Below are 72,089 nucleotides of genomic sequence, written 5' to 3'. Positions count from 1 at the left end.
ATCGAGCACTGCCTTTGTGTTTTTGATATCCTGCTATCCATTTTCCCAGTGGTTGGTAGCTGCACTGGGAATCAGCCTGCAAGGAGATCAGCTAAAAGTAGTTGGATCTGTATGTTCATTATAATTAATCGAAATTAGTCGATTAATCGATTACAAAAAATCAATTGATCGAACACAAACATTTTAATCAGTAACAGCCCTAATTTTTTTACATGTTTTTTTAACAGGCCCATTGAAGGGGGCTTGATTACATAGTTACATAGTTAGTCTGGTTGAAAAAAAAGACACAATTCCATCCAGTTCAATATTACAAGGAAAAGAAAAATGCAATCCTATATACACAATCCTATACCCACAGTTGATCCAGGAAGGCAAAAAAAAAAAACACACAAAAAAACTGCAAAACATGATCCAATTTGCTCCAGCAGGGGAAAATATCATTCCTGATACCCCAAGAGGCAATCGGTTATTCCCTTGATCAACTTTACCTAAAAAGTTAGTATCCAGTTATTTTATGTGTATTTAGGAAAGAATCCAGGCCTTTTTTAAGGTAACATACTGAGCTAGCCACGACCAGCTTTTAAGCGGGACTTTTCCACATTCTTACTTTTTCACTTACTTACTCACTTATACACAGCTCTTACTGTGAAGAAGCCTTTCCATATTTGGAGAATAAATCTATTTTACTCCAGATGTAAACAGTGATCCCTTGTCCTTGACTCCTCTGTGATGAACTTAAAGTGAATAACTCAACACTACGTTTGCTATATGGACCACTTATATATTTATACATGTTGATCATATCCTCTCTTAACCTCCTCTTCTCAAGAGAGAGTAAACTCAGTTCCTCTAAATGTTTCCACTTCCAAGCCTCTTATCAGTTTGGTTGCCCTTCTCTGCACTTTCTCCAGTTCCCCAATATCCTTTTTTTGTGAACTGGTGCCCAGAACTTAACTGAATATTCCAGATGAGGTCTTACTAATGATTTGTACAGGGGGAAAATGATGTCTCTGTCTCTCTGGAGTCTATACCTCTATTAATACTTTGGAACCCACAGCTTTGCATTGCATGCCATTATTAATCTTATAATACAATATAAACCTTGAGCTAGATGGCAATTAAGGGAAAAAAAAGTCTGCTGCACCTAAATCAACCCTGGATATGGAAAAAAAAAACGAAATAAAATAAAAAAAGATGTGCCGCCTTATAATAAACCCAGGAAGACATGTGACAATGTTACTCTGATAGATATACCTTACTCGTATAGTGCATATACATTAATTATGGGAAAACTAAATATATGTCACACCTAGTATGTGAAAAAAAAATCAATTAAATATATGCAAAATAATTCATCAAATGTGTGTGAAAAAGAACCTTCGAAAAATTTAGCATAACATCATCTTCACGGAAAAATCGAACCACAATTGATTGTGCTCCCAAGTGTTCAAAACCCCACATAAAGTTCATAAAATATAGTTCATATGAATTAAATAGCAAACAAGTCCATAAAGACATTTCTATAACTAATCTATAGTGCTCTTTGCCGGGTGCCAAGTGCTCAAATCACACAAAGTGCTTCAGTGCTCCTTAAATGACATAGCCTCTTGCCAGATCAAAATGATCTCCAAACCATAAGAGATCCAGATCGCCTTTGGTTTAGCAAATCCTTTAGTCAATGCTTTCACCACCAAATACTGTAGTTTTGATTTCAGTTGCACCTTCAACAGGAATCAACAGCTGTGTCCCCGCACCATACAATCTAATTCCTCTCAGTGCCGCTTGTTATTCACCAAGTTCTCTCAGATAATAGTGGGGTATTATATACAAAACATTTGTGCAATATCATAAAAAGAAATATATATATATATATATATATATTATAAAATATTGCACTTACAGACTTAAACAGCAGTAAAATCAAATATCAGCTCAGCCCTGGGACACACTGGCTGATTCTGGACATAATGACGTCACAACTCCAAGTGCACTCAATGCGGTCTCTGTAAACAGGCGTCCTCTGGGATTGGAGATCAGCTTTCTGGATTTCAGATTTTGACATCTGTGCCCAATTGGTTTGTGCCCGGTGGACCAATGTTAGCTCTATGCATAGGTGTGTGCAGCCTATTGCATTAGAGTGTGCACCCCAAAACTCAAACACACATGACTTTCTCTGCAGCCTCAGCTGCATGGGGCAGGAAATTAATGGGATATGCTCTGATCTGGACGGCTTCCTGTTCATTCACAAACTGAGGCACAATAAACACAGTTTTCTATGCTTCAGTCATGATTGAACACAGTAAGTGAGTGTGTTCACTGTGTTCATTTAGAAAACTAATGGGGTCTGTAAATGACTTATTGATCAGCCACTTCCCTCATTCTCCATCCTGAAACATCCCCCTCAGCAGCCGAGGGGAGAAGAGGGAAGCCTGCAGAACTGCAGTGGGTGGGGGGGGGGGGCACAACATGGCTGGAAGCCCGGGAAGTGGGGGGAATCGGAACCACATAGAGTGATTTGGGTGTGCCCAGGCACACACCCTGCGCTAGCCTATGGCTCTATGGGCAGCTAGATGTAAACATACTTGTGTCCCTTTACATCAGGTTACTTCTGATCCATGATATTTAAGTACAGAAAAACAGAAAAGGACACAATCCTTATCTGTTTTCATGTCTGAACCTGGTTGGACTCAGAGGTAGGTGGGTGTAAATGGACATCAGCTTGCCCATAGAGTCACATGGTCCGCCTGTCCATTTTTAAGCCCATGTAAAAGGTCACTAATGAAAACTGTCCTATTGTTTCCAGTTGCTAATCTGTCACTTGTTTTTTTTAGAATGCAAGATATGGACAGATTTATTTTCTGTAAGCAATTTTCATAGTATTTTAGCCACTATGAAAATTAACATATCCACATGTTTAAAAAGTTCTCCTTAGCCCTTCTAAGATCTGCACCTGTTCTGAGGATAAATGTAACTGATAACTAAGTTCCGACAGTTGTGGCACAATTGGGAAAATACTCTTATGCTGCGTACACTCGATCGGAATTTGGTCGGAGCTTTTGATTGGAAATTCCGACCGTGTGTAGGCCCCATCGGACATTTTCTGTCGGAATTTGAGAGCCGGTTCTCAAATTTTCCTACGGCAAAAGTTCTTGTCGGAAATTCATATCCTCTATATGCAATTCCGACGCACAAAAAAAACATGCATGCTCGGAATCAAGCAGAAAAGCTGCACTGCCTATTGAACTTAATTTTTCTCGGCTCGTCGTACGTGTTGTATTTGGCCGAGTTCTTGACATTGGAGTTTCCGACAACATTTGTGTGAGTATGCAACACAAGTTTGAGCCAACATTCCGTTGGAAAAAAAGTCCACGGTTTTGTTGTCGGAATTTCCGATCGTGTGTACGCGGCATTACCGTTTCTATTGGGCCACTCATAGTCTGTGACTTTTTATGCAAAACAGAGCAAAAAATTATTGAAAAGATTTTTCTACACAAATTACACATTAATTCATTAAATAAATGTCCTTTATTTATTTTCTTGCTTAAGATAATATAGTGGGCAGAATATTTTTTTAAGGATTATATCACTTTAGTTTACTTAGCTTAAAAGTAGTATTGTGGTTAAACAAACAGCCAAGAGAACAGAGGTAGGAGCTTTTGATAAGTAATCACACATACAATATTTGAAATTTACAGTGGTGACTGTTTATTTTTAATGGAAGAATTAAGACATCAGAACAAAAATTATATAAAAAAAAATCATAGTTAAAATAAAGTTTTTTGCAGAGATGTAAATAAAAGGAGCGTAAATTTCGAAAAATTATATATAATTGGTAAATTGGAGAGCCACTGTACGGCAATTTAATGTCTAATGGTATGGGCTGGCTATGTTTAACAGCTTTCCGCCTGGTCAAGACAGATAAACGCCCGGGTGGGTGCTCTTTTGTTCTGGGAGGATGTACCCATACGTCATCCAGCTTTTGCGCCTGTCAGTGCCCTGATCAACCCCACCAGTGCTGCCGTCATTGGTGTCTAAATCTAGCCACACCAGTGCAGCTGTCATCAGCGTACTAAATCAGTCATACCAGTACACCCATCTTTCAGTGCCTTGATTCAGCCACACCAGTGCAACCATCTGCAGTGCTCTGATTAGGCCATACCAGTTCAACCGTATAAGGTGCCCAGATTGCTGTCACATCAGTGCAGCCATCCGCTGTGTCCCCAATTGCAGCCATCCCAGTGGAGCCATCCACTGTGTCCCTGATTGCAGCCACACAAGTGCAGCCATCCATTGTATCCCCGATTATAGCCATCCTCTGTGTCCCTAAATGCAGCCACATCTGTCCTATTATCATCGTCACAGCAGTATATTGTCATCAGAGCCAAAGTTCCGTTGTAGACTGGTGAAATCCTTATGCCCCACAATATATCACAACCCAAATGCATATTATGCATATTATCCATTTGAATGGAGGCTTTTCACAGTGTAACAATGCAAAATCTTTTTGGGCCTTACACTAAATGTGGAACTTACAATAGAAGTACACTCTTACTGGTCCACACAAACCATTCATTATATGCCAATGTATTCATCCCTTTTGCCAAGGACACGTTATGAAATGATCATGCGCTTCCTCCATTTTAGAGATAAAACATATGTTATCGGAAGGGTGTTCTGTTGGCACCATATTACATTTTTCACACAAAATATGGGTGTCACATTGAATATTCCCCTCACACACATTCCTGCAAGCATGGGAAGAGGTAACAAGGTAGCTAGAGAGCAATATGTATTGGGAGGAGTGGAGTGGATGATTTGAGTGATATCTTGAGATGAGGTTGGTGATATACTGTAGCTGAGGGCAGTGTCATGGATGGCTTTGTATGTTATGGTTAGGTCTTTCGGACCTTCTATATGGCATTCTAGTAGTGCACGTATGCCATATTTATATATTATACTGTTTTAAATCTTTCTAGCCATTCAATAATGCTGATGAACATTATATATTCCACAAATTTCCCCAATACACTACATACTTCCATGTTTTTTTTTCAGGGGGGGGCATCATTTTAAGGTCATGCATGCTCGGTCCCTTTTTGATAATGTCATGAAGGGGAGGGGCTTAGTCATTATCACATAAAGCGCCGGCATGCAAAGGTTTGAGAAACCTGATGCAACTATCAAGAAACTAGGAACTTTGAATAACAATATCATAAAAAATGGAGTCCCCCCCTCCCAAGAAAATAACAACCCCCATGATCAGTGTCAGTTTCTGCAATAACAATCTCCAGCTTTTCTGTCAGTTTCCGCAATAAAAATCGCCAGCATTGGTATCAGTAGCAACAATAACCCCCACATCGGTGCAGATTTCTAGAATAAAAACTTCAGCATCTGTACCAATGTACATAATAATGACACTCAGCACTAGTGTCAGTTTTCTCTCTCAAAACTCCAAGCATTTAGTGTAATAATTGCCCCCAGCATAGATGGGAGGATATGAGGTTAGACACTTCCTAATCAGGCCCGTCGGAACAAGAGAGGCAATACAAGCAACTGCTTGGGGCCCCGAGCTGACCAGGGGCCCCCAAGCAGGAGCTAGGGTGACCACGTGTCTCGGGTACATTCCCTTATAGTGAAGCTCTGTCCCGTGTCCTGTGGTGTAGCGAGGGGGGGCACCGTCACACCGGGCGCAATATTGGGGGGGCGAATTCCCACACCGTTTGTGTGTCACCGTGTTTACTTTGATTTACTGTGTCACTGGCCCCGTCGCCATGTTGCGCCCTTCGATTGGTCGAATGTGGTCATGTGCTGGCGGGGCTGGCCAATCCTTGAACGCGGGCGGCGCATGGGCGAAGAACCACCCCCCCCCCGGGCGCCCACGCTTCTGTAACCCACCACCATCTTCTCTCCACCCTTCCTCCCTGACCGGATCTGGAACTACGCAGAGTCTTCATCTGTGACCGGCGAGAAGTGGAACTCGATCAATGGACAACAGGTCAGCAGCAGTTAGGGAGAGGAGAGTCACGGCACCACCATGCCATCCCATGCCACAGCACAGAGACAGTTACATGTCAAAATCCCCATCCAAGCCCCCCCCCCCCCAGGAATCAGATTAATGATTTATTGAGCTTAATGTACCCCTCAGGGCTAATTATATAGCATAGCAGGATTAATCATTTAACCCCTTACATGCTGAAAGCCCTGAGGAATGCATTATATTTCAGCATGTAAGGGGTTAAATGATTAATCCTGCTATGCTATATAATTCATCCCTCAGGGCATTCGACATGCCAAATACCTAGCAGGATTCCCCATTTAACCCCTTACATGATGCTTAAAGCCCTGAGGGGTACATGAAGCTCAGTAAATCATTAATTCGATTCCTGAGGGGGGGGGGCTTTTGGCATGTAATTGAAGTGTTACTCGCGGACATGGAAGGTAAAAAATATTCTCATGGTGCAGTATGTTAACTCAAATACATTTAATATAAGAATTATTGCCCTTACAAGAGTTATGTTGGTATATCAGTGAAACAGCAATCGCATATGTGGTCATGTAAGGAGCTGTGGCGTCTCCGTTAACTTCTCTCTACTCCCTATCGTCAATCCACCGTCTGGAAAGGAAAAACGTGATGGCGGTTGGAGCCCTGGTGACATCATCACGCTTTTCCTTTCCAGACGGTTGGGGTTTGGGGGGCCTCCATGTCCATTTTGCTTGGGGCCCCCAAATTCCTTCAAACGGCCCTGTTCCTAATGGCTCAGTCCCTAGGAACAGTAATGGATAATGGCCAACAGGCCCTCTTACCAGACCTGGTGAAACCGCAACAGTGATTCCTCTGGCTGGACGTTCACTCACTCTGGGTTGCCTGGGGTGACTCTATTCAGTAGTGTAGCATGCCTGTACCCTGGCAGCAGATCAGTCTTTCTCCCTCTTTGGTGGTGCGGGTACAGCATGGCTCTCTGGTTGTTGTGGGTACAGCGTGACTCTCTGGTGGTGCGGGTACAGCGTGGCTCTCTGGTTGTGTGGGTACAGCATGGCTCTCTCTGGCTTCCCTCAGCATGAGCACAGTATTCTCTTTTTTCCTTTTGTAACCCCCCCCCCCCAGTAGAGTGCTTGCATGCAGGGGGCTTTAGCATGGTGTCTGTGGACACGCTGGGGCCGCCACTCTTAAGGGACTACATTTCCCATGATGCCCCCAGTCCCCAGAGTCTTCTAATTGGCCCTCTGCTGTGGCCAATCATGGTGAGGAAAGCAGGAAGCAAGGCAGCGGCACAGAGAATCCAATTAGAGCCGCTCTCTTTCTTCAAGCTCCAGCTGACAGAGAGGGGGAGGGGGGCGATCAAGGGAGATATACAGTACAGACAGCCCGCGGCTCTCCTCTCCCTTTCACAGCGCCGATGTCGAGTCCTCTGGTAAATGGAACAGCGGAGAGCCACGGGCTGTCTGTACTGTATATCTCCCCCGATCGCCCCCTCTCTGTCAGCTGAAGCTAGAAGAGAGAGAGAGCGGCTCTAATTAAATTTGTCGTGCCGCCGCCTTTCTTCCTGCCTGCTGTTTTCCTCCCCGAGAATCATGGCACTGATTTCTAGGGGGGGGGGGCAAACGCCCTCCCTTGCCCTATGGAGCGGATGCCCATGCATACTTCAAACATCTGTGATACCTTGTATACTCCACACATCTCTATTGTGTCCTATGTTTTCTATATTCTATACTCCACTTTGCTCCACTGTGTGTTATATAATCTACAATTCTAATGCAAATTATACTGTATTTCCTGGCACAGTCTGCTGCCCCCTTTGAGACTAACAAAGTAGAAACCTTTTATTGTACCAAAAAGTATGTAAAACTTCACCTGGATACCATAAGAAAAATGAACGTTTTAAACTGCTGCATTGTTTAAAATATTAAATGTATAAATGTTAAGATTTCTATTTATTAATTACCCCATCACAGCACATAAAAAAAAAATATGCAATTAGATAAAGAGCAAGTGGTACATTGCAAAAAGCAGTAAAGATTTTTATTGGGTAAGGTAAATTAACAAGCAATGAAAAAAAAATGCAGGTTTAAACTGAATAAAATTGAAAGGGTGTTGATTTTGCAGAGAAGTGATTTAGTAACTTGGGCTTGAGGCACACGTAATCTCTTCTTCATTAATCACAACAAAAACTTCCTTGGCCCTGGCAAGGATCACAGGGATCAGGACAGCAGGAGACAGGAACAACACAGGGATTGCAGGGGTTGCATGGATCTGCCAATAAAATAATATATTAGTAATGTATTCAACTTAAAGCATAGAATATATTTTTATAATTCAGGTTCAGCCAAAATGTTCTTTTTAAATCCAACAGCCTTATTTATGTTTGAATGGAAAATGAAATTTCCCAGAACCCTTATTAACCACTTATTGCCCCAGCTATAGCTGACATACAGCTACAGCGCGGCTCTCCAGTCCTTGGAGGACGTCCCTGGACGTCTTCCCACATACGTTCATACTGCACACCTTGTGATCACTGTGTTCCTTCCACACAGCTGATCATGGATTGGGGTAAAGGGCCAATCACAGCTGCCCTTTACCATGTAATTAGCTTTTTCTAATGTTCCAGTGTTTCCAATCACAGCTGCCACAATGTAAACAGACTTGCCAAATATCAGATCTCCTTTCCTCACACAGAGACAGCGTGTGAGGAAAGGTGAACTGATCTTGGAGGGGCACAGTGAGTACATTATTTACACTGATAATCAGTGCCCATCAATTCCAGCCTTATCAGTGCCTCCTCATCAGTGCCCATTAGAGCCCCTCAGTGCAGCCTTATCAGTGCCACCTCATCAGTGCCCATTAGTGCAGGCTCATCAGCTCACATCAGGGAAGAAGAAAAATTACCTATTTGCTAAATTTTATAGCAGAAACTAAAAAAATTACTTTTTTTTTTCAAAATTGTTGGTCTTTTTTCATTTATTTATCAAAATATGAAAACCTCAGTGGTGATTAAATACTACAAAAGAAAGCTCTATCTGTCTCAAAAAATACTGGTACAGTGTTGCATGACTGAGTAATTTTCATTCAAAATGTGACATTGCTGAAAGCTGAAAATTGGCATGAGCAGGAAGGGGTGAAAGTGCCTGGTATAGAAGTGGTTAAACCATAATTTATTTATGTAAAGATGTATCAATTCATTGGCTAACTGAAGAGCCTTTACATAAAAAAAAACAGGATTATTGGAATGAAACAAGCTACATTGTGGTCAAAGGACCAATCAGCAGCAGTTGGAATTCACTATTCTAATGATAGTAGGATTGGCATATTTTAAATTGTATTTAATTGATTTAAAATTCTGGAGACAGTTATGAATCTTTCTGAATTACCTTGTTGGCGAACATGGAGATTTCCACGTTGATGATGGTGCTGACCCTGAGGTTTACATGCTGAAATAAAAGCACAAACACATATTTAATACATTCACTACAGAAGAGCAACAGGTACCAAGTGAAATAAATAGATTGACTTCTGTACAACGATAGTGCCTGTACATGGATTACAAGTTGTCTGGTCCCTGCTGAACTGGTCGAAATTTGATCCATCTATGAGCAGCTTTAGAGACATCAAGGAGGTTGTAGGAATGAAGTAAAAAAAACTGGCCTAACTGTATATGATATAGACCAAAAACACACGTCCCATGAGGCATTGTATAACTCTGACATTCACAGACATGACTAGGCATGATGGTAATTCCTGAGCAACTGGAGGGCCTTCGTTTGGAAACCCCTAAGATAGACTTAAGATACACTCCTTAGAGCAGGGGTGTTAAACTGGCAGCCCTCCAGCTATTGTGGAACTACAAGTACAATCATGCCTCTGCTTGTGGAAGCCGTGTTTGTAACTGTCAGCCTTGCAATGCCTCATGGGACTTCTAGTTTCACAACAGCTGGAGAGCCACCAATTTGACACCTGTGCCTTAGAGGGTTAAACTTAGAGGGTTGCAACAAGCCAGTTAACACTAACAGGGGTGCTTACAATGGCTTTTATTCATTTATATACATTTTTTTTTCCAAAAGTAGAAAAACATTGCTGCAATTCCTTAAAAGATGTTTACTTCAGCTTTATTTGTTAGTCCATCTAATTGTGGACATGCCTCAATACATGTTCATTATCTTTTCAGATCAACCTCTTCCAATCAGCATGCCACACACAAGATTTTGCTAGTTACGGTAAGTAAGATACGATCGTAAAGGTACGATCGTAAATTATGATCATAAATAATTGATCACATCTCTATTTCCACTATGTAAATAACCTGATATATGATCCTATTCCTAAACAAAGTATATTTGTGCAGCACTGATACAAAATAATTGATAATATTCTGCCCTGGACTATTGACTCAGTTTGCTGCTATCTGATGGTGTCTGTCTACTGTTCTCCAGTGCAGTGGAGATACCCTAAGAGTCGGTTCACACTGCAGCGGCACGACTTCGGGGGCGACTCTGCAAGTCGTCCTGAGGACGACTTCAGAGGCGATGTGCAAAACGACTTCTGTATAGAAGTCAATGCAGGTCGCCCTGAGCCGCCCCCGAAGTCGTACAGGAACCTTTTTCTAAGTCGGAGCGACTTGAGTCGCTCCTATTAGAACGGTTCCATTGCATTGAATGGGACGCGACACGTCAGGCGGCTGAGCCGCCTGTCGTGTCGCCCCAGTGTGAACCGGGTCTAAGACAAGAAGTGTATTACTGGCCAGGTCTTTACATAAAGGTAAAAAAAGCCTGACAATAGGAGATAAATGCAATATAGTGTTGTTTTTTAAATCAATACCACTTTAAGTATTTGCTCTAAAGCCTTGTTAGAACTGATATTGTACACAATAACTAACATTCCTGCAATTAACAGAAAGCTGTGACAGAATGAAATTCACAATAGAATGCTTTACATAAATCTTAAGCAGTACATGGGATTGACTATAAAAAATGTAAACACAACACTTACGGTTTTGGCATGGATCTTTGCAGACTGTAATTTTTTGGCGAGGGTTCTTGCATGGATCTTGGCACTGGATCTTTTGCCCACCACAACCACCTTTGATTCCAGACATATCTGCTTTTGTCTGCCTTCTTTGAAAATTCAGAACCTGCAAGAGTTTATTTTGGTTGTTTGAATAGCTTGCCATGGGACCTTTTTATATATACTGTAACAGGAACTGAAATTAGGACACATTTTTCCACTGACTGGTCACAACAAAATTATGAGGTGCTTCAAAATATACGAGCCATTCACATTTCCCTATCTACATGCCTATCATTTTATAATTAAATAGGGTTCCTTACTCAGCACTGTGCTATTTACACTCAATGTTTTAGGGTTGATTATTATTTTATTATATACTGATGCATTGTTTTAATTGGGATTTTATGCCTCAGTGCAAACTCCAAAAATTATGTCTGAAGTAATATTTATATGCAGCACGTGTATCATTGTTCCCACATATCCCTCATTCGAAATGTAATCCCTCTGACCCTCTCTATTTTAAATGGGAATAAGAAAAACAGACCCCTCCACCCACATACACACACACTTAATTTTCCTGCTAACAATCACATCAATATATCTTGAGTAAAGAGTAAAGAGTAAAGAGTGATTCTGAGGTTGCAGCTTTGGCTTCACTAACCAATGGGTTAGAGACATCGGGCCGGATTCACAGACAGCGGCGCACATTTATGCCGCCGTAGCGTATCTCCTGTACGCTACGCCGACACAGCGCAGAGAGGCAAGCATGGAATTCACAAAGCCAATGCTGCCTAAACTGCGCTGGGTTTCGAAGGCGTAAGTCGGCGTAGGTGGAAGTGGGCGTGAGCCATGCAAACCCATGCAAATGAGGCGTGACCCTATGCAAATGATGGTTTGAGAGCCAGACAAGTATGTTGAACGAACTGCGCATGCGTCGTGTCGTGGACGCATCCCCGTGTGCATGCTCATAACCACGTCGGAACAACTACCTAAGATACGCCGGATCACTGCCTACGCCATGAACGTAATCTACGCCCATCCAGACACACGTCCAACGTAAACTACGTAAAAAACGCCGGCTTCTGTTCCCTAATGCAGACCTTTACATGTCTGCTGCTGAGTTACACCTCCTTTATGGTGCTTAACTTTACGCCGGACGTACAACTTACGCGCACCTCTCGTAGCCTGCGTCGGGCGGCGCAGGTTTGTGAATCGCCGTATTTTCCTCATTTGCATATTTGAATGGCTAATCAATGGCAGCGCCACCATTCGGCCAGCGTAAATGTGCGCCCACCCTACGCCGGCGTAGGCAAGTTACGTTGGCGGGATTAAGCCTGTTTTTAGGCGTATCTTCGTTTGTGGGTACGGTGCACAGATACGACGGCGCATATTTGCACTCACGCGGCGTATCTGGAGATACGTCGGCGCAAGTGCTTTGTGAAACCGGGCCATCAAGTCCCAGCATCAGAAGCTGCTAAGGAGTACTCCTAGATACCCCCTGGTCTCTGCTTGTCTCTGGAGGATAAGTGAGTTCAACCCAACATGAAAGGTTTGCTATGGCCCGGGGACATGTGTGAGGGCAAGGTGGCTGTTAGAAATCGTAGGGCCCCCTACAGCCTAATTTTACAGCCCCCCCACCCAATTCCTCTCCCAGAAAACATCATAACAATATGTTTTCTAAAAATACACTAAAATAAATACTAGGGGACATAAACACAAGATGACTTACACAATTCCTGCTAAATCTAAGGCCCCATACTCACGAGCAAACATGTCTGCTGAAACTGGCCCGCAGGCCAGTTTCAGCAGACATGTTTGGTCATGTGTGGGCGCGAGCGGGCCGAATTCCAGCAAACATTTGCCCGCCGGGCCTTTTCCCAGCGGACAAATATTCCTGGACTTGTTTTAAAACAGTCCGCTGGAATCCTGCCCGCTCGGACATGTACGGTCGTCAGTACAGACCTACCGTACATGTCCAGGCGCCCGCCGTCCCTCGCATGCGTCGAATGACTTCGACGCATGCGTGGAAGCATTTTAAAGGCGGGCCGCCCACGTCGCCGCGTCATTGTCGCGGCGACACCGCGTCATCGACGCGGCGACACCGCGGACACGCCCCGCGTATTGTTTACGCGCGGACTTCTGTACGATGGTGTGTACAACCATCGTACAGAAGCCCTCTGGCAGACATGTATGGTGAAAACGGTCCGACGGACCGCTTTCACCATACATGTTTGGTCGTGAGTACCCGGCCTAAGGCCTCGTACACACCAGCGGACAGTCCGATGAAAATGGTCTGCCGGACCGTTTTCATCGGACATGTCCGCTCGGAGATTTCGGTCTGATGGTTGTACACACCATCAAACCGAAATCCGCGTGGACAGACAGCGCGGTGACGTGGCCGCGCCGTCGCCGCGGCGACGTGCGCGACCCTGGCAGGTCAATGCTTTCACGCATGCGTCAAATCAGTTCGACGCATGCGAGGGATGGCGGCCGATCGGACATGTCCGGTGAGTCTGTACAGACGACCGAACATGTCCGACGGACATAGTTCCAGCGGACATGTTTCTTAGCATGCTAAGAAACATTTGTCCGCTGGAAACCTGTCCGATCCGCCGGACATTTGTCTGGTCGGCCGTACAGACGACCGAACATGTCTGCTGAAACTGGTCAGCGGACCAGTTTCAGCAGACATGTTCGGTCGTGTGTACGAGGCCTAAAAGATAAAACTATATTGAGTTAAAGTGGTTCTAAACCCTTTGAAAAAAAAACCTGCAAGACAAAGGCATAATGTGCTAGTATGCATAGCATACTAGCTCATTATAAATTACTTACCTTACATCAAAGCCCCGCAGCCATCCTCGTCCTCCCTCCGGCGGTGACATCTCTCCCGGGGGTAACTTCCGGGTATCGTGGCTTCCTCCCTGTGATTGGGCGGAGACGCAATAATACCGCTAATGGCACGGGCACTGAAACAACGGCACATATGTGCCATTGCTTCAGTTTGCCCCAGTGTGCATGTGCCAATTACATTGGCACATGCAGGGGACTGGGGATATCTCCTAAACCATACAAGTCTAGGAGATATCCTGGGTAGCTACAAGTAAGCCATATTATAGGCTTACCTGTAGCATAAATTTGGGCCTCTGTTCCAGCCATGGCTGTACTGTGAGTGACCACTATTGTTGTCTGGGGTGCCGTTACCACCCCAGGCCGAGGGTGGCAGCAGTCAGGTCAAGGTGTTTTGGGTTTTCTCCTCCGGCAGCCAATCAGTGGGAGTTGATCATCATGCTGGGGAGGAGTACTTAAGGGACAGACGCCATTGGTCTGGGGTCAACGATCCTGGGTCTGTCGTTCCACCACCCCCCATGTGTGGCCCTCCTGGCCGGGGGTGCGTGTTCAAGTGTTCCTGGCTCCGGGACCACCTTGGTCCGGAGTTGTGATCTACTAAGCAGGCCCGGTAGTCATATTGGGTCTACGTTTGCGGAGTGGTCCTGTACTGTCTGTCCTGGAGGGAGGAAGCCACTCGATGAAGAACTTATCTTGGAGAGCACCGAGCAAGAGGCTGGTATCTTAGGAGAGGCCTTGAACTTCATCAAAGGATGCACCATTACTTAAGGGCTGAATGATGGTCGCCTGTCAGTTCTAAATTCACAAGAAGTTAATCGGGAGAGATCCGGGTGCATAATCCTGTGTTGAGAGGATTTTGGACCTAATATACCTCCATCTGTGGGAAGGTCTGTGGCAGAGACTTTACCATATTCCATGCGCCATCTCGGCTGCTAGGCTAGTGAGAGAGGCCTATCTAGGTGCGCAATACCATCTCTGGCTAGAGTGGTGACGAAAGCTGTGTTGCTGGAAGGAGTGTTTCCGGGCAGAAGTTATACACCTGAACCTATTACCTATTACCCTTCCACCTCTTCAACTACTTATTTTATTCTTCTACCAAGTTCAGCAAATAAAGCAAAGAAAAAAAAGTCTAAAGTGTGGACATTGACTTTTTCTCAACTCTCATCTGATACTCTAGACGGCGAAGGAAATAGAGGTAACATGCCGCCCAAAACAATTCAGCAGCTCCTCCAGGGGTAGTGCTACACACAGTTGAAAAAAAACAGCAAAGCATGATCCAATTTGCTCAGGGATACAATTCATTCCTGATAGCCCAAGAGGAAATTAGATATCCCCTTGATCAACTTTACCTATGAATGTTAGTATCCAGTTATTTTATGTACATTTATGAAATAATTCAGGCCTTTTTAAAGCACTCTATCAAAACTCTGGTTAAAACAAGCTCTTTATGCCGCGTACACACGATCTGATGGACCGTTTTCATTGGTTAAAAAAATGATCGCGTCAGAACGCGGTGACGTAAAACACAACGACGTGCTGAAAAAAACGAAGTTCAATGCTTCCAAGCATGCGTCGACTTGATTCTGAGCATGCCTGAATTTTTAACCGATGGACGTGCCTACAAACGATCGGTTTTGTTCTATCGGTTAGGTATCCATCGGTTAAATTTAAAACAAGATTGCTTTTTTTTTAACCTATGGATAAATTACCGATGGGGCCCACACACAATCAGTTTGGTCCGATGAAAACGGTCCATCAGACCAATGTGAATAAGAGGGACTTTTTCACATTTTTACCTTTTTATTTACCTATTCTTATTAGCTCTTACTGTGAAGAAGCCTTTCCGCCTTTGGAGGATAAATCTCTTTTCCTCCAGATGTAAAGAGTGCTCCCTTATCCTCTGTGATGACCTTAAAGTGAATAGCTGAACACTAATGCTACGTTTCCACTGAGCGGATCGGTTCGGTACGGTTCGGTACGGTACGCTATTTTGGGTGTTTCCATTATGAAAGCGTGCCATAAAACCGAACCGTACCGCACCATTCAGGGTCCTGCTTCTCATGTGGGTCCATAGAAAATGGAACGGTACGGTTAGGGCGGAGCTACTGGCGTCACACAGTACTTTCCACTGATTGGTGGTCAGAAAACATCAATGCTGACGTCAAAGCAAAGCGCCAAACAATCACCACGTCGCCTTATTAGTCCATATAAAGGAGAAGGATGCCAGCAAACAACAGCAGGGTCTGGTTATCTGAGGAACTATCTACGTTCTTAGCAATCATCGGCGATGGCGTTATTCAGAGTGAGCTTGATGGATCAGTGAGAAATGAAAAGGTCTATAAAGATATTTCTCAGCGGATGGCAGCCGAGGGATTTGAACGGACGTCGGGCCAGTGTAGGGCAAAGCTTAAAAAGCTTAAAGCACAATATAAAAAAATTAAGGACGCCAACAGCCGTAGTGGAAACTGTCCAACTGCTTGGAGGTGGTACGACGCCATGGACGCCATTTACGGTCATCGGCCAGCAAACCAAGGCAGGGAGGGAGGTCTGGACTCTGCAACTGTAATTCTCGAATCTATGGTAGACCCCTTTGGTAAGTTTTTTTTTTTTTTTAAAACTTGGCATAGGATATCGCTCTGCTTACCATTTAAAATATAATATCTAACCATATGTTTATTTTCAGAAACAGTTGATGGACTCTCCACTGATGCATCAAACTTATCAGAAGATGGACCTTCAATGTCTTTCAGCAGCAACAGCAGCAGTATTTCCTCAAGCCAACCACAGAGTAGCCAACCACAGAGTAGCCAACCACAGAGTAGCCAACTACAGAGTACTCCCAATGCACCAAGGCACAATGGTAAGACATGATGATAATAAAGTAATTTTTAACTGCATTTTCTTAAACTAAAACAGCAGTGGGGCAGATGTGCAGGAGGTACAGTGTTGGAATAGATAAGAAGGGGGAGATCAGCTGTGGGGGAGATGTGCAGGAGGTACAGTGTTGGAATAGATAAGAAGGGGGAGATCAGCTGTGGGGGAGATGTGCATGAGGTACAGTGGTGGAAGAGATGAGAAGGGGGGGACCAGCTGTGGGGGAGATGTGCAGGAGGTACAGTGGTTGAATAGATGAGGAGGGGGAGATCAGCTGTGGGGGAGATGTGCATGAGGTACAGTGGTGGAAGAGATAAGAAGGGGGGGACCAGCTGTGGGGGAGATGTGCAGGAGGTACAGTGTTGGAATAGATAAGAAGGGGGAGATCAGCTGTGGGGGAGATGTGCATGAGGTACAGTGGTGGAAGAGATGAGAAGGGGGGGACCAGCTGTGGGGGAGATGTGCAGGAGGTACAGTGGTTGAATAGATGAGGAGGGGGAGATCAGCTGTGGGGGAGATGTGCATGAGGTACAGTGGTGGAAGAGATGAGAAGGGGGGGACCAGCTGTGGGGGAGATGTGCAGGAGGTACAGTGGTGGAAGAGATGAGAAGGGGGAGATCAGCTGTGGGGGAGATGTGCAGGAGGTACAGTGGTGAAAGAGATGAGAAGGGGGGGATTAGCAGGAGGTACAGTGGTAGAAGAGAGGAGAAGGGGGTTCAGCAGTGGGCAGATGAGCAGTGCTGTGTATTGGTGTAGCAGATGAGCGGGGGGAACAGAGGTGTGGCAGTGAATCAGTGTGGTACAGTCTAGTGGGGCAGATGAGAAAGGAGCTTACAGTATTGGTTTGGCAGATGTTACCAAAAGCAATATTTAGGTCTTTTGTATATTACAGGTGAAAGGAGAAGGTTCCAGTTGGATCTGCGCACAGTTATGGAGGATATGCGGGCAGCAGAAGAAAGGCAGCTGGAAAGAATGGATAACCTTTCTGAGAGGCGGTTTCAAGCACTACGTCAGGATGCACAGGAAGCTATGCGCCAGGAGGCAGAAATTGCCCGGCAGCAGATGGAGCAGTTGGCTACCTTCAACCAGGCCTTCCTCGGTGTCCTTGGTCAGCTTGTTCAAGTGATTGGAGCCAATCGTCAACCCAGGTCACCACCCAGACATTAGTGCCTTTCATGCAGCACAGGACCTGTACCCATGTTTACGTTTAAAAATAGAGTGGGTTTTAAAGGTTAGATTTTTTTTTTAATAGGCTCCTTTGAGCCATCAGCGATCACTCAAGATTGGACACATTTGCTCCTTGCTGCACATGGCTTTCTTTGTGCTGCTGCTCTGATTCCCTTCTGCCTCCTTTGCGTTATCACCCCCCTTGGACGGTGGAGCCTGGATTTCAACAAAGGGCACCCCCGATCGCTTAATTTCTTCTCATTTTTGCATTGTAGATGTAATTGCGAATATACTTGGCATTTTTGGTTTACCTTTTCCTTTAATTTCCTTTTTAGATGTTTTTTTTCTTGGTCTGAATTTCTCACTTCCTGTTCCTTCTCAGTAAACCTGACAACATCATCTGAGCTGTGTTTAGTCAGTCAGCACAGCTTATTGAACAGCTTACTAAGGAGGAACAGGAAGTGAGAAATTCATACAAAGAAAACAAAAAAAAAAACATTTATTGGAAGTGAAATTGAAGAAAAAAACTACAATGCAATAGCTTAGGGATATGCAATTAGTGGATATCCAACTGTTTCAGAACTACGATTCCCATGTGGCATAGCAAGACTCTGACAGTCACAAGCATGACACCCAGAGGCAAAAGCATGATGGGACTTGTAGTTCTGCAAAACAGCTGGATTTCCGCTAATTGCGTATCCCTGCACTAGCTTAATAAAAAACAAACCTTTACAAGCTCTTTATTGTAAACAATGTTTCTACATTTTTTTTTCTTGGTCTGAATTTCTCACTTCCTGTTCCTTCTCAGTAAACCTGACAACATCATCTGAGCTGTGTTTAGTCAGTCAGCACAGCTTATTGAACAGCTTACTAAGGAGGAACAGGAAGTTAGAAATTCATACAAAGAAAACAAAAAAAAAAACATTTATTGGAAGTGAAATTGAAGAAAAAAACTACAATGCAATAGCTTAGGGATATGCAATTAGTGGATATCCAACTGTTTCAGAACTACGATTCCCATGTGGCATAGCAAGACTCTGACAGTCACAAGCATGACACCCAGAGGCAAAAGCATGATGGGACTTGTAGTTCTGCAAAACAGCTGGATTTCCGCTAATTGCGTATCCCTGCACTAGCTTAATAAAAAACAAACCTTTACAAGCTCTTTATTGTAAACAATGTTTCTACATTTTTTTTTCTTGGTCTGAATTTCTCACTTCCTGTTCCTTCTCAGTAAACCTGACAACATCATCTGAGCTGTGTTTAGTCAGTCAGCACAGCTTATTGAACAGCTTACTAAGGAGGAACAGGAAGTGAGAAATTCATACAAAGAAAACAAAAAAAAAAACATTTATTGGAAGTGAAATTGAAGAAAAAAACTACAATGCAATAGCTTAGGGATATGCAATTAGTGGATATCCAACTGTTTCAGAACTACGATTCCCATGTGGCATAGCAAGACTCTGACAGTCACAAGCATGACACCCAGAGGCAAAAGCATGATGGGACTTGTAGTTCTGCAAAACAGCTGGATTTCCGCTAATTGCGTATCCCTGCACTAGCTTAATAAAAAACAAACCTTTACAAGCTCTTTATTGTAAACAATGTTTCTACATTATCAAAATTTTGCCTTTACAAAATATGTATGAAGATGATTTTTTTTGTGGAATAAAAAACAAGAACGACTTCTCTGAGTATGTCTGATTTTATTTAGCATTTAGCAAAAAGTAATTAAAGATTTTAATTATTCACGGTAACAACGTTAACGTTAAGGTGCCTCATCAGAGCCTGACGTATTTCACTGCACTCTTCTTCCATATCCTGTGCTGCTATTACTGGTACTGGCTCTTCTGGAGATGTATTCCAATCCTGGTCAAAGTCTTCTCCATGGCTTTCACAAAGATTGTGAAGAGTACAGCACGTTAGGACCATGGATTTTGTAAGTTGAATGTCACTGTCATTCCTCTTCATAAGACACCTGCATCTACCCTTTAGTCTTCCAAACGCATTTTCCACTACAACACGTGCCCTGGATGTTTTCTTGTTGTAGATTTGCTGCTCTGTTGTTAGGCGCCCATTGTCAGAAAATGGTTTCAGGAGCCAATTTTGTAAAGGATAGGCAGAGTCCCCAAGCACATAATAGCCAACATTCACCCCACAAATGTTCTTAGTGCTAACAGGATACAGGCCTCCCTGGCCAACCCAATCCCAAAATGTTGACAATCGGAGAACCCGAGCATCATGCAAACTCCCAGGCTTTCCTACATTCACATTCCAGAATAGTCCCTTGCCATCCACTACTCCCTGGAGGATGATGGAATGCCAGCCTTTTCGGTTGAAGTAGTCAGTGTGGTATTCTTGTGGTGCTATTATTGGTATGTGTGAGCCATCAATAGCACCAACACACTGTGGAAGGCCCCACCTGTTCTCAAAGTACTCAGCCATGTCTTTGAGCTTTTCCCTGTTAGGAAAATGAACAATTTCAGGAGCTAGCAATGTGCACACAGCCTTACAGAAGTCCTGCACACACCGGCACACTGATGATTTGCTGACACCAAAAAGATGACCTATACTCCTATATTCACTATTGGTAGCCAGCTTCCACAGTGCAATGGCAATTCTTTTCCTTACAGGCAAACAGGCCCTGAAGTTGGTGCTTTTCTTTTCCATCACTGGACGTAGCTTGGCACAAAGGAATGAGAAGGTTTCCTCTGACATCCTTAAATTCTGCACCCACTGTCTGTGGGTGAATCCTGGGACGGTCACATTCCACCACTCATTGGCACGAGGGAATGCCCAAATCACTGGTCGGCGGCGCTGCTTTGCCAAAAGGAGAAGCATCTGTAAAAAATGCAGTGTGTCAGTGTGTATAGGTCAGTGTGTGTGTCAGTGTGTGTATAGGTCAGTGTGTGTGTCAGTGTGTGTATAGGTCAGTGTGTGTGTCAGTGTGTGTATAGGTCAGTGTGTGTCAGTGTGTGTGTGTCAGTGTGTGTATAGGTCAGTGTGTGTGTGTGTGTCAGTGTGTGTGTATAGGTCAGTGTGTGTGTGTGTGTGTGTGTGTGTGTGTCAGTGTGTGTGTGTGTATAGGTCAGTGTGTGTCAGTGTGTGTGTGTCAGTGTGTGTATAGGTCAGTGTGTGTGTGTGTGTCAGTGTGTGTATAGGTCAGTGTGTGTGTCTGTGTGTCAGTGTGTGTATAGGTCAGTGTGTGTCAGTGTGTGTGTGTCAGTGTGTGTATAGGTCAGTGTGTGTCAGTGTGTGTGTGTATAGGTCAGTGTGTGTCAGTGTGTGTGTGTCAGTGTGTGTATAGGTCAGTGTGTGTGTCTGTGTGTCAGTGTGTGTATAGGTCAGTGTGTGTCAGTGTGTGTGTGTATAGGTCAGTGTGTGTCAGTGTGTGTGTGTCAGTGTGTGTATAGGTCAGTGTGTGTGTCTGTGTGTCAGTGTGTGTATAGGTCAGTGTGTGTCAGTGTGTGTGTGTGTATAGGTCAGTGTGTGTCAGTGTGTGTGTGTCAGTGTGTGTATAGGTCAGTGTGTGTGTGTGTGTCAGTGTGTGTATAGGTCAGTGTGTGTGTCTGTGTGTCAGTGTGTGTATAGGTCAGTGTGTGTCAGTGTGTGTGTGTGTATAGGTCAGTGTGTGTCAGTGTGTGTGTGTCAGTGTGTGTATAGGTCAGTGTGTGTGTGTGTGTCAGTGTGTGTATAGGTCAGTGTGTGTGTCTGTGTGTCAGTGTGTGTATAGGTCAGTGTGTGTCAGTGTGTGTGTGTCAGTGTGTGTATAGGTCAGTGTGTGTCAGTGTGTGTGTGTATAGGTCAGTGTGTGTCAGTGTGTGTGTGTCAGTGTGTGTATAGGTCAGTGTGTGTGTCTGTGTGTCAGTGTGTGTATAGGTCAGTGTGTGTCAGTGTGTGTGTGTGTATAGGTCAGTGTGTGTCAGTGTGTGTGTGTCAGTGTGTGTATAGGTCAGTGTGTGTGTGTGTGTCAGTGTGTGTATAGGTCAGTGTGTGTGTCTGTGTGTCAGTGTGTGTATAGGTCAGTGTGTGTCAGTGTGTGTGTGTCAGTGTGTGTATAGGTCAGTGTGTGTGTGTGTGTGTGTCTGTGTGTCAGTGTGTGTATAGGTCAGTGTGTGTCAGTGTGTGTGTGTCAGTGTGTGTATAGGTCAGGGTTTGTCAGTGTGTGTGTGTCAGTGTGTGTATAGGTCAGTGTGTGTGTGTGTGTCAGTGTGTGTATAGGTCAGTGTGTGTCAGTGTGTGTGTGTGTATAGGTCAGTGTGTGTCAGTGTGTGTGTAGGTCAGTGTGTGTTTCAGTGTGTCAGTGTATGTGTGTGTGTGTGTGTTTCAGGTAAGTCAGTCAGTTGTGCTTACCCTATAGCGCTGCCGTCTTTGTCTTAGCAGCACAAATGTATACTTCTCCTCCCGGCTACACATCCAAGCTAAAAGTTTTCTTCTCTTTTCGGCTGTGTTTCTCATTGCCGCTCGCAACCTTCTCTCATACAGTGCGGTATGAATTTTGCCTATAAAGAACCAAAAGGCTAGCAGAGAAAAGACGAGCTGCTGAATGACCTCCATTGTTGTTGTTGTTGTTTGGCTGACGCTGAGTGACGCTGCATCACGTTTCTCGTCGCACTAGTGTGACATCATGAGAGGCATTTTTTCTAAAACCTGTATGGCCCTGGCGGTCCGATTTGCAGTGGAAACGCTCACCAGAATAGACCGGACCATTCAAACCCGTTCCATTCTAAACGACCCGAACCGATCCGCTCAGTGGAAACGTAGCATTAGTTTGAGTTATTCACTGAGTTATCCACTTATGTATTTATACATGTTGATCATATCCCCCTTAATCTTCTCTTACCAAGAGAGAATAAATCCAGTTCCTCTAAATTTTCCTCATAGCTGATCTCCTCCATGCCATGCAGTTTGGTTGTCATTCTCTGCACTTTTTCCAGTTCCCCAATATCCCTTTTGTAAACTGGTGCCCAGAACTAAACTGCATATTCCAGATGAGGTCTTACTAATGATCTGTACAGGGGCAAAATGTATCCTCTCTCTCTGGAGTCTATACCTAAGACTGCTGCACCTAACCCCGAATATGGAATAAAAACCTAATAAAAATAAAAAAAGATTTGCAGTCTTATAATAAACCCAAGAAAACATGTGACAATGTTACTCTGATAGATATACTTTACTCGTTTAGTGCATATACATTAATGATGGGAAAAACAAATATATATCACACCTGGTATGTGAAAAAATAAATAAAAATCAATCAAATATATGCAAAAGAATTAATCAAATGTGTGTGGAAAGGAAACTTAGAAAACATTTGCATAATATCATTTCTTATAATTCATGAAAAATTGATTGTGCTCCCAAGTGTTCAAAATCCCACATAAAGTTCATAAAATATAGTTTATATGAATTAAATAGCAATAAAGGTCATAAAGAAATTTCATGAAAAGATTCTATAAAAAATCTATAGTGCTCTTCGCCGGGTGCCAAGTGCTCAAGTCACACAAAGTGCTCCAGTGCTCCAAAGTGCTTCTTAAATGACAGCCTCTTACCAGATCAACATGATCTCCAAACCATAAGAGATCCAGATCGCCTTTGGTTTAGCAAATCCTTTAGCCAATGCTTTCACCACCAAATGGTTTTGATTACAATTACCCCTTCAACAGGAATCAACAGCTGTAATTAGCATTATAGAAATAAATCCCTCTCGGTGCTGCTTGTTAATCACCAAGTTCTCTCAGACAACAATAGGGTATTATATACAAAAGAGAAGGCTCATTGTGCAATATCATAAAAATAAAAAATAAAAAAACACAAAAACATATTATAAAATATTGCACTTACAGACCCCAAGACTTAAACAGTGGTAAAATCAAATCTCAACCCAGCCGTGGGACACACAGGCTGATTGTGGGCGTAATGATGTCACAACTCCAACTCCACTCGACGTGTAACAGGTGTCCTCTGGGACTGGAGATTAGCTTTTTGGATTACAGCCTATGTGCCCTGCAGTCATGAATTTCAGCAATTGGTTTGTGCCCTGCGGACCAATGTTAACTCTATGGGCAGCTGGATATAAACATACTTTTGTCCCTTTACATCAGGTTACCTCTGATCCATCATATTTAAGTCCAGAAAAACAGAAAAGAACACAGTCCTTTTCTGTTGTCATGTCTGAACCTGGTTGGACTCAGAGGTAGGTGGGTGTAAACGGACATCACCCTACCTATAGAACCACATCGCCCGCCTGACCGTTATTCAGCCCATGTGAAAGGTTACTAATGAAAACAGTCCTATTGTTTCCAGCTGTTAATCTGTCACTTTTTTTCTTTTGATTTTTTTTCTTTGATTTTTTTTTCTTTGATTTTTTTTCTGTAAGCAATTTGCATAGTAATTTAGCCACTATGAAAATGAACGTATCCACATCAGTTTAAAAAGTTCTCCTTAGCCCTTCTAAGATCTGCACCTGTTCTGGGGATAAATGTAACTAATAAACTAAGTTCCGACACTTGTGGCACAATTGGGAAAATGTGTTTACAGTTTCTATTTAGCCACTCATAGTCTGTGACTTTTTATGCAAAACAGACCAAAAGATTATTGATAACACTTTTGTACAAAATTACACATTAATTAATTAAATAAATATCATTTATTTAGTTTCCTGCTTAAAGTGATTGATTAAGGCTTACCTGTAGGTGCTGGAAATATCTCCTAAACCTCCACGGTAGACAGCGGCGCAGGCGCACTTTAGAAACGGCGATTGTGCCGTTTCTAAAGGAGGTCATGCCGTGACTCTGCCCAGTCACAGAGCCGGAGTTTGCTGCCCCAGAAGGAAGAGGGGTGAAGATGAATGCTCGCTGCTAGTGGGGACAGCAGTGACATCACAGGCTTTGGTTTCAGGTAAGTGACACATAATGGGCTACTATGCGATGTATAGTAGCCCATTATGCTTTAGCTTTGCAGGGAAATAAAGAGGAAGTAAAACCCATCAGGGTTTACTTCCTCTATAATATAATATAATGGGAAGAATATTTTTTTTAAGGATTATACCACCTTAGATTACTTAGCTTAAAAGTAGTATTGTGGTTAAACAAATAGGCAAGAGAAGAGAGGAAGTAACTTTTGATAAGTAATCACACACACAATATTAGAAATTTACAATGGTGAATGTTTTTAATTAAAGAATTAAGCCTTCAGAACACAATTATTTAAAAAAAAATGGAGTTACAGTAGTTAAAATACTGTTTCTTGCAGAGATGTGAATAGAAGGAGTTTAAATTTCGAAAAATTAACCACTTAAGCCCCGGACCATTTTGCAGCTAAATGACCAGGCCCCTTTTTGCTATTCGGCACTGTGGCGCTTTAACTGAAAATTATGCAGTCCTGCGACGTGGCTTCCAAACAAAATTGACGTCTTTTTTTTCCCCACAAATAGAGCTTTCTTTTAGTGTTATTTTATCACCTCTGCGTTTTTTTTTTTTTTTTTTTCCGCTATAAACAAAAATAGAGCGACAATTTTCAAAAAAATTCAATATTTTTTACTTTTTAATTAATATCCTCAAAAAATATATATAAAAAAAGTTTTTCTTCAGTTTAGACTGATACATATTCTACATATCTTTGGCAAAAAAAAATTGCAATAAGCGTTTATTGATCGGTTTGCGCAAAAGTTATAGCGTCTACAAAATAGGGGATAGTTTTATAGCATTTTTATTACTATTTTTTTTTTACTGGTAATGGAATCGATTAGCGATTTTTATCGTGACTGCGACATTATGGCGGACACTTTTGACACATTTTTGGGACCATTGTCATTTTTACAGCGATCAGTGCTATAAAAATGCACTTGTTACTGTGAAAATGACGCTGACAGTGAAGGGGTTAAACTGTAGGGGCGCTAAAGGGTTAAGTGTGACCTAATGTGTGTTTATTACTGTATGCGGGACACTGGCGGCGATCAGGTCCGCGGGTTCCATGGGCACGGTCACGGAGCTCAGGACCGGGTTTTATTTGCTGTCACTATGTAGAGTATAAGATTTCCTATCATCTGTGCCCAGTCTTGCCACAAAGAGTTAATCCAGCTCTGAGCACTCCTCTTTTCTTTTTTCAGTGAGATAAAGGGACAAACAGGAGAAAACTTTTGTCCGTTCTTCCCCCTTGCTGTGAATGACAGGTTATTTACATATCTCATGCACTAGCCTGAGGCATTCTTTTTTAATTCCCAACCTCACTCCTTTTCTGAAGTCATGTGGTTACTTTTCTGGATTTTGACTGGATGTTAGTGATCATAGCAGGATTTAGTGTAAGCAATACACAGGAGAAAATGCATGTTGACTAGGGGAGTGTAGAGGTGGGCAGGGATTCTACTGACATCACGACTCCACCCACCAAGCTCCAGACAACAGACCCACCCACAGAATCTGCAGTTTTTCAGTTCTTATAACAGACAGAGGGGAGACATTTGGTTAGGATACATGCGAGAAAAATAACTGGGAGAAGTTACCCACCCCTTCGTGAGACGTAGAACGAGTTTGGCGCCAAAGGACAGAGTGATTGCCCGCCTATACCCACTCTGGCTGGAGTGGCGGAGAATACAAAGCATTGTTGGGAGCAGGACTGTTTCCCTATTGTTGCGCCTGAGTCTGCTACTTCTTCTTTTACTTCACCTCTACTCATCACAAGTTTTAATGTTTTTACCCGGCTGGGTAATAAAGAGCACAAGAATAAGACACCTGTCGTGGACATTCCGTTACTGCTATATGCACCATACACCCCTAGAACGGCGGAAGAGCCACAGGGTAACGTGCCACCCAAAACAAACCAGCAGCTCCTCCGGGGGTAGTGCTACAAGTATATGGTGCTCAGATTACTGTCACGCAAGTTCAGCCATCCACTGTGTCCCTAATTGCAGCCACATCTGTCCTATTGTCATCGTTACAGCAGTATAGTGTCACCAGAGCCAGAGTTTAGTTAGACCAGTGAAACCCTTATGCCCCACAATACATCACAACCCAAATGCAAATTATACCCATCCATTTGAATAGAGGCTTGTCACAGTGGAAGAATTTAAAATCTTTTTGGGCCTTACACTAAATTTGTGACTTACAAAAAAATAGAAGTACACTCTTACTGGTCCCCACAACCCATCCATTGTAAGCCCATTTATTCATCCATTATGCCAAGGACACGTTATGAAATGATCATGCGCTTCCTCCATTTTAGAAATAAAATACATGTTATCGGAGGGGTGTTCTGTTGGCACCATGTTACATTTTTCACACAAAATATGGGTGTCACATTGAATATTCCCCTCACACACATTCCTGCAAGCATGGTAGGAGGTATCAAGGTAGCTAGAGAACAAGATGTCTTGGGAAGAGTGGAGTGGATGACTTGAGTGATATCTTGAGATGAGGTTGTTGATATACTGTAGCTGAGGGTAGTGTCGTGCATGGCTTTGTATGTTATGGTTAGGTCTTTCTGACCTTCTATATATCATTCTAGTAGTGCACTAATGCCATATTTATATATTATACTGTTTTAAACTTTCTAGCCATTCAATAATGCTGCTGAACATTATATATTTCACACATTTCCCCAATATACTACATACAGTTGTGCTCATGGCCGAATTTATAATTTCTTGGCCATTTTTCAGAGAATATGAATGATAACACAAAAACGTTTCTTTCACTCATGGTTAGTGTTTGGCTGAAGCCATTTATTATCAATCAACTGTGTTCACTTTTTTGAAATCATAATCACAACAGAAACTACCCAAATTACTCCAATCAAAAGTTTACATACCCCAGTTTTTAATACCGTGTATTGCCCCCTTTAACATTAATGACAGCTTCAAGTGTTTTGTGGTATTTGTGGATGAGGCTCTTTATCTTCTCAGATGGTAAAGCTGCCCATTTCCTTTGGCAAAAAGTCTCCAGTTTCTGTAAATTATTGGGATGTCTTGCATGAACTGCACGTTTGAGATCTCCCCAGAGTGGCTCAATGATATTGAGGTCAGGAGACATGAGATGGCTACTCCAGAACCTTCACTTTATTCTGCTGTAGCCAATGACAGGTCAACTTGGCCTTGTGTTTTGGATCATTGTCATGTTGGAATGTCCAAGAACATCCCATGCGCAGCTTCCTAGCTGATGAATGCAAATGTTCCCCCAGTATTCTTTAAATAACATACTGCATTCATCTTGCCCTCCATTTTGCCAAAATGTCCTGCACCTTTGTAGCTCACACATACCCAAAACATCCATCTCCGTGTTTCACAGTAGGAATGGTGTACCTTTCATCATAGGCCTTGTTGACAAATGTAGTGTTTATTGTTGTGGCCAAAAAGGAAGATTTTGGTCTCATCACTCCAAATAACTTTGTGCCAGAAGGTTTGAGGTTTGTCTCTGTGCTGTTTGGCGTAATGTAAGCGGGATATTTAGTGGCATTTGCGTAGTAATAGCTTTCTTCTGGAGACTCGACCATGCAGCCCATCTTTCTTCTAGTGCCTCCTTATTGTGCAGGCCACACAACATGTTTTCAGAGAGTCCTGTATTTCACCTGAAGTTATTTATGTGTTTTTCTTTGCATTTTCGTGGCAGTTGTGGCTAAAATTTGAGTTGGTCTACCTGTCCGTGGTTTGGTTTCAACAGAACCCCTAATATTTCACTTCTTGATTAGAGTTTGAACACTGCCTGATATCTTTTTATATACCTTTCCTGTTTTATACAGTTCAACTCCCTTTTCCCAGTGATCCTTTGACAATTTGTTTGCTTTCCCCATGATTTAGAATCCAGAAACGTCAGTGCAGCACTGGATGAAAGATGCAAGGGTCTGTCAGAAGTCCAGAAACTCATTGACCTTTTATAAGCACACACTAATTACAAAAAAACAGATCACAGGTGAGCATGGTTACCTATCCATTCAAACCCCTTTGTGCCAACTTGTGTGCATGTTATTAGACCAAAATCACCAGGGTATGTAAACTTTTTATCAGGGTCATTTGGGTAGTTTCTGTTGTGATTATGATTTAAAAAGAGTAAAGACAGTTGATTGATAATAAATGGCTTCAGCCAAACACAAACCATGAGTAAAAGAATTGTTTTTGTGTTATCATTCATATTCTCTGAAAAATCATAAATTATGCCAGGGTATGTAAACTTATGAGCACAACTGTACTTCACACATCTGTGATACCTTGTATACTCCACATTCATATTGTGATCTATGTTTTCTATATTCTATACTCCACTGCGCTCCGCTATATGTTATATACTCTACAATTCTAATGCAAAGTATATTTCCTGGCACAGTCTGCTGCCCCCTTTCAGACTAACAGCAGATTTCATTTATGTTAAAATACCTATTTGTGCTAGAATGTTACAGCTAAAAAAAAAAAATCACAATGCCACATGTCACATGCTCAATTATAATATCAAGTAGAAACCTTTTACTGCACCAAAAAGTATGTAAAACTTCACCTGGATACCATAAGAAAAATTGGCATTTTAAACTGCTGCATTGTGTTAAAGTGGGGGTTCACCCGAAAAACACATTTTTAACATTAGATTGAGGCTAATTGTGGGAAGCACAATCGGGTGTTTTTTTTTAAATTAATGCGGTACATACCGTTTTAGAGATAGATGTTCTCCCGCCGCTTCCGGGTATGGTCTTCGGGACTGGGCGTTCCTATTTGATTGACAGCCTTCCGACCGTCGCATACAGCGTGTCACGAGTTGCCGAAAGTAGCCGAACGTCGGTTCGCAGGTGCCGTATAGAGCCGCACCGACGTTTGGCTTCTTTCAGCAACTCGTGATGCGATGTATGCGACGGTCGGAAGGCTGTCAATCAAATAGGAACGCCCAGTCCCGAAGACCATACCCGGAAGCGGCGGGAGAACATCTATCTCTAAAACGGTATGTACCGCATTGATTTAAAAAAAAAAAACACCCGATTGTGCTTCCCACAATTAGCCTCAATCTAATGTTAAAAAAAAAATTCAGGTGAACCCCCGCTTTAAATGTGTAAATGTAAATTTTTCTATTTCTCAATGTTTTTTTACCCCATCACAGCACAATAAAAAAAAAAACGACACAAATAGATAAAGAGCAAGTGGTACATTGCAAAATGCAGTAAAGGTTTTTAATTGGGTAAGGTGCATTAACAAGCAATGAAAAAATGCAGGTTTAGCCTAGGTTCACACTGGGTACGATTTGGTTCGATTTGAGATGCGATTTCACTTGTGAAATCGCATCTCAAATCGGCGGCATTTGCCGGCAATTGTTGGCAATGACACCGTCCTAATCGGTGCGACCGATTTCAAAAAGTAGTTCCTGTACTACTTTTTGCGATTTAGGGCCGCGATTTACATAGACATCTGTGCAGAAACCTGCACAGATGTCTCTTAAATCGCGGCCGAAATCGGGACTGCCAGCGGGAGTGAAATCGTGCGAGTTCAGCTGAACTTGCACGGCTTCACTCCCGCAACCCAGTGTGAACCAGGGCTTAAACTAAATAAAATAGAAAGGGTGTTGTTGATTTTGCAGAAAAGTAATTTAGTAACTTTGGCTTTAGGCACACGTAATCTCTTCTTCATTAATCACAGCAAAAACTTCCTTGGCCCTGGCAAGGATCACAGGGATCAGGACAGCAGGAGACAGGAACAACACAGGGATTGCAGGGGTTGCATGGATCTGCCAATAAAATAATATATTAGTAATGTATTCAACTTAAAGCATAGAATATATTTTTATAATTCAGGTTCAGCCAAAATGTTCTTTTTATATCCAACAGCCTTATTTAAGTTTGAATGGTAAATGAAATTTCTTTTTGCAGAGACAGCCTGTGAGGAAAGGAGAGCTAATCTCAGAGGGGCACAGTAAATACATTATTTACACTGATAATCAGAGCCCATCAGTGCAGCCTTATCAGTGCCTCCTCATCAGTGCCCATCAGTGCAGCCTCATCAGCACACATCAGTGGAGAAGAAAAATTACCTATTTGCTGAATCTTATAACAGAAACTAAGAAAACTTTTATTTTTCAAAACTGTCGGTCCTTTTTCATTTATTTATCAAAAAATAAAAACCCCAGTGGTGATTAAATACTACAAAAGAAAGCTCTATCTGACTCAAAAATACTGGTACATTGTTGCACGACTGAGTAATTGTCATTTAAAATGTGACATTGCTGAAAGCTGAAATTTGGCCTGGGCAAGAATGGGTGAAAGTGCTAGATGTATCCATTCATTAGCTAACTGAAAAGCTTTTACCTCAAAAAACAGGATTCTTGGAATGAAACAAGCTACATTGTGGTCAAAGGACCAATCAGCAGCAATTCGCTCTTCTAATCATAGTAGGATTGGCGTGTTTTAAACAGCATTTAATTGATTTTAAATTCTGGAGACAGTCATGAATTTCTCTGCATTACCTTGTTGGCGAACATTTCCACGTGGATGATGGTGATGACCCTGAGGTTTACATGCTGAAATAAAAGCACAAACAAATGTTTAATACATACACTACAGAAGAACAACAGGTAACACAAGTGAAATAAACCAGTTAAAGCCTAATTATATTGGTGAAATATTAAAACTCTTATAAAATCTACTAAATATTAATTTAGCCTGAGATTTATTAAACAACTTCAACCAGAGTTCCTCAAGTTTCCACATGGGTACTAATACATCATTCTCATATTTCCCCATTGTGAAACCAACTGTTATTGAGCCTAAAGCAGGCTATAGATGAGTTCCCCATCCACACATTCAAATCCTCCCCCGTGCCATTGTATTCTGACAGCAAGGACACTTCCTCACCATCAGAATACACTGATCAGTGCTGCAGGCTTTAGCCAGCAGGGCTGACTGAGACAAAATGTTCCAGGAAAGTGGTTGTACAGAAGTTGATCAGTAGATTGACTTCTGTACAACGATAGTGCCCTTATATGGATTAACATTTGTCCGGTCCCTGCTGAACTGGCCGAATTTTGATCCATCAATGTGCAGCTTTAGAGACATCAAGGAGCCAGTAGGAATGAAGTAAGAAAACCTGGCCCAACTGTATATGATATAGACCAGGGATCTCCAATCTACGGCCCTCCAGCTGTTGCAAAACCACACATCAAAGTATGTCTGTGCAGCAGACTGATACAAAATAATTGATAATATTCTGCCCTGGACTATTGACTCAGTTTGCTGTCTGGTGGTGTCTGTCCTCTGTTCTCCAGTGGAGTGGAGATACCCTAAGGCACCTTTCACACTGGGGCGGTGGGTGCATCGGCGGTAAACCCCTGTTATTTTTAGAGGCGCTTTACCGTCAGTTTCGCTGCGCTATTTGGCCGCTAGCGCGGTGCTTTTCCCCCCGCTAGCGGTCGAGAAAGGGTTAAAACCATGGCAGGGCTCCTCTGCAGAGGTGCTTTGCCGGCAGTATAGCGCGGTGCCCATTGATTTCAATGGGCAGGAGCGGTATACACACCGCTCCTTCACCACTCCAAAGATGCTGCAAGCAGGACTTTTTTTTACCATCCTGCTAGCGCACCGCTCCAGTGTAAAAGCCCTCAGGACTTTCACACTAGAGAGACAGCAGCGGCTGTTTCAGGGCGCTTTGTAGGCGCTATTTTTAGCATTATAGCGCCTGCAAATTGCCCCAGTGTGAAATGGGTCTTAGACAAGAAGTGTATTACTGACCAGATCTTTACAAAAAGCCTGACAATAGGAAATTAATGCAATATATTGTTGTTTTTGAAATTATTATCACTTAGGTATTTGCTCTAAAGCCTTGTTAGAACTGATGTTGTAACCAATAACTAACATTCCTGCAATTAACAGAAAGCTGTAATAGAATGAAATTCACAATAGAATGCTTTACATAAATCTTAAGCAGTACATGGGATTGACTATAAAAAATGTAAACACAACACTTACGGTTTTGGCATGGATCTTTGCAGACTGTAATTTTTTGGCAAGGGTTCTTGCATGGATCCTGGCACTGGATCTTCTGCCCACCACAACTACCTTTGATTCCAGACATATCTGATTTTGGTTTTCCTTCTTTGAAAATTCGGAACCTGGGAGAGTTTATTTTGGTTGTTTGAATAGCTTGCCATGGGACCTTTTTATATATACTGTAACAGGAACAGAAATTAGGACACATTTTTCTACTGACTTGTCACAACAAAATTATGAGGTGCTTCAAAATATACGAGCCATCCACATTTCCCTATCCACATGCCTATCATTTTCTAATTAAATAGGGTTGCTTACTCAGAAATGTACTATTTACACTCAACGTTTTAGGGTTGTTTATTATTTTATTATATACTGATGCATTGTTTTAATTGGGATTTTATGCCTCAGTGTAAACTCAAAAAATTGTGTCTGAATATTGCACGTGTATCTTTGTTCCCACATATCCCTCACACACACTTTTAGTAGTGTCATGCTAACAATCACACTGATATATCTGGAGTAAAGAGTGGTTCTGAAATTGCAGCTTTGGCTTCACTTAGTGATGCCACCAATGGATTTGAGATATCAAGTCCCAGCATCACTAGCTGCTAAGGAGTACCGTTAGATGCCACCTAGTCTCTGCTTGTCTCTGGAGGATAAATAACCAGTTAAAAAAGTTCAACCCAACACTAAGATTTGCTAGGGCCCAGAGACATGGGTGAGGGCAGGGTGGCTGTTAGAAATCGTGGGGCCCCTTACAGCCTAACTCACAGCCCCCCCCCCAATTTCTCTTCCAGAAACTATTAAAACAATATATTTGATAAAAATACACTAAAATCAATATTAGGGGACACAAACACAACAGGACTTTCAAACTCTATGGGCAGCTGGATATAAACATACTTGTGTCCTTTTACATGAGGTTACCTCTGATCCATCATATTTAAGTCCAGAAAAACAGAAAAGAACACAGTCCTTTTCTGTTTTCATGTCTGAACCTGGTCGGGCTCACCCACCCCAAAATCACCCTGAATATGATAAACTTTATAAACTTTGACCACTTATAAATTTCTTTCTCCCAGAAATGTTCTAAGTTGTATATTTCCAGACAAACACATGTGTGTTAATGAGTCCCTTGTCCATTTTACTGGCAGGCCAGGCATCAGTATATCCTCAGTAAAAGGGTCAGATGTCGGGTGAAGTTGTACAAACTGTGTAAAAAGGGCCACAGGGTACATGTATGCCTTCTGTGTTTATGAAGGAAAGGAAATCCAGCTGGGGATCCCTGACTGTTCCCACAAAGGCTGGTGAATACAAAGCTACAAAAAGGGGCATCAGTGAGTTTACATAATGGAGATGTTTTGGTCTTGGAATGGAAGCATAAGCGAGATGTATATGTGCATTCCTCCATCCACAACAACCCCTGGAAATCCTTGGAAGGCATGGTCCAATCCAGAAACCTGATTGTGTATATCACTACAATCAGTTCATGGGGGGGGGGGGGGGTCAATTTTTATGATAAAATGATACAGCCCTATCTAGCAACCAGAAGATTGGTATAAAAATGTTTCCATTTAACTCTTCCAATTTATAATTCCTATGACATTTATCAGAAGTCCACTGAAAGACTCAGATCCTTTCTCAAATATCAAAAGGATCTTGTCACTGCTCTTGTGTACCAGGGAGGCCCTTGATCAGAAAATATTCACTCTGATGCAGTGACCAGATTACACGAAACACATTTCCCAGATATGATCCCTCCCACAGAAATAGGCTGAAAACCACCAAAACATTTTTGGTATGCACTAGAAGTGGAGTAAGGCTAAACACCTGTTATTATTGTCCCCAATGTCCCTCCCAACTGGGTCTATGCATAGGAGACTGTTCAGATACCACGCTTCACTACGATATTAGTGAAGCATAGTTAATGTAATTCCGATGACCTGCCATTTCATCTTATCTAATGCCCTTGGTGCTGACTATTTGCTTGCTGTCTGGACTGACCATTTGCCTTCATACAGTAGGTGAACCCGATTTTGTGTCAATCTCGCTCTCTTTCTCAGCGAGATTGAGCACCTACGAGCCCCATCGCGGGAGCCAGCGCCGAGCTGGCTTGCCGCGATGGAGACAGAGCCGTCATAGAAGCGACGGGAGATCCGACTTGGATTCCCGCCAATTCTACACGTGTGCGGCGTTTGTTATGAATCCTGAGGGGGAAGTCCCCGCCGGATTTTAAATAAAAATCCGGCATGGGTCCCCCCCTCAGGAGCATACCGGGCCCTTAGGTCTGTTATGGGCTGTAAGGAGAGCCCCCCTACGCCGAAAAAAACGGCGTAGGGGGTCCCCCTACAATCCATACCAGACCCGTATCCAAAGCACGCTACCCGGCCAGCCAGGAAGGGAGTGGGGACGAGCGAGCGCCCCCCCCCTCCTGAGCCGTACCAGGCTGCATGCCCTCAACATGGGGGGGTTGGGTGCTCTGGGGCAGGGGGGCGCACTGCGGCCCCCCCCACCTCAGAGCACCCTGTCCCCATGTTGATGAGGACAGGGCCCCTTCCCGACAACCCTGGCCGTTGGTTGTCGGGGTATGCGGGCGGGAGGCTTATCGGAATCTGGGAGCCCCCTTTAATAAGGGGGCCCCCAGATACCGGCCCCCCACCCTAAGTGAATGAGTATGGGGTACATCGTACCCCTACCCATTCACCTGCAAGAAAAGTGGTAAAAACACAAATAAACCACACAGTGTATTAAAATATTTTATTTTTCTGCTCCGGAGGCCGCCCCCTGTCTTCTTTATTAGCTCTTTTACCAGGGGGGGCTTCTTCTTTGACGTCTTCGGGTGGGTGGGGGCCGCCGTCTGGTTCTCTTCCACCGCCGGGGGGGGGTGGCTTTTAAAAAAGCCCCCACCCCCCCGGCGGGTTTCCTCCGGCGTCTTCGGCGGGGCTCTTCTTCTTCCGCTATCCCGACGGGTCTTCTCAACTCTCCGGGGTTCTCCTTCTGTCTTCGCCGCTCTCCGTTGTTGACTCGGCGCACCCCGGTTCTTCGTCTCGCTGTCCGGTGTCTTCTTCCGTGCTGTACGTCTTCTCCTTCCGTGCTGTGATGAGTTCTTCTTCCGCGCTGTGACGTCATGTTCTTCACTTCTCTCCTTCTCCCGATGTTGACACGCCGGTCCTCCTCGCTGAAATGACGGATGCGCGCCTTGCATCGGACCTATATAAGCCTCACAGTCCCATCATGCTCTGTACCTACCCATGTGATACCTACCACATGGGTATCACATGGGTAGGTACAGAGCATGATGGGACTGTGAGGCCTATATAGGTCCGATGCAAGGCGCGCATCCGTCATTTCAGCGAGGAGGACCGGCGAGTCAACATCGGGAGAAGAAGAGAAGTGAAGAACATGACGTCACAGCGCGGAAGAAGACGTACAGCACGGAAGAAGGGACCGGACTGCGAGACGAAGAACCGGGGTGCGACGAGTCAACAGCGGAGAGCGGCGAGACCCCCCGGATAGCGGAGAAGACCCGTCGGGATAGCGGAAGAAGAAGAGCCCCGCCGAAGACGCCGGAGGAAACCCGCCGGGGGGGTGGGGGCTTTTTTAAAAGCCACCCCCCCCCGGCGGTGGAAGAGAACCAGACGGCGGCCCCCACCCACCCGAAGACGTCAAAGAAGAAGCCCCCCCTGGTAAAAGAGCTAATAAAGAAGACAGGGGGAGCCTCCGGAGCAGAAAAATAAAATATTTTAATACACTGTGTGGTTTATTTGTGTTTTTACCACTTTTCTTGCAGGTGAATGGGTAGGGGTACGATGTACCCCATACTCATTCACTTAGGGTGGGGGGGCCGGTATCTGGGGGCCCCCTTATTAAAGGGGGCTCCCAGATTCCGATAAGCCTCCCGCCCGCATACCCCGACAACCAACGGCCAGGGTTGTCGGGAAGGGGCCCTGTCCTCATCAACATGGGGACAGGGTGCTCTGAGGTGGGGGGGCCGCAGTGCGCCCCCCTGCCCCAGAGCACCCAACCCCCCCATGTTGAGGGCATGCAGCCTGGTACGGCTCAGGAGGGGGGGGGGGCGCTCGCTCGTCCCCACTCCCTTCCTGGCTGGCCGGGTAGCGTGCTTTGGATACGGGTCTGGTATGGATTGTAGGGGGACCCCCTACGCCGTTTTTTCCGGCGTAGGGGGGCTCTCCTTACAACCCATAACAGACCTAAGGGCCCGGTATGCTCCTGAGGGGGGGACCCATGCCGGATTTTTATTTAAAATCCGGCGGGGACTTCCCCCTCAGGATTCATAACAAACGCCGCACACGTGTAGAATTGGCGGGAATCCAAGTCGGATCTCCCGTCGCTTCTATGACGCGCTTGCTGGGATGTGCTGTCACTATTCCAGTGAGTGAGATGTCGGCGAGATCTCGGCACCCTGTCGCCGAGTATCAGCACGACGCTGTCGTGCTAAAAGCACAATATCACAAACACCTACTGTACTGACCACACCTCTGCTTGCCACCTGAACTGACCTTGGTCTGCTAGTTAGATGTGCCTCTGCCTGCTGCCTTAACATACCCTGTCTTGTTAATCAACCATGCCTCTGCCTGCTGCCTCAATTGACCCTAGCCTGTTTATAAACCACATTTCCACCTTCCTTCTACCTGACTTTGGCCATGTTTTTTGCCTGCTGCCTGGACTGATCTTTTGCCCTGCCACTGTAGTGGTGGAATTCAAGACAACATGGAATTCTTATACATGTGAGATGTGATCCCAAAGTGAGTGTGAAAGAGGACCTGGTGGATGGAGAGTGTGATGAGTCTGAAGCATTATGGGTGGAACTGCATACAGATGTGTGTAGTTCAAAGTTAATCATTGGAGTTTGTTATAGACCACCCAATGTTAATGAGGAGGTAGAGACTCAGCTCCTTGCACAGATGGAAAAGGGCTGCGAGGGCTGGAACGGTGATAATAATGGGGGATTTTAACTACCAACTGGAGTAATGGCACTGCTGGGACAGTTAAAGGGCAAAAATGTATAAACCTATTACAGGACAGTTTTATGGTCTAGTTTTTCGAGGCCCCAACTTGGAATGATGCTCTGTTGGACCTGGTAATCTCAAACCATGCAGAGCTTATTACTAATGTTCAGATAAAGGAACACCTGAGTAGCAGTGACCATAACATGATTTCATTTGATGTTAGTTGTTAGCAAAAATCACATGAGGGAAAGAAGGATGAATGCTGCTCTCCTGGACTTAGACTGGGAGAGAATATTGCCATAAATGGGCACAGAACAGAAATGGGAATTCTTCAAAAAGACTGTTTGTGAAGTCACTGCAAAGTATATTCCCATGGACAATAAGTTTAAAAGGATAAAAATAAAACGTATGTGGCTCACGGCCAAAGTTAAAGAAGCTATAAACAATAAGAAAAGAGCCTTTAAAAAATATAAAAATGAAGGAACACTAGTGTCGTTTAAATGTCACAAAGAATATAACAGAATATGTAAAAAGGAAATCAAGGATGCAAAAACTCAAAACAAATGACAGATTGCAAAAGATAGTAGGACAAACCACAAAAAAATCTTCAAATATATTAATAGTAAAAAGGTCAGGTCTGAGTAAGCATGTAGGCCCTTTACAAAATAATCTAGATTGGGTGACTAGGGACAAAGAGAAGGCTAATTTATTAAATACTTTCTTCAGCTCTGTGTATACAAAGGAGCATGTGGGAGCTCATGTCCATAATGGGGGTGGTAGTGACACAGCCCCAAATGATCCACAATGGCTCAAAAGTGATATGGTCCAGAAATATTTAGACAGAATAAAGGTGGATAAAGCACCTAGACCAGATGTCATACACCCACGGATCCTAAAAGAATTGAGCTCTATCATTTCAAAGCCATTGTATCTCATTTTTAGGGACTCATTAATGACAGGAATAGTACCACTGTATTGGTGCCTATATTTAAAAAGGGAACAAAGTCTTTACCAAGTAACTATAGACCTGTTAGTTTAACTTCTATAGTTGGGAAGATACTGGAGAGATTAATAAAAAAAACACATAGATGAGTTCTTGCTGGAAAAAAAACTATTTAAAACTATTTAAGCAACAGACAGCATGGATTCATGAAAGAAAGAAGTTGTCAGACAAACCTGATTTATTTTTATGAAGAGGTAAGTAAAACCTTGGACAGGGTGATGGCGGTGAACGTGGTATACTTGGATTTTGCAAAATTGTTTGATACAGTTCCCCACACACGGATCGCGTTTAAGGTAAAGTCTACAGGATTGGAAATATCAGTTTGTAAATGGATAGAAAATCTCCAATTTACAAGCCGACCTCAATGCACTGTCTAATTGGACAGATGAGGTTTAATGTTGATAAATGAATGAATGAATGAAAAACTTATATAGCGCAGCGCATGCGAACTGAATTGCCTCTGGGCGCTAGTTGTTCCTATCTTTCTAGACATCAAAAGAGCAGAGTCTTGATCTGTCTTCTGAAGGTTAGGTGGTTTTCCTCCAACCAAATGCTGGTTGGTAAAGCGTTCCATAGTCTAGGACCTTGTACCGCAAACCTTCTTGTAAATGTAAAGTTATGCACTTGGGGGCTAAAAATATGCATGCATCATACATACTAGGGGGAGAACAACTGGGGGGATCCATAGTGGAGAAGGATCTGGGGGTTTTGGTAGATCAAAAGCTCAATAATGGCATGCAATGCCAAGCTGCGATTTCCAAAGTGAGCAAACTCCTTATTGTTAGAGGTATGGACTCCAAAGAGAGAGATATCATGTTGCCCCCGTTCAAAACATTAGTAAGACCTCATCTGGAATATGCAGTTACGTTTTGGGCACCAGTTCTCAAAAAGGATATTGGTGAACTGGAGAAAGTGCAGAAAAGGGCAACCAAAATTATAAGAGGCATGGAGGAATTCAGCTATGAGGAAAGATTAGAGGAACTGAAGTTATTCACTCTTGAGAAGAGGAGATTAAGGGGGACTATGATCAACATGTACAAATATATAAGGGGTCCATATAGTGAACTTGGTGTTGAGTTATTCACTTTATGGTCAACACAAAGGACAAGGGGCACTCTTTACGTCTAGAGGAAAAGAGTTTTCATCTCCAAATATGGAAAGGTTTCTTCACGGTAAGAGCTGTCAAAATGTGGAATAGACTCCCTCCAGAGGTGGTTCTGGCCAGCTCAGTAGATTGCTTTTTCTTTCAAATATGTAATTTTTATCAATGCCCAACATGGGCTATGACAAATCGGTACAAACTTATACAAAAGGGACATTAAGAAAACTAATTAAGCAGAGAGAGGGAATAGGGAGAGGGGGGGGCATTATCAACAATATCACAAGGAGGAGGGGCGAGGAAGGGGTCTTGCACAATCTCAAAAAACGTATTGTATATCAAATCAACTAGTACCTCATTAAGTGTCACCCCAGGGCCGTAGGACCCTGCTAACAGTGAGTCCTGCATGCAACAACAACAAAGGTCCACAAGCCCTGGTCACTCCACACCACCCCCCCAGCCATCCCACACCTCCCCAGGCGGAGCTCATCTCTGGGAACATCCCTGGTGTGGAGTGTCGTGCTCGCCCCCTCCCTTGGACTACAGGAGAGTCAGGACACCCACTAACACACAGCTCCTTTCTCTATCTGCAACGTAGAGAGCATCCTGACTCTCCTGTAGTCCAAGGGATGGGGCGAGCGCGACACTCCACACCAGGGAGAAAGCCTCACATTACTGTGTGGAGTTACAGACAGAAGAACAGGAAGTGAGGATTTCTCAGAAGAAATAAGGACATTTAAAAGCAAACTCTAAGGATGTGGTAAGTGAAGGAGGACTGCACTAAGGTAAAGAAAGCTATTTAGGAAATTTATTTTTAACTTTACAACCCCTTTAAGCCTGAAAAGGGGTTCCAACCGTTCACCATTCAATCCAGAATGGAAAAAATAAAAAATAAAAAACATTCTGGCTATAGTTACATAGTCATCATTGTAAACAGATTTTTTTTATCATATCTCAAAAGTATATGCAAATATAAATTGCAACTGGAATCTATGAATCATGCTATTTTATAGATATACATATAAATAACTCATATATACAGTATTTATAGGTTGATGCATAATTATGTGTACTATAGATCCATAGTACTTAACACATGCATAAACAGGAAAGAATGTATCCATAAATATATTCTCACTTGATGATTTAGTTGTAAAGATTAAAGCTGGCCACAGACAGTTAGATTGTTTTGCTCAACCTGCAGATTTTTCTTTCCAAGCTATACATAAAGGGTGAACAAATCTCCCACTGCAGAATTTGTAGGCAACACCAGTGGCTGTCAGAATACCCAAAAAGCAGCTGCTTCTGATTGCATGCAGGCACTGTGTGGCCAACATTTTTATATCTGGTTACCTTGATTTTAAAGTGGTTGTAAACCCCCATAGGTAAGCCTTGAATAAAGGCTTACCTATAGGTAGTAGAAATATCTCTTAAACGTGCGCTGTTTAGGGGATATTTACTGTACCTTGTAGTGCGCAGATAACATCAGCTATGAAGAAATGGACCTCCGTGCCGTTTCTTCACTCGCAAGTGCCGTGACTGACAGCTCCCACATGCATGCTTGGGAGTGATGTCACGTGGCTCCGGACAGTCACAGATCCGGAGTCCGCGGCCCTGGAAGAAAGAGGGGTGAAGATGGATGCAGCCACCAGTGGGGACAGTGCAGGCTTTGTTTGCAGGTAAGTGCCACATAATGGGCTAGTATGCGATGCATACTAGCCCATTATGCTTTTTACTTTGCAGGGGAAAATTTCCTTTTTAAATTCAACAGGGCAAAGTGAATTTCAGTCAGTTCATCAGGAACCACCTGGAATTCACATATTGCATGGCCAGTTTAAGAATTCATGCCAAGGTCATTGCTATCTTGATTTTATTCTTTGTTGTAGTATTACTTTGCTAGTACATTTTCTTGTACTTTGCCCTAAATATATATAAATCCAATTGTTAAAACCTTATATAAGCTTTAACATGTTAAAATAACTTTAAAAGTAATTTTTTATATTTTTAAAATCTGAATCCAGGGTACATGATTTACCATTTTGTTGCCTCTAATTTTAATAAATTATATTTTCACAATTTTGGTGTGTATATTAGGCTCGATTCACATTTATTCATGTTGCTTTTGAGCGTGTCTGCAGTGCTTTTTGCGGTGCTTGCCGCGTTTTTGGACACGTGTTTTCTTTTACACTGTATCTTGCTGGTTGCTAAGGAGGGGGCAGGAAGCCAGCAGCCGCCTCCTTAACAACCGATGAGTCATCAGCTGTCAGCGGCTTCCTGCTGAATGCAAAAAAAAGAATTGCCGGCAAAAAAAAAAAAAAATAGAGAAAAAAAAAACAGTGTGGGGTCCCCCCCAATTCCATACCAGGCCCTTGGGTCTAGTATGGATTCGGAGGGGACCCCCACGCCATTTATTTTAAATTTGGTGTGGGGGGTCCCCTCAGAATCCATACTAGACCCAAGGGCCTGGTATGGACCTGGGGGGGGGGACCCCACGCTGTATTTTTTCTCGTTTTTTTTCCCAGCAATTCTTTTCTTTTTACATTCAGCGGGAAGCCGCTGAAAGCTAATGACTCATCGGTTGTTAAGGATGCGGCAGCAAGGGCCTCTTCCCGACAACCCTTGCCCGGTGGTTGTCGGGGTCTGCGGGCGGAGGGCTTATCGGAATCTGGAAGCCCCCTTTAATAAGGGTGTCCCCAGATTTCATGGATTTAGGAATCAAACAGGAAAATACTAGATTAATCACTAAAACCTTTTGTAAACCGGTTTTAGGGAAATAGTTACATACCAGTTGACAGCTGTCACCATGACCCTTGGCTTGTGAATCTTCCAAAAGGACAATTAATACGAGTGTATATTTGGAACAGGCAACTACAATAGGAAATACATTTGCAGAAAAAAGGATATAATGACAATTTTATTCAACATAGAATTCAGGAAGTGACACAGATTAAAAGTATCCCCTATAACCGTGAATTGAAAAATAATAAAAATAATAAAATATTTACTATATCAATCATATAAAAATACTGATAATGCTAAACATATCAATAATTCATATAGTGTCTCTGTGACATAACATATCTCTGTGACATAAAGTCCCAATATAAGTGCAGTAAATTAAGTGATCCGCTCTTCTTATCTGCTGTGATCTTGATTAAAGTGAAAAATGCCACCACCACACTTGAATCTTCTTTCACCCAAAATGTGCTGAAGAAAATGGATGCGCTTACCAGAACGATTTGACTACTTTAGTGAAAAAGATCGTCAAATGAGCTTTAGCGGGATTGTGCCTACACACATGCTGACAGGATAATGGTTGTGTAACCTCGTTCCCGGCGTTCCAAATTAGGATATGTGAAAAAAACAGGAGGGGAAAACCAATAGCGTAATACTGTTTTATTTTTAAAAACACAAAGAAAAGCCAAATGGCCTCTTATGTAGAAGGTGGGACCCAGGTAATGGTTCAAGAGGCTGCTTGGGGCCAATTGACATCAACACTAATGGATCAACAAGGGGGGTATTGGTTGGGACTTTCAAGGCACTGATAGGCAAACAGGTTAATATAAAAAACAATATTTATTTACATACAACAAAATACAGTATAAAAACATTTAGGGACAGACCCCACAGATCAGATCAGATAACAGATAACAAAACCATCTGTGTCTAAAGGGTGGAGCCCATGACCTCGACCGGTTTCGCGGTGATACCGCTTCTTCAGGAGGGTCTAGAAGATATGTATAAGGTATACAATAAACACAAGCAACAATGTACAATGAAGTATACAAAAATGAATCATGAAACAGTACATTTTATTAGGGAGTCAAAGGAATATTGCTCACCTGAGCTGGTCAGGGTGATCCGGCACTGGGTCTGAAAGTTCCCCCGGGGCGCACAAAGGGGGATAATTAGAACAGGCTCTGATGGGTAAAAGAGTATTTAATGGTAATATTGAATGGAACTAGGACCAAAAAGAGGAGTGGAAGGAGGGGAACACCACGTGTTGGAATAGAATGTGAGTAAAAATGGTGGATAAAAATGGTGGGAAATGAGAGTGGTGAGGGAAAGGGAGTGAGGATTGGTGAAATGTGGTGAAAAAGAAAGGGAAAGAGAAAAGGGAAGAGGAAAAAGGGAGCAGATGGGACAGGGGAAGGAAAAGGAGGGAACAGAGAAGGGAGGGCGGGCGAAGAAAGGGGAGGGAAAAAAGGGCGAGGGGAAAAGGAGGGAAAGTAATGGAAAGGAAGTGAGAATGGGAAGAAGGAATGGGAGGGAAGGAAAATTGAGGAGGTTGGGATAAGAGAATAAACTACCAGAAGCATGAAAGAGGGGGAACAAATAAAAGTGAAAAGAAAAAGAAGGGACAGAAAGTGGGCAGAAGAAGGGGGAAGGTGTTTGGCAAGGAAGGAAAGGGGCAGAAAAGAAATAGTGACAAAAAAGGGGGGGGGGGTTTGTTTGGGGAAGGATGAGATAGGGAGTGGGTAAAAGGAAAAAAGGGAGGGGTGGGGGAGGGGGTGGCAAATGATGGAAAAGAGGGGGGGCTGAAGGGAAAAGTGGGAGAGGGTTGAAGGGTATGAGACAAGTGGGGTGAATGGTGATGAGGAGATAATAAAGCGATGGGTGAAAAAAGAGGGGAGGGGGGGAAGGGGGGGTATACCGATATCCAAGGGAAGTGAAACTGGAAACAAAATAGACCCAGATACCAAAGGGTGACTAAGGTAGAGATAGACAGATTAGTGTATCCTTACCATACGAGCTAATGAAGCTCGAATTGCCTGGGGCGGGTGTATGCTGGTCAGTTCACCTATTAAGGAGATGGCAGGTAGTCCAATTGGCTATACAATGGTAAAGCAATAGGTCTGGTAGGAGAAAGTCAAAGCAATATGGCTTCAATGGACTAACAAAAGTACCAGGCAAACAAGGGTAAAAAGGGAAAGTTGGACAGTGTTGTGAAAAGCACAAAGATAGCTTACCATCAGATGAAATGACCGCCGCATAGCCCCAGGGAGAGCGTCCGTGCTGTCTCACAGAAACAGCCGAATGAGCCGTTTAAGTGAGGAATCCCAAGCCGCGTCAGAAGTCATGTGATCATGATGCTGACGCGGCCCACCGTCCTGCCTACCCACGCACTGATGACAGTGCGCAGGCGTGCAGTCGTAAGACCCGATGGCATGACGCCAGGTCAAAGACTGCAAACGGATATAAGTTTCTCCCTTATTCCTACCCCTTGAGTGCCTCTCATCTCACTCATTACATTTAATTATTATTTTTATTATCCTTTAGATAATTTATTCATTGCGATGATTGAGTCCCTTGGTTTCATTAACTAAGAGTTGTTCCGTATCAGGTAATGTTGGGTCACGATGGAAGTTCTTGGCACTGATTGGACTGGGTTTATGTCAACTATTCAGACATCTTGTCTGAATACTCACAAACTTTAAGACAACCTTAAAGTGTATTTTGTTAAAATGTTTACCTTGTTGAAACGGAAATCACACTTGTATTGGCATATTGAATTTCTCAGACGTTATTTGATAGACAATATCTGTCCCATTGGACTACGTGTCCAAATATTTCCCACTATTAAGGATCCATTTGCGGAATTTAAAAAGAACTGGGAAAACACATTATTAGGTTGCAGTATAGAACTGATGAAATCCCTAGTAACACAATATACCCAAGATATGACGATCCTTGATCAAGAAATTGACAGTCTCAACACACAATTCCTCCACTTGTCAGGCAACCCAGGTTTTGCCGACAAGTGGAAGGAAATTAAAACTCGTCTTGAAACTCTCAACAAAGTAATTATTAGTAACAAACAGACTAAGTTTAACAAAGACAAGGCTGCCTACGCTGAGGATTTTGCCTACAAATGGTCTACGGGCCCGAAAGGCAGGAGAATCCCCAAACGTAACCAATATCCTGGTAACTCTAATACTGAGGCAAAATCTGACTCCTCAGTCTCTTCAATGATATCCCAACAGAGCAATGCTAGATTCCCGGCTATGCTAGGGACTAGATCATCCCGTAAGAGACTGAGGTACGGTGGGGTTACACCACCCTCCCAACTCCCTAAAAAAGACAAAAAAAAACACAAAAGGAAATAAGAACCAGGTTCCAACTGCTCGTGATTTGGTTGATGCCAACTTACCTGCAGAAAACACGGCTACGTCTTCATCACTACACGGTGCTATTCCCAAAGTTCTCAACTCTGCGCAAATGACTAACAAATACACTAAAATCAATGATGAGGCTATTTTTTTAGATCTCAAAAAACAACAACAAGGAAATGTAGACACATTTGTTCTCAAAACAACTCAAGCTCTACCACCCCCACTTCAGCCAACCCCCTTGAAAACACCCAATTAAATATATATAACCTCACCTCTTATGCACTCTCTGAGGATCAATCCTCAGTCCTACAATTGGGCCTAGGCTTTTGTCCCCTTGATCCCCTCAAAATCACGTACACTATAAAGGATCTTTATCTTTTCGCTCGCAATCTTACATATAAATGTATTTTTGATAAGGACCACACTTTGATAGGATTGGAGCGTGAGCTCGCTGAGCGGACCAAACAGTTCACGGTTGATGAATTCCGTGCCCTCCGCGACCTCATGCTTCTATATGATGAGAGTAATCCAGAACATATAGAGTCTTCTCAGGCTTCCAGTGCCAATCCACCCCAAGCACTTCCACTTACCCGACCTTCTCGTAAACCGTTTCGCCTCCCTGATTTAATGACTTGTCCTTCCATTTGGGCCTTTGTACAGGCCACAATTCGTGACCTTAAAAGACAGGAGTGGCACAGGATCACTCCTAATTTAACTATTAAACAAACCAAGGCACTGAAATCCCTTCAGAAATGTCCCGATATCATGATTAAACAATCCGATAAGGGTGGTAACATTGTGCTAATGACACACAAATTCTATCAAGATATGTGTCTATCCATACTCAATAATCGTGAGTGGTATAGTTGGATCTCATCCACCTTGATCTCTACCTTCGCTACTGAATTAAAACCCATATGTTCTGAGGCTTATTGCAAGGGCCTCATTGATAAGGACACTTTTGAATACCTGATCCCTAAATTCCCTCAAATACCTACCTTCTATTCCCTTCCCAAGACACATAAGAATTTACACAACCCCCCCTGGTCGAACTATTGTCTCCGGCATGGGTTCACTTACGGACAACGCAAGTAAATTTGTCGACGCATTTTTGATGCCTCACGTCACGAGTCTTCCATCCTACATCAGAGATACTTCAGATTTGCTTAAACACATTGAGGGGATCCAAGTCCCTCCTGACGCCCTGCTCGTGGCTTTGGATGTCGAGGCTTTATACTCGAGCATCCCCCACGAGCAGGGCGTCGGGATGGCTGGCTATTTCCTTTATGAGCAGGAGAATACCTCTTGGCCCCTCGTTGATTTTGTTTTACAATTATTACTTTACGTTTAATGATGAATTGTTTTTGCAGACCCAAGGCGTAGCTATGGGCACCTCGTGTGCTCCAGCTAATTTATATTTGGGTGGCTGGGAGCGTTCACTTAATGCTAATGATGACCTTAGCATTTTTTTGGACAAAATTTTACTATGGTATAGATTCATAGATGATCTCTTCATTGTTTGGACAGGCTCCAGTGAATCTTTACTTGACTTTGTACAATTACTCAACGTTAATGAATTTAATTTCAAATTCACCGTTGTGTTTGATGAGATCCAGGTCCCCTTTCTGGACCTGTTTGTCATTAAACACACGGATGGTATACTTCATACTGATTTATATCGCAAACCCACGGCGGGTAATACTCTGCTCTATGCTTCCAGTGCCCACCCAAAACCACTCATTCGTAGCATTCCCTTTGCTCAGTACCTACGGCTACGTAGGAACTGCACATTACCTACTGATTTCAAAACACAAGCCGATGCATTACGGGAACGCTTGCTTGCCAGGGGTTACACTGATACCAATTTAAAAAAAAGCCTACAACAGGGCGATTCATAACCACTTTCTCAGCTCACCACAATGTCCTACGCAACATTCTTGATAGACATTGGCACATCCTCACCGAGGACAACACTTTACAAAAACATGTTAAAGCGCACCCGGAATTGGTCTTCCGACGTGCATCCTCACTTAGAGACTGATTGACTCAGAGCCACTATGTGGCAGAACATTCACCCCGACCTACACCCAGGGGGACTTTTCAGTGTGGCAATTGCCCACGTTGCCCCTGGGTGTTAGAAGGGGAATGTTTTGTCTTGCCAAATGGCGAACAATTTTGTCCTCCCTTTTTGCTGATTGCGGCACTAGAGGTGTTATTTACCTTATGATTTGTAGATGCGGTGCTTTCTACATCGGTAAAACGATTAGAGAGTTCCACCAACAAATGGGTGACCATCTATATGACTCAGACTGTGGCAAGCTCACCACAATTGGACGTCATATCGGACTGTACCACCGGTATGATTTGTCAGTGGTGCGCTTTTTTATACTTGAAGTGATCCCCCCACACCCACGAGGGGGAGATTGGGATAAAATTATTCTACAGAAAGAATGCCTTTGGATTAAACATCTTAATGCCACGGTATTTCCTGGGTTAAATGAAATGAACTCCTATAAGTCATTTTTACAATTCCCTGACTTGTGTCCAAAAATATTGCATATCATTCTTATGTGATACCAAACCCCCCCCTCTCTCTCCCTCCCCCTCCCTTTCCTTCTCATATCATTTCCCTCTCTTCTTCTCCCCCCCTCTTAGTTCCTGATTATCTGACTCTTTCTCGCAATGATTTAAATAAAAATAGGATTAACCCCCTGTATATGTTTCCATATGTATTGGTAATGCATTGTAATTCAATGTTGTAATTAAAATAAAATACAAATTTAAATGTCTTTTCATAGTTCTTTACTATGTTTACAGTTCTTCTTAGAGAATTTGTTCTCCCGGTCATGTGATCCGGCCCTGATGCTGTGCCTCTTTCCCTGATTGGCGCACAAAGTGTCCGTCCTGAATGGGGAGCACTAATCACAGCTCTCCGTTTGCAGTCTTTGACCTGGCGTCATGCCATCGGGTCTTACGACTGCACGTCTGCGCACTGTCATCATTGCGTGGGTAGGCGGGACGGTGGGCCACGTCAGCGTCATGATGACATGACTTCTGACGCGGCTTGGGATTCCTCACTTAAACGGCTCATTCAGCTGTTTCTGTGAGACAGCACGGACGCTCTCCCTGGGGCTATGCGGCGGTCATTTCATCTGATGGTAAGCTATCTTTGTGCTTTTCACAACACTGTCCAACTTTCCCTTTTTACCCTTGTTTGCCTGGTACTTTTGTTAGTCCATTGAAGCCATATTGCTTTGACTTTCTCCTACCAGACCTATTGCTTTACCATTGTATAGCCAATTGGACTACCTGCCATCTCCTTAATAGGTGAACTGACCAGCATACACCCGCCCCAGCCAATTCGAGCTTCATTAGCTCGTATGGTAAGGATACACTAATCTGTCCATCTCTACCTTAGTCACCCTTTGGTATCTGGGTCTATTTTGTTTCCAGTTTCACTTCCCTTGGATATCGGTATACCCCCCCTTCCCCCCCTCCCCTCTTTTTTCACCCATCGCTTTATTATCTCCTCATCACCATTCACCCCACTTGTCTCATACCCTTCAACCCTCTCCCACTTTTCCCTTCAGCCCCCCCCTCTTTTCCTTCATTTTCCACCCCCTCCCCCACCCCTCCCTTTTTTCCTTTTACCCACTCCCTATCTCATCCTTCCCCAAACAAACCCCCCCCTTTTTTGTCACTATTTCTTTTCTGCCCTTTTCCTTCCTTGCCAAACACCTTCCCCCTTCTTCTGCCCACTTTCTGTCCCTTCTTTTTCTTTTCACTTTTCTTTTTTCCCCCTCTTTCAGGTAGTTTATTCTCTTATCCCAACCTCCCATTCCTTTTTCCCATTCTCACTTCCTTTCCATTCCTTTCCCTTCTTTTCCCCTCGCCCTCTCATTCCCTCCCCTTTCTTTGTCCGCCCTCCCTTCTCTGTTCCCTCCTTTTCCTTCCCCTGTCCCATCTGCTCCCTTTTTCCTCTTCCCTATTCTCTTTCCCCTTCTTTTTCACCACATTTCACCAATCCTCACTCCCTTTCCCTCACCACTCTCACTTACCACCATTTTTATCCACCATTTTTACTCACATTTTATTCCAACATGTGGTGTTCCCCTCCTTCCACTCCTCTTTTTGGTCCTAGTTCTATTCAATATTACCATTAAATACTCTTTTACCCATCAGAGCCTGTTCTAATTATCCCCCTTCGTGCGCCCCGGGGGAACTTTCAGACCCAGTGCCGGATCACCCTGACCAGCTCAGGTGAGCAATATTCCTTTGACTCCCTGATAAAATGTACTGTTTCATGATTCATTTTTGTATACTACATTGTACATTTTTGCTTGTGTTTATTGTATACCATATACATATCTTCTAGACCCTCCTGAAGAAGCGGTATCACCGCGAAACCGGTCGAGGTCATGGGCTCCACCCTTTAGACACAGATGGTTTTGTTATCTGTTATCTGATCTGATCTGTGGTTTCTGTCCCTAAATGTTTCCATACTGTATTTTATTGTATGTAAATAAATATTGTTTTTTATATTAACCTGTTTGCCTATCAGTGCCTTGAAAGTCCCAACCAATACCCCCCTTGTTGATCCATTAGTGTTGATGTCAATTGGCCCCAAGCAGCCTCTTGAACCATTACCTGGGTCCCACCTTCTACATACTAAACGGGATGCTGACACGTTTTACCTACCTTTATAGTCAGTTTAATAGAGGCGACACTCTCCCTTTTTGATTACCAAATGGCCTCTTACTGTAAAAGTGCCTCGCGACACTGGGACTGCAGACACATCACGGCTAAGTATGCGGCTAGTTATGGGTTGTCTGGGACCGCTGCCACCTCCGTAGCAAACGCACAGGTTCCCGGCTGCTAGCTCCACAGGTCGGAGAGCACGTCACGTGACTAGGTACTGCCGCCGATGTACGTTTCGTTGGTTAACGTCTTCAGGGGACGCCCAAGGAAAAGGGTTTTATCCATGTAGGAGGTGTTTTGCATGTAAAAACACGACACTAATGGCCAAAAATGTTCGAAATTTGCATCGACATATACGCAAAATAAGTATGAAATCAAAGATTAAATCTCCTGTAGAATGGAGGGGATAGTCCACATCTTACAATGTTCTTGTTCGCTCCAATATATTGGGAGAACGAAATGCCCTATGTGGAAACACATACGGGAACACATACAAAATATCAAAAAGGGCTTTCCAAAACACAGTGTATCCCCACATTTTGCTGCGTGTCATGGGAAAGATCCTACACATCTCAAATTTTGGGCAATAGATAAATATAAACCACATTGGAGGGGAAGCAATAAAGTTAGAGAACTTAGTAAATGTGAATCAAGATGGATTTATGAAATTGGTACACTTCACCCGAAAGGGCTAAACATTGATTTTGATGTAAATTGTTTTATCTCTGATTTTTTATTATTTTATCCATGTATTTTACTTGCTTGAATGAAATTAGATTAAATATAATTGTTTTGGATTATTTGAAGCAATATTACTTTTTGGCCACAAGATGGAGCCTGATATTATATGTTTAGGCTGTGATATATATGATATTGTGTTTTATACCTTTGTTTTTATTGTGTTTTTAATATTATCATTATTGTATTAAAATTGTGCTAGTAATTTGTTTAATAATGTTATCACATTGCAGTCAATTGGTCAATGTGTAATGGCATGATGATACAATATCTCCACTGATGTCACTATGGCAACCCGACACACTGTCTCTGATTTAAAAGGAAAGCACGCTCGTCATGTGGCATACCTTGAAAGAGATCCGACGAGTCTGAGGAGTGCAACATTGTATCTGATCGTATTATAGACACATTTGATTAAATGTGAGTTGTTTACATACAACGTTTTTCTAGCCAGTGTTTAGCATACTACGCTATGGTTTCTTCGTTCTTATTTGTTTGAGATCCTTGGTGTGTGGAAGTATACCCGGAGAAGAGGGACGTACTGAACGCGCGGATTTGCTTGACAATTGCTAAGGACTGCTGTTTGTCAGAAAGCACCTTATAGTACCTGTGACCAAACACATTGCTATCTCATATGGATTGATCTCCTCATGATATGTATATATAGATATACACAGGGTGTATCTAATGTAGCACTTTATCCAAAATTTTGCACTTAACTTATAAATGTAACTTATGAATATTTATTTTTTGCTACCATTGGGGGTTTATTTATAGTGTCTTTTTATTAGATACACTGGTTGCATTATTTTAGTTGCTTTTGATATACTTTTTATGGTTGTTTGTTGAATATACACGTAGTACGGTATTATTAGCAACACTTCACACATTCACACCACTGGTGTTTTTATGAATATATGGGTTGATTTTAGCGCAATTACACTCCTTTTTATTCGGTCCCCAGATCCCGCCCCCCCCTATGTGAATGAGTATGGGGTACATTGTACCCCTACCCATTCACCTGAAAAAAAAAAGTAGTGTAGTGTTAAAAACAACAGTAGACCGTTTTTGACAAGTCTTTGATTAATATATCTTCCTCTTCTTCTTCTCCGGTCTTCCTCCATCTTCTTTCTCCATTCTTCTCTTTGTCCAACTGCTTCTTCTTCCGCTCTTCTTCTTCTCCGGTGTCCTTCTTCCTTTGCCAACGACCCTCCTCCAATGCTGCATCCCGGAATTTCGTTCACAATGTCTTGTCAGACCAAATTCTGACTGTCCAAAACGCAGTGATGTAAAACACTACGACGACCTGAGAAAAATTAAGTTCAATGCTTCCGAACATGCGTCGACTTGATTCTGAGCATGTGTGTTTTTTCTCTGTCGGAGTTCCACACAGACGATCGGGATTTCCGAACATGTTCTATTTCTAAACTCCAATGGAAAAAAGTCTGATGGGGCCCACACATGGATGGAATATCCGATGAAAAAATTCCGTCTGACTTTTTTCATCGGAAATTACGATTGTGTGTACAAGGCATAACAGAAACAGTTGTTTTCCTTTTGATATAAAAGTTCTAACTAAATGAATACACACATCCCTGACATTGTTAAATGATTTGCCTCCACCCTCCAACTGCAACTCATGCTGCACAGCCTGGTCTGTTAAAGGGAGCTATTGGCAGGATTAACCAGTATGAATCTAAGTTATTGGGGGGGGGGGATAAAAAAGGCTAATTTGTTAACAATAGTGACCACATCATTTATTTCATTTTTTATTTTGCTTTTAGTACTACAGTGTGTCATGGGAAATAGATCTGCTTCTTTGGGACCAATGTGAAAGTAATTCTTTAGATAAGATGTTCAGTAGTCTATACCCCTATAAAATTTGTAGTGAATAGAGAAAAACATGGCAATAATTGTTACTTATAGCAGCCCCAAAATGGGCAGCACTGTCCTGCCCCAGAGGACATGTATCAATGCAAAAAAAGTTTTAAAAACTTCAGTTTTTTCAGGAGCAGTGATTTTAATAATTCTTAAAGTGAAACAATAAAAGTTAAATATTCCTTAATATTCTTTTAAGTGTCTAGTGTAAGTGTCTAGTCTAGTGTAAAGTAGCACATGTTCCCATGCTTAGAAAAGTCCCTGCACAAAATGACATTTCTAAAGGAAAAAAAAAAATATTTAAATCTACTTGCGGCTATAATGAATACAGATAAAAGTAATTAAAAAAAACGACATGGGTTTCCCCGAACCCCTTCAGGTCTGGTATGGACATTAAGTTGAAAAAAAACAAAAACAAAGGGTGTAATCAGCGCAAAAACAATGAAAATTGATAATAACCCCCCCCCCCCCCCAGATTGCAAGCTGAACACTGAGAGGACAATCACAAAATCCAAAAAATGCTAAATATTTAAGAAAATAGTGCAGCGCAATAAAAATATTCCTAATATAAATTAAAGTGCAAAAAACACAATATATTGACCCAAAAATGTATGTAAAGCAAAACAGAAAAAAATTGTCCATATAATGAAAAATTCCACAGGAATAAGGTGACCAACACTTCCAAATCTTCACTGGTGACTTTAAATTCAAATGAGTGATCCCTCCACCGTTAAGAATGGCTACTCTCACCTTAAGGTATGGACCCCTGTTTTACCAGGCAGTCATACCAACAGAAATCAAAGAACAGATTGGTGCGATGAGTGATACAACAAACTTCTTGACCTCTGCAGCAATTGGGATCATGAATAATAGGTAAAAACAGATCTAAGTGCTCTCTATTTAAAACGGCTTAACATTTTTTTTAAAAGGCATAACAGGCTACTCACATTAGCCCAATGGATAAACGTCAGAATAAAAATACACACAACATGTGTTTTATCAGAGATGGCAGCAAGCGACTTCAGGCTCCTTCCCCCTTACGCGTTACGTTGTAGCAACTTCCTCAGCGGGGCGGGACCTAATAAGTCGCTAGCTTGCCTTAATATAGTCTCTGGTCGTCTGAACGATCGCGGTAAATGACGTGATTACGCCGGCATGGAAAAACCGGGTCGTCCAAGGAAAACCGGAACAACGTAATGCCGTCGGAAAACAACGTCCGGCGTCAATCAAGTGTGGACAACTTTATTGTTCACGCATAATATTGGCATTAACAACGATTTTCCACGACCAAAAAATACCAAAAAACGATTCTAAAAATAAACACATAATCTTAAGAACAATCAGTATTTCTACCGATTGATCCGAAATAACCATATAATAATTATATAGCAATGTCAAATTATTTATATAGAATATTAAATGTTAAAAATATCGCCATCTTGTGGACAGATTCAAAAATGTTATCCTACAACAATTGATTACTGATTCGCTTGGTGCCATCTCTGAAAAAACATTACAATATATCAATAAATCAAAATCTATACAAATGATAACATTACATATAACACTAAAAGTCATAACCTGTATGGCTCATAGACAAATATTATAATAATCTCATAAAGTATTTATTAAATCATAAAATTAAAATAATTATTTGTCCGAAAAAAAAACAATTAAGATCGGAATCGACATTGAGTCCTTCAGGGGCAAGAAATTTAGCCTCTACGATCCAATAGGATTCCCTTTGGCTAATATGTCTAATGTAATTGCCACCTCTGCAATGTCGATCCACTTTTTCTATACCCCAGAACTTCAGACATTTCGGGTCTCTATTATGACACAGAAGCACTTGCCACCATATTCTCTATTATGACACTGTCTGAAATGTCTAGAGACACTGTGGTTGCGTAGACCCCGCTTGATATTATTAACATGTTCGCCCAGTCGAACTCCCAACGCCCGTGAGGTGCGGCCTATATACTGGAGTGCACAATCGCACTCCAGCATATAGACCACACCCACCGTACTGCAAGTAATCAGGTTCTTAAAGCGGAGTTCCAACCACAATTAGCATTTTTTAAATGTATGTCCTTTCATCCTGCGTTTTTTTAATATAAATCCGGTCACTTACTATTTTACAATCCGCCGCCGATCCACATAGATATTCAAAAAAGATAGTTTAGAAAACTATGTCTACACCGTCATTTTGCTTGTGGGCATTGTGAAGCTTACAGGCACTTACTTCCTGGAAGTCTTGGATGTGGAGTGATAATTGGACAGCGCACTGCATCCTGGGAAATGATGACACACATTTCCCAGGAGCATTAGAGGGAGATGATGTCAGAATCCTAGGTGGTTTCAAAGGCATATTTCGTGGGACCGCATAGCAACAGGCATTTCCAGATGAGTAAAAAAAAAAAAAATCTTTTTTTTTTTTCTTTTTTAGTCGTAAGCTACAGTTTAAAGCAAAATTGTTTTTTTGATGGAACCTCCACTTTAATGGTGTAAGATTTGTTGGTAGAAAAAGAAGTGAAATCCTTACGTTTCTTAAGGTTATACTTGCATTGTTTGCATGATTGGCATCTTCCGCAGGCATAAAAACCGGTGAGGAACGGAAAAATATGACTTTCCTTAAAACAGTTGACAAAAGAGCACCCCCCCCCCCTCCTGAACCGTACCAGGTCACATGCCCTCAACATGGGGATGGGGACAAGGGCAACAGGGAAATGCCAGGGTTACCCAGTGACGGGTGACCCAGCCCCCTCTGACACAATGCAGGTTTCCCATTGCATCAGAGGGGCGGGGTCACCTGTACACCTGTACACCTCACTGGGTAACCCCAGCATTTCCCATTGCATCAGAGGGGGGTGGGGTCACCCATCCACGTGACAGGTTATAAAAGAACTATCAGACAGGTTGTCCTGATTCTCCAGGGCCTCCAAAATTTTGAAAGGTACCCAGGAGATTAGATGCATAATTAATGCTCTTAGAAAGCCTGAAGGACATTGTGGGCCTCTATATGTGGCTAGACTGTTAAACAGTCTCAGACACCAGCCTCCCCTTCCTCATCGACAGGAACACCCATTCCCACACAATGGTCTCATATCTGTCTATTAGCGTCTCGCAGAACAATTATGTGCCACTGGATCAAACCATCTCCACCCTCCCTACAGGCTGTGAAACAAGCACTACTGTTGCTCTTACATATTGAAAGACTGGACACCATCGTCTTAAACTTCCGGTCTACTACCTGTTTTTTTGCCAGGTGGTGAAAATATATGGAGTCTACGTTCACTACCGAAGAACTATCATCTATCATACATGCATTCTGATATACTGACTGGTACTTGAAACAAGATCTTTCTAATACCCTGAGCAAACTCAAAATATAATATCTGATCTGTCCAATCCTCACAAGTCCCCAATGCTTTAACCTCTTCCCATTGTTCTAGGATTATTAACAGGCCTCAACCTCCTTGCCCCTGATGGGCAACACTGTCTATCAATATTGTCATTATACCACTTATGGCAGTCATCACTTTATAACATTCAACAAACAAATGTGGTGGGAGGACCCTGGAAGTTCAAGGAGCTCAGTTCTGGAACTCCTTGCCCCTTCATATAAGACTGGAAAATGATCTCCTAAAGTTTAGGAGATTGTTAAAAACATGGCTTTATATCCAGGCTTTCGGGGTGACTTAAATATTAAGTATTTTGATAGCTCAAAAACTTTATATATTTAGCTTTGTATGTTTTATATTTTTTATTCGCTGATTGTTATTGTTTTATTGTCACTTGTTTGGTCGATGTAGTTTTTGCCCCTTTTCTGTTCTGTTTTTATCCCGCCAGCGCATCGAGGCACGTGTGTAAGACTGCGCTGTGTTTTATAAGCATTTTAATAAATAAATATAAACAATGCTTCCGCTCCCGAGGGTTTCGTAGTTTAATAGTTTGTTATGTTGTTATTGTGGATTCCATGATAAGAAATTTTTCACTGTAGAACTGTTTACAAGGAGGTTTACTCCTCTCCTCCCCCACCCATACTACCTCCCCTCCCCTCCCTTCCCTCCTTCTCCCCCTCCTATCTTTTATTTCCACCTGGTTATCTTATACATTGGTTAAATACTGTGATTCAGATCTGCTTAGCTCTATATTTTCTACTATGTACTTGTTTATACTTTGTACTGTAAAAATCCAATAAATATTAAAAAAAAAAAAAAAAAATCTCAGATTTACAGTATCTCTATACTCAGGAGGAGTAGCAGAATGTGTTATGGGGTGTAATTCTAAGTATGCCTGTGCTGTGTGTTAGAAATGCCTTATTAACTACATAACTACATCAACCCTCTGAACTTATATAGTGTATCCAGAGAGTGAAGGGGTATGCACACGCTCATGGCTACAGTAGCAGCCATAAGCGTGTGCTCATTTTGTTCACCAGCTCCTAGTTGTAAAGTAGCCAGAAGCAATGGTGATTTTGTCACTTCCGGTTTCATAGCTGATAGCTAGGGAAGCTTCTAAGCACAATCTGTGCTTGGTTAGCTGCTTTGGAGGTCAGAGGAAACATTTACATAGTTACATAGTTGGTAAAGTTGAATAAAGACACCAGTTCATCCAGTTCAACCTGTGTAGGTGTGCATGTTCATAATCATTAAGTCATAATCATAATCACCCTGTATACTGTGCTTGCTAAGATACACATCCAAGAGTTTTTTTAAAACTATCAATACTTCCTGCTGACACCACCGATTGTGAATTCCACATCCTTATTGCCCTGACAGTGAAAAAACCCCTACGTAGTTTAAGGTTAAACCGCTTCTCCTCCATTGAGTGGCCTTGTGTCATAGGCCGCGTACACATGGTCGATCCATCCGATGAGAATGGTCCGACGGACCGTTTTCATCGGTTCACCGCTGAAGCAGACTGATGGTCTGATGTGCGTATACACCATCAGTTCAAAAACCGATCGGGTCAGAACGCGGTGACGTAAAACACACGACGTGCTGAAAAAAACTAGGTTCAATGCTTCCAAGCATGCGTCGACTTGATTCTGAGCATGCGCGGGTTTTGAACCGATGCTTTTGTGTACTAACCATCGGTTTTGACCTGATGGTCAGCCGTCCATCGGTTCGATTTTAAAGCAAGTTCTAAAACTTTGGTCTGAAGGACAAAAGTCTGATGGGCCGTACACACGGTCGGTTTGGACCGATGAAACTGGACTTCGGTCCATTTTCATCGGTTTGGACCGGTCGTGTGTACGCAGCCTAACACTCCCATCAGACTGAATAGTTTATTCCCTATGCCAGAATCACCATTGAGATATTTGTATATTGCTATCATATCTCATCTTAAGTGTCTCTTCTCCAGAGAGATTACGTGAAGTGCTGGTAGAAGTCCCTTTAATAACTTTGTTTCCTTTCTCTGATCTCTCTCCAGCTCCCACACCTCCCTCCTGAGGATTGGAGTTTTATAAAGTGGCAGGAATATCATTTTATGTGTGGGGTAAATTCCCCTTTTTTATGCATGCTATTATTCTGCTAGCTTTGCATTGTGTGCTATTGCTGAGTATGTGATCTACTAGGACCCCAACATTTTTGTCCATTCCAGATCCCCCCAGAGGTTTTCCCCTAAAGAGTAACTTACATTCACATTTTTAGCCCCCAAGTGCATTACTTTACATTTTTCAAGATTAAAACTAATTTTCCATATAGTTGCCCACCCCATTATTTTATTGGGGTCCTCTTGTAAAGTTTCTACATCTTGCTGTGAAGTTAGTTCCTTACTTAGTTTTGTGTCATCGGCAAATACTGAGCTTTTTATGCCAAACTCTATATCATTTATGAAAAAATTAACAGAATTGGTCCCAGGACAGAGCCTTGGGGTACCCTGCTTACTGCTCCAGACTTCCAGAGTATCCACCATTTATCACCAACCTTTGGACATACACCTTTAACCAGTTTTCTATCCATGTAAACATCTAATGGTCCATGCTTACAGACCTCAGTTTGTGATTTAAGCATCTATGGTGGACAGTATCGAATGCTTTTGCAAAATCAAGATACACCACATCCACTGACCTTCAGGGTTATCTAGACGGCAGCTCACTTCCTCATAGAATGTCAACAGATTGGTTTGACAAGATTGACCTTTTATAAACCCATTCTGATTATTACTGATACTGTTTTTGTCTGCAAATTCCCTTATCATCCCCTCCAATAGTCTACATACTATTGATGTTAAACTGAGTGGTCTGTACTTCCCAGGTATATGTGTTGGCCTTTTTTTAAATATTGGTACCAGGTTGGTCCTTCGCCAATCAGCTGGTACCATCCTGTCAGTATGCTGTTCATAAAAATTCAGAATAGCGGCTATAACTGGCTGTCTGGCTATAACCTTAGTTCTTTGAGGACTCTTGGGTTTAAGCCATTCAGTCCAGGTAATTTATTTGTGTTAAGCATTATCTAGTCTTTTCTGGACCCCAACTTCTGTTAGCCACAAAGTTACATCTTGTGATGCGTTACTAACAATGAAGTCATGGTTGTTACACCTCTCCTTTTCCTGTGTAAAAACTGAAGAGAATGAAGCATTTAGTACAGTTGCCTTTTCCTTTTCATTTGTAACCAACTTCCCACAATCATCCTTTATGGGACCAATATGCTCTGACCTCACTTTTTTAAAGTTGATATTTGATAATTTAAAACATTTCTTGGGATTTTTTTTACTTTCCCCCACTGTGTGCCTTTTGTGGTCTACTTTAGTTCCCTTGATTGCATCTTATTGAATTCCTTGTAGTGTTGGAATGTTGACAATGACCCATCTGCCTTTCCTAAAGGACATTGTTTTCTCTTTAATATGTCTTTTTACTTTAAAGTTTAGCCATCCAGGTTTAACCTTTGTTCTTTTATATTTATTACCCATTAAAATACACTGAATAATGCCCTTATTTAATATGTTTCTAAAGCACTTCCATTTTTCCCTCAGTGTTTCTAGGATTTGGTCCCATTTAATATCTTGTAATATTGAGCGCAATTTAGAAAAATTGGCTCATTTGAAGTTTAGTGTTTTCGAACTAGCCATGTACCTTCCTGCCCTATGATTTATGCTAAATGTAATTATCCTGTGATCACTGGTTCCCAAGTTGTTCCGTATCTCCACATCTGCGACCAGATTTATGTTATCTGTAATTAATAGATCCAGCAAAGCATTATTTTTTGTTGGGAAATCCACCAATTGGGACATGAATTTGTCCTGTAAGACCGTTAAGAATTGATGGGCTTTTAAAGAGTTAGCTGTCCCCTCCACCCAGTCAATATCTGGATAGTTGAAGTCCCCCAGTATGATGATACTGCCCTGCCTTTCTGTCATTTCAAACTGTGATAGGAGGGCCAAATCCTCCTTATCCTTCAGATTAGGGGGCCTGTAGCATACCCCTACTATTTGTAAAACAAATAATGATGCAGCACAACTCACTTTCCACCTACTCCAACTATTATTTTCCTGCTTGTTTGTTCCCTTTGAAGCTCCACCCACAGGGACTCCACCTCCCTCAATCCCCTATTTGCAATGTTGTCCCTCAGGTTCACTAAAAAAAATCATTTTTGATATACAAAAATGATTGTACCGTCCTATTCTACCCTCCATGTTCCTCCAATACAATGAATACCCCTGGATAGATGCTGACCAATCAAGTGTGATGTCAAACCAAGTTTCTGATATAGCCACACAGTCAAACCCATTCTGTGTTTAAAACATGATATTGTCATTGTCAATAATCTGTAAATAAAAGTGAAATTGGATAAGTAGAAATCAATACTAAATTGATTAAACCACGCTCCTTCCTTAACCATTTTACGCCCAGGCAATTGACAAAAGATGGCCACAAGGTGGCTCTCAATTGCCGGGAGGACGTATATGGACGTCCTCTGCTCCTCCGGCCCCTGGGCAGCGTGCGCACGCTCCCGCGGCATCACTGAAGTGCCGATGCGCGTGCCTGACGGCTGCGATGTCCGTCAGACACCCGCGATCGGCGGATACACAGACAAGGATGTGGATCTGTGTGTCTAAACACACAGATCCACGTCCTGTCAGGGAGAGGAGACCGATGCTGTGTCCCTTGTACATAGGGACACAGCATCGGTCACCTCCCCCAGTCACTCCCCCCCACACACAGTTAGAAACACTCCCAGTTTACACAATTTGCCCCTTCCTCGCCCCCTAGTGTTAACCCCTTCACTGTCAGTCACATTTATACAGTAATCAATGCATTTTTATAGCAGTGTTCACTGTATAAATGTGAATGGTCCAAAAAATGTGTCAAAAGTGTCCGATATGTCCGCCGTAACATCGCAGTCCCAATACAAATCGCAGATTGCTGCCATTACTAGTAAAAACATTCTGTCCCCTATTTTGTAGGCGCTATAACTTTTGAGCAAACCTGACGCTTATTGCGATTTTTTTTTTTATAAAAATATGTACAAGAATACATATCTGCCTAAACTGAGAAAAAAATATTTTTTTTAAAAAAAAAATTGGGATATTTATTATAGCAAAAAGTAAAAAATATTGTGTTTTTTTTTCAAAATTGTCGTTCTTTTTTTGTTTATAGCGCAAAAAATTAAAACCTCAAATACCACCAAAAGAAAGCTCTATTTGTGGGAAAAAAAGGACATCAATTTTGTTTGGGAGCCACGTCGCACGACCGCGCAAATGTCAGTTAAAGTGACGCAGTTCCAGAAGCTGAAATTTCGTCTGGGCACGAAGGGGGTTTATGTGCCCAGTAAGGAAGTGGTTAATAAAGTGCAAACATGCAAAAGTGATTTCAACTGAGCACCAACATGATAATATGTGTATAAAAAGTCCATACACAAAATAAGTTCAGTAGTGCAAATAGTGAATAATCAAACAATGTATCAAAGTCTTCCGACAATGTATCAACTTCTTCAGATAGTGTACACAATCTTAAAATCCCTGCTGGACAGTAGGTAAATTTGACTGAAATATATTCCACCACCATCACCTGTCACACATCCTACTCACCAGACTTCCATGACCCCTATTACAGGTAGTCATAAAGCACATATGGGTATATTCAGCAATGATCCCAGCGTTAATGGGAGTTGTCCAATGGTTAGTGGGAAAAAATAAAAAGAAAGGGATTCCATAGTGAAGTATGTCACAGTTATATTCCAAAAAACAGATAAAAACAGAAAATTCTTGCAGCCTAGAAATCCATGTGCAAGGAAACGCGGCGGAAATGACGTATCACAATCAAGCCCCCTACCGGTTTCATTGGTACACACCAACGTCTTCAGGGGTCATATTTTTTTCTTCCTAATACTGTGTTTGATAAAACTGACAATTTATTAAGTATAGAACCAATGATAAAATGCAAAAACATATCAGTTGCTAAGATTTTTTATTGAGTAGGATCATTTAACCAGAGACAAAAAGATGCAGTATTTAACATCATACAATGAGAGGAGTGTGGTTTATTTTGCAGAGAAGTAAATGAGTAGCTCAGATTTTAGACACAAACATGACGTCTTCATTTATCACATCAGAAACGCCCTTGGCCCTGGCAAGGGTCGCAAGGATCAGGACAACAGGGGACAACACAAGGATTGCATGGATTGCATGGATCTGCCAAGAAAAAAAAAAACTTCATTAGTCATATATTACATCCTAACCCCTTCATGATCAGAGGCCACTGAAGCTTAAATGTTTAGAACAAAATGAGCAGTGTCAGTATGTATTGGTTCACTTAACAATAATTCTAAATAATTTGCCTACCTGAATATTTTTTACATTGTTTAAAGTGATATTAAAGGCAGGATTTTTTTAAATAACAAACATGTTATATTTACCTGCTCTGTGAAAAGGTTTTGCACAGAGCAGCCCTGATCCTCCTTTTCTCGGGTCCCTTGCTGGCACTGCTGGCTCCTCCTTGAGCAATGCCCCCAGAGCAAGCCGCTTGCTCTGGGGGCATTCGTACATGCTCGCTTTTGAGCCCATAGGACACAAAGAACAGGGCTCAGATCCACCCTGCTCCCCCCTCACTGGCTGTGATTTACAGCCATGAGAACAAATGCTGCTGTGTCTGAGCCAATGAGGAGCCTTTACAATCACTTTAAAGTATAAGTAGAGAAAAAACTTTATTTTTTCGTTTTGGATAGATTACAGATGGGTTAGAATGCTTGTGACTTTGTATTGCTGTCTGTGCCCCCCCTGTTTACCATTATCATTGAAAATGAAAGTAAAAGAAAATCAAACAAAATCGGGTTGTCCCCGAAAAAGTAATAGAGAGTAAATCTTCCAATGGGGACACTAGTTCTGGTAAAAGGGGAATCCCCAATAAATTCCCTTAATTTTCAGGGATTTCCTCTCACTTCTTGTTTGGCCATGGGGCAGGAAGTAAAAGGAAATCTCTGCTATTAGACACAGATGATGTAAAAAATCTGACAGGGGTTATAACTCTTTTACTCTATTCAAAATTAACAGAAAGGTTTTGTCTATAGTTCTACTTTAAGGACCTATTACATCTACTGTTTTATTAAATACTTTGCTCTGTATTTATTACAAGATGACAAACAGCCAAAATGTAAAAAAATATGTTTAATTTCCATAGCAGTTTTAATCAAATGTATTTGTTTTTCTTTACGAACTGTAATGTTATCTAACACTGCACCCTTAGTGCACACGTACACATTTTGAAACATCCAGATGCCATCATGAATGGTTGTCATGATGATCACATGATAAAAAAAATAGCCCCTGTTCACATTGGGCTGATTGACATGTCAAATCTGAGCCTATTGCCGGCAACAGCATTGTCCGAATCGGTGCAACGCCGATTTTGCGGCCCCGCACAGATTCCCAAAAGTAGTTTCTGCACTACTCCTGTTGATTTCAATACACATCTGTGCATGAACCTACACATATATGTCTTTCAAATCGCCCCCAAGCTTGCACTGGGTTTGAAATTGCACGATTTCAAACCCACCATCAGTGTGATCGAGGGCTAGATCCTGATCATTTAGTCTGAGTCCTGTGGCTGTGATAACAGTCACAGATCTATCAGAAGGCAGAGATGTGCATCTCCTAGTTCACAGCTGCCATATAGATTAACTCTATAATTTTCCTGGTAACATAGCTGAGCATTTAAAGCAGGGATCCTCAAACTACGGCCCTCCAGCTGTTGCGGAACTACACATCCCATGAGGCATTGTAAAACTCTGACATTCACAGACATGACTGGGCATGATGGGAATTGTAGTTCCTGAACAACTGGAGGGCCATACTTTGAAGACCCCTGATTTAAAGCCTCATACACACGATCAGTCCATTCGATGAGAACGGTCTGATGGACCGTTGTCATAGGTTAACCGATGAAGCTGACTGATGGTTCCTACACACCATCGGTTAAAAAAACGATTGTGTCAGAACGCGGTGACGTAAAACACAACGACGTGTTGAAAAAAAAGAAGTTCAATGCTTCCAAGCATGCATCGACTTGATTCTGAGCATGCATGGATTTTTAACCGATGGTTGTGCCTACAAACGATCGTTTTTTTTTCCCATCGGTTAGGAATCCATAGGTTAAATTTAAATCAAGTTGGCTTTTTTTTAACCTCTGGTTAAATAACCTATGGGGCCCACACATGATCGGTTTGGACCTATGAAAACGGTCCATCAGACCGTTGTCCTCTGGTTAACCTATCGTGTGTATGAGGTCTTAATCTATAGACGGCAGATGAAGAGTGCAATTTAATTGTGATTAATGAATTCATATAATTTACAATGTGTTAAAATAGAGGTTTGCAAAACAATTCATATTAGGGTCCTTTTGGCAAGGCGTACCAACCACCTAATTTTTAAGATTATGTGCAGGTATGTTTCAATCCACGTTGTTATAATGTATCAGAGCTATAGTGATTTAAAACTTTACTATTTTTACCCACTGTGTTGCGATTCGTAGGAAAAGGTTGTAGCATTGCTACATACTTGTGAAGAATGTGAATGACTTTTCATTTCAATACAGGTGGAATGGAGAAAGTTCACAAAGGTGTTATGCCTTGTACACACGATCGGGTTTCTCGGCGGTCAAAAGACCGCCGGGAAACCCGAGGGGAAAACCGAGAACCGGCTCGGTCACTTTTCCCTGTGTACACAGGGCCAGTTTTCCCGACAGGAAAGCTGCCTGAGAGCTTTGGTCGGGAAAACCGGCCGTGTGTCGGGAAAACTGCTAAGGAGCATACACATGGCCGGTTTTCCCAGCCAAAGGAAAACATGGCAGTTTTTCCGACGGGAAAACCCATCGTGTGTTCAAGGCATTAGAAAGGTAAAATGCTTTTGTAAGCACAAATAATGAAAAAAAAAATTCTAGATGTGGAAGTGTCTGCGCTGTACAAAAACTGAACTATAAGGGGGATATAAAAATAAAAAAGGAGGGGAGTGAAGTGACAAAAAATCCGTGGACAGTGGGCCGTGAGATAATAAATATATTGACACAGTGGGGGTGACCCACAATAAGACGTGAAGTAAGTGTGGTCTAGCCTAAACAGTGTGTCAAAAACACGTATAAGGAATCTTCAAATTATCAATGATAAGTGAACAGTTCAAACAAAAAACTTCCCAAGCAATTAATAGAAATAAACAAAAATCCGATTTGGTAAAGCTTGAAAAAAAGGGAAAAAGTCTTGTGGACAGTTATCTAGTACAGTCCAACAAACAAATAAAGTGACTAATAAATAGATAAGTGAAAGAAATTAAATTATATATCACACTCAGGTGCATGGAGGTGCGTGCTTGGGTAGGTTCACACAACGTGTACCCTTCACCAATAGTGAATCAGAAGGCTTACCTCTCTGCTCACATACAAACCCTGAGACAATCACTGTACCAGCAGGATGTTGACTGGATCTCTGCTTATCTCGATCGTGGTGCATATATATAGAGATAATGGTGTAAAAGTTGTAGCTTTGTCTTCTTACAGGCAATAAGTAGACATAGTGCCCAAAATAAGTAGTGGCTGATTGTCCACTTACACTACTTACAAAAGTGTATGAGGAGCGTGTGCTTATCTCCACGAGCGCCGAGCTCGTATCCCAAAATTCTTCCAGCTGTCAGTCTCTCTTTAACAACATATGAGCCGTCCGCTCATGATGAGATGTATGGGCGGGGATGGAAGAAGAGAGGGGGGGCACATCGCATAAACCAGGCAGCAAATGAATTTAATAAAACAAAAAAGTAGGTAAAAGACTCACATGGGGCAGTCTCAGGGCGGTCCCGTAGCAACGAACGCCGCGCTCGTCCACCGTCCGTCAGATGCTGCTCCTACTGTGTACTCTGTGTTTCCCGACGCGTATTCGTCACACCACGTGACTTCATCAGGGGAATATCCCCTGATGAAGTCACGTGGTGTGACGAATACGCGTCGGGAAACACAGAGTACACAGTAGGAGCAGCATCTGACGGACGGTGGACGAGCGCGGCGTTCGTTGCTACGGGACCGCCCTGAGACTGCCCCATGTGAGTCTTTTACCTACTTTTTTGTTTTATTAAATTCATTTGCTGCCTGGTTTATGCGATGTGCCCCCCCTCTCTTCTTCCATCCCCGCCCATACATCTCATCATGAGCGGACGGCTCATATGTTGTTAAAGAGAGACTGACAGCTGGAAGAATTTTGGGATACGAGCTCGGCGCTCGTGGAGATAAGCACACGCTCCTCATACACTTTTGTAAGTAGTGTAAGTGGACAATCAGCCACTACTTATTTTGGGCACTATGTCTACTTATTGCCTGTAAGAAGACAAAGCTACAACTTTTACACCATTATCTCTATATATATGCACCACGATCGAGATAAGCAGAGATCCAGTCAACATCCTGCTGGTACAGTGATTGTCTCAGGGTTTGTATGTGAGCAGAGAGGTAAGCCTTCTGATTCACTATTGGTGAAGGGTACACGTTGTGTGAACCTACCCAAGCACGCACCTCCATGCACCTGAGTGTGATATATAATTTAATTTCTTTCACTTATCTATTTATTAGTCACTTTATTTGTTTGTTGGACTGTACTAGATAACTGTCCACAAGACTTTTTCCCTTTTTTTCAAGCTTTACCAAATCGGATTTTTGTTTATTTCTATTAATTGCTTGGGAAGTTTTTTGTTTGAACTGTTCACTTATCATTGATAATTTGAAGATTCCTTATACGTGTTTTTGACACACTGTTTAGGCTAGACCACACTTACTTCACGTCTTATTGTGGGTCACCCCCACTGTGTCAATATATTTATTATCTCACGGCCCACTGTCCACGGATTTTTTGTCACTTCACTCCCCTCCTTTTTTATTTTTATATCCCCCTTATAGTTCAGTTTTTGTACAGCGCAGACACTTCCACATCTACACAGTATCAATTCTTTTGTCTTGAGAGGACAACACTCTTGGTGTTTGCTGCAGTATTCACGCCCACTTACCCCACTGTCCCTTTCTCTGGCCCACTCCCCTTCACTTTTATCCCATACAGCGCAGGAGCCCACCCAATACAAAAAAAAAATTCTAGTTATCACATTTGGTGGTATGTTGGACAAAAATAAATTATATAATCAGTGATACTTAATTCTTTGCATATTTTTCCCCATTATCAAGTAAAAACATATGTTCATTTATAAGCCACCTATATAAGAAACACTGAAATGTGCACTGTTTGTGATCTGTGTACACCAGAGCTAAAAATCACCCTTTGCCGAGGGGATTGTCTTATTCATTAAATATATACAATTCATCCATTATCTTAAATACCCCAAAACATTTTATTGTTCTGTACCTTGCTGGCGAACATGGACGGTGCCATGGTGGTGGTGGTGAGGTTTACATGCTGAAGAAATACAAACACATAAAAAAAAATCAGCAGACAGATAAAATCAACCAATGAACATTTAAAGCTATCTGAAAATAATTGCAACTGTAGTAAAGCCTACTCAATTTATACGTAACCTGAGATTTATTAAACTACTGCACCATATGTTTGAGTGATATTACCACCGCCATTACATGATTCTGTCTTGTGCAACTAACTTTTTTGCTTCTTAGGGACAGGAAGGATCCCTCAGTAAGTGAAATCAGAAAATCTGACCTTATTTTACCTGGCTGAGGCTTATAGTAGACTCTAGTAACATATTAAAATTATTCTGCTCACCATGTCATGTATATTTCATATCATGGACAATCTAACTAATCTTCCAGCTTATTTTAAGATGCTATGATATTGTAAGCCATGTAACCACACACAAAATATATTCTAAGCCATATTTTTTCCTGGCAATAAAACATTTTGCTTAAAAAGAACATAAAGTCCAGCTAAAGCTAAACTACAGTTACTGATAAAATATTTATAACACAAACAGTTACGCATTGCAAAAACTATGTACAGTAATTTATACATATAACACTTACGATCTTGGCATGGATCTTTGCAGACTACTACGTTTTGGCAAGGGTTGCATGGATCTTGGCATTGAATCTTCTGGACAACACATTTTCCTTTGATTCCAGACATATCTGCTTTTAAGTTTGGTTTCCTTCTTGGAGAATGTTTTGGGTTGTTTGAACAGTGTATGATGGCACCTTTTTATATATACTGTAAGTGGAGGTAAAATTAGAACACATTCCCCACTGACTGGTCACAAGAAATTTACAAGGTGTTTAAAAACTATCCACTTACAGGTACTTATCATTTACTAATTTGTTTGGTGTTTATTCAGCACTTTGCTATTTCCTTACACTCTATAATTTAATTGTTTTATATACTGACGCATAGTTTAATTTTGATTATGTGTTAGAGTGCAAATTGAAAAATTGTAGTAGTAATATTTACAGTATATTGCAGAATGTGGCTCATATGAGGACATTGATATTGAGACATGTGCGATATTACCCAAAAGGTAAACATGGCTGCATATGGGGGTCTTACTTATTCAATCAAATCATTAGGTGTCCTTCGTTTACACTCATGTTACAGTGCATGGTCAGCATAACAAAGACAAATAAAGTCTGACAATTATAATTTTCAGAAAGAGGCCAGCAATGGAAACCTTTGTACTTCAACTTTATGACAGAAGTAAACTAAATACTTTGCTGATAGAGTCTGCCGCTTACCGACCTCGATACCTTGGATTTAAATTTACATTCACAACTGAGTTAGGCTGGGTATATTCGCATAGAAAATGTGTCCAGTTCAGCAAGAGTCAGCTAAATTTCCATGCGTGTGTGGCCCTCTCTGTTCAATAGAATTTGGTCATTAGACAGGCTTCTGTCAAATGTGCTTGCTGGAAAACCAGCAATCGATCAGCCGTTGCAGCCAACGGGTGCAGCACTGATCTATGTATTCTGACAGGGGGGGGGGGAAGCTACCGCTGTTAGGGTACAATGATGCTGTAGGGAAGATTTCTGCATCCACATTGTGTAAATGTGGGAATATGTGAGTTTTTAAGGGATTGCGGTTTTTAAAGCTGGGTGTACACTGGAAGATTTTTTCAAACCCCCAACAGGCTGAAAAAAAAAAAAACTACCACCCAGTGTATATCCAGCTTTAGAAAAGTGATTCATTGTTTGATGGTGTAAGATGTGATCTGCAAAGGATGAAGGTAAAGAGAGGAACAGGACCTTTGAAGGCCAAGAATCTGCCCTGTGTCTATTATATCTACATGCTGTTAAGGCTTGTCTTTGCGGTTGGAGCTCCACCCAATGACACTGCCCGGATGTTAAACGGGTGTCTTGGGTTTTAAAAATAGTTTTCAGAACACTTGTAACCAAAGTTAATCCAAATGTCCCCTAATTAATTATTGTCAGCTTTGCTCTTCTAGTAGGGCCTGTAACAAGGATTTGGACCAGTAAACATCTTATCATAGCAAAATCCCTTTCATGTTGGTGCTGAAGAAGTGGATTTATTCTGTAAATTAGTGTTATATGTATTACAAGTGAGTAATGGCCGTTGAAACATACAGTGCACCCGGAAAGTATTCACATCGCTTCACTTTTTCCACATTTTGTTATGTTACAACCTTATTCCAAAATGGATTAAAGTCATTATTCTACAAGCAATACCCCATAATGACAATGTGAAAAAGATTGTTTGAAATCTTTGAAAATTTATAAAAAAATTAAAATATCCCATGTACTTAAGTATTCACAGCCTTTGTCATGACACTCGCAATTAAGCTCAGGTGCATCCTGTTTCCACTGATCATCCTTGAGATGTTTCTGCAACTTAATTGGAGTCCACCTGTGGTAAATTCAGTTGATTGGACATAATTTGGAAAGGCCCACACCTGTCTATATAAGGTCCCACAGTTAAAGCAGTTGTAAAACCAAAAATGTTTATTTTTTTAAATAAAAACATGCAAGACAAAGGCATAATGAGCTAGTATGGCTAGCATACTAGCTCATTATGCATTTACGAAGCCCCCAAAGCTGTCCTCGTCTTCCCCTCCAGCCACAGACATATCTCCCAGAGGTTACTTCTGGGTATCTCTGCTCCGGCGCTGTGATTGGCCGGAGCGGCGATGCCGTCACTCTGCACATGCGCGCAGGAGCCGTCAAAGCCGGCATTATCCATAAATAAAACCGGCATTCTCAGTGAGCCTGCGCCGCTGTCTAGGGCGTGCATGCGCCGTAGACAATGGTGCATTCTTTGTGGAAAATACCTCCAAAACCATGTAGGTTTAGGAGATATTGCAAACACCTACAGGTAAGCCTTAATCTAGGCTTACCTGTAATGGAGGGTTTTAACAGTGCATGTCAAAGCACAAATCAAGCCATGAAGTCCAAGGAATTGTCTGTAGACCTCCAAGACTGGATTGTATTGAGGCACAGATCTGGGGAATGGTATAAAAAAAATGTCTGCAGCATTAAATGTCACAATTATCATAGTGGCCTTCATCATCCCTAAATGGAAGAAGTTTGGAACCACCAGGACTCTTCCTAGAGCGAGTCACCTGGCCAAACTGAGCTTTCTCCCACTGTTGTGGGTCATTGATACAAGGTACATTACAAGGGGGGGAGGCTTGCATTGAACCCCTCAAATTTTTTCATAGGCATGCAACCTGGCCTGGTTCAGGAAGGGGGGCAACTTACTCACTGCCTTCCCCTTGCAGGCCACCCAGTCTGCTTGTCTGGATAAAGGCTTAGTTGGAACTCTAAAGCCCTGTACACACGATCGGTTTGTCTGATGAAAACAGACCGATTGACTGTTTTCATCGGACAAACTGATCGTGTGTGGGTCCCATTGGTTTGTTTTCCATCTGAGAAAAAAAATAGAACATGTTTTACATTTTTCCTATGGATAAAAAAACGATCGTCTGTGTGGAAGTCCATCGGTCAAAAATCTACGCATGCTCAGAAACAAGTCGACGCATGCTCGGAAGCATTGAACTTCATTTTCTCAGCACGTTGTAGTGTTTTACGTCACCGCGTTTTGGTACGTTCTGATTTTTTACTGATGGTGTGTAGGCAAGACTGATGAAAGTCAGCTTCATCGGATATCCAACGAAAAAATCCATCGCATTAGATTCCATCAGATATCCGATCGTGTGTACGAGGCTTAAGGCAAAACGAACGCCTGCTGAATGGTATTAAAAACTTTTCTTTACACTGGTATATGTACCCTATGGCAGTGTGCAGGTACCCATGCTAATTTTTTTATTCTTTATTGTGGATTAGCCTCTCACAATCAAAATGCCATAGGAAAAC

At 42.3% G+C, this 72,089-nt stretch overlaps 3 protein-coding genes across 3 annotated transcripts; all 3 read right to left on the bottom strand.

Moving 5' to 3' along the window:
- Positions 1 to 7,913: 7,913 nt before the first annotated feature.
- Positions 7,914 to 11,210, bottom strand: LOC120909002 (outer dense fiber protein 1-like). The gene is made up of 3 exons (XM_040320576.1): positions 10,982 to 11,210; positions 9,367 to 9,426; positions 7,914 to 8,251 (listed from the first exon to the last, which is right to left on the bottom strand). Exons 1-3 carry the CDS (start codon positions 11,160 to 11,162, stop codon positions 8,154 to 8,156), a joined length of 339 nt encoding a protein of 112 aa, XP_040176510.1. The 5' UTR covers positions 11,163 to 11,210; the 3' UTR covers positions 7,914 to 8,153.
- Positions 11,211 to 30,398: 19,188 nt separating this feature from the next.
- Positions 30,399 to 32,978, bottom strand: LOC120909003 (outer dense fiber protein 1-like). The gene is made up of 3 exons (XM_040320577.1): positions 32,813 to 32,978; positions 31,318 to 31,371; positions 30,399 to 30,582 (listed from the first exon to the last, which is right to left on the bottom strand). The coding sequence occupies exons 1-3, from the start codon at positions 32,916 to 32,918 to the stop codon at positions 30,485 to 30,487; spliced, it is 258 nt and encodes an 85-aa protein (XP_040176511.1). The 5' UTR covers positions 32,919 to 32,978; the 3' UTR covers positions 30,399 to 30,484.
- A 29,755-nt stretch (positions 32,979 to 62,733) lies between these two features.
- LOC120909001 (outer dense fiber protein 1-like) lies at positions 62,734 to 68,962 on the bottom strand. The gene is made up of 3 exons (XM_040320575.1): positions 68,796 to 68,962; positions 68,167 to 68,217; positions 62,734 to 62,974 (listed from the first exon to the last, which is right to left on the bottom strand). Exons 1-3 carry the CDS (start codon positions 68,896 to 68,898, stop codon positions 62,892 to 62,894), a joined length of 237 nt encoding a protein of 78 aa, XP_040176509.1. The 5' UTR covers positions 68,899 to 68,962; the 3' UTR covers positions 62,734 to 62,891.
- Between the last annotated feature and the right edge of the window lie 3,127 nt (positions 68,963 to 72,089).

The sequence above is a fragment of the Rana temporaria genome, chromosome 8 (genome assembly GCF_905171775.1).
Source record: "Rana temporaria chromosome 8, aRanTem1.1, whole genome shotgun sequence".
NCBI classification, from domain to species: domain Eukaryota; kingdom Metazoa; phylum Chordata; class Amphibia; order Anura; family Ranidae; genus Rana; species Rana temporaria.
The sequence above is the reverse complement of the archived record's forward strand: the minus strand, read 5'-3'. Positions and strand labels throughout refer to the sequence as shown.

Excerpts from the sequence above, each read along its gene's own strand:
- LOC120909002 (XM_040320576.1), bottom strand. The coding sequence starts at position 11,162 with ATGGCAAGCTATTCAAACAACCAAAATAAACTCTTGCAGGTTCTGAAT. Across the intron at positions 9,427-10,981 it reads CAAAGATCCATGCCAAAACC|CATGTAAACCTCAGGGTCAG; the intron begins GTAAGTGTTGTG and ends CTTTTATTTCAG. Across the intron at positions 8,252-9,366 it reads TCTCCATGTTCGCCAACAAG|ATCCATGCAACCCCTGCAAT; the intron begins GTAATTCAGAAA and ends TTTTATTGGCAG.
- LOC120909003 (XM_040320577.1), bottom strand. The coding sequence starts at position 32,918 with ATGTCTGGAATCAAAGGTAGTTGTGGTGGGCAGAAGATCCAGTGCCAG. Across the intron at positions 31,372-32,812 it reads CAAAGATCCATGCCAAAACC|CATGTAAACCTCAGGGTCAT; the intron begins GTAAGTGTTGTG and ends CTTTTATTTCAG. Across the intron at positions 30,583-31,317 it reads TGGAAATGTTCGCCAACAAG|ATCCATGCAACCCCTGCAAT; the intron begins GTAATGCAGAGA and ends TTTTATTGGCAG.
- LOC120909001 (XM_040320575.1), bottom strand. The coding sequence starts at position 68,898 with ATGTCTGGAATCAAAGGAAAATGTGTTGTCCAGAAGATTCAATGCCAA. Across the intron at positions 68,218-68,795 it reads CAAAGATCCATGCCAAGATC|CATGTAAACCTCACCACCAC; the intron begins GTAAGTGTTATA and ends GTATTTCTTCAG. Across the intron at positions 62,975-68,166 it reads CGTCCATGTTCGCCAGCAAG|ATCCATGCAATCCATGCAAT; the intron begins GTACAGAACAAT and ends TTTTCTTGGCAG.